Raw genomic sequence first — 71,601 nt, 5'->3', positions numbered from 1 at the left:
ATATTTAAATAGTTAACTATTTAACTTTATATTTAAATAGTTAACTATTTAACTTTATATTTAAATAGTTAACTATTTAAATTTAAATAGGTAAATAGTTAACTATTTAAATTTAAATAGGTAAATAGTTAACTATTTAAATTTAAAATATATAAATATCTTTTTCTTCTTCAAACTTTCTGCCACCAGTTTTTGTATCCTTTGAAATTTCTCGCCTGAATTTTTTATTATGGTAATGGTTGCAAATTGGGACTTTTCCAGTTCTGTCATGCTGTTCTACGTTTTATTAGTTATCATTTTACTGAAAGAAAAGCTTTTCCCATCTCTTATTTATTTATGTTTGTAGGTATTTATTCGTATAGACTCATGAATTCTTACACATTCTTATACTCTACTTAATAGATTACACATACAGATATCCTGTGTGGCTACCATAATTTCATAATTTCTTCAGATTCCCAACCAGCCACGTCCTCTCTTACCTCTGCTTCTCTGCTCTTTTTCTTCTCATTTGAAGACCTCTTCCCAATAGATGATAGTGTGTAAGAATTCATGAGCATATTCATGTATGTACCTTATAGTAGACATTACATGTAAAATATTATGTGGAGTATGGATTATGTATTCATGCATAGGTTATAGACTATAATCTATATAAGTCTGTATTATAGGACTATATAATCAATAGATTGTAGATTATGTACAGGTTTATACTATAAATTTTTTATCCCTATTGCTATTTATTCTATTCAAAAATATAAACATCACGAAATTCAAAAAGTGTGAGTAATTGTTCCATTTTAAGAGATGTGACTATTTAGTCTAATGCATAATCCTGGATTAGATTCTGCACAGAGTGTGGGGGAAAGGAGCTGTAAACAGCTATAAAGGACATTAATGGGGGGCCCCTGGGTGGCACAGTGGGTTGAACATCAGAGTCTTGGTTTCTGCTCAGGTTGTGATCTCAGGGTCATGAGAGGGCCCCCCCGGGGGCTCGGCACTCAGTGCAGAGTCTGCTGAAGTTTCTCTCTCTACCTCTCCCAGTGCTTGTTCTCTCTCTCTCTCTAAAACGAATCAACATGGGTGCCTGGGTGGCTCAGTGGGTTAAAGCCTCTGCCTTCGGCTCAGGTCATGATCCCAGGGTCCTGGGATTGAGCCCCACATCGGGTACTCTGCTCAGCGGGGAGCCTGCCTACCCCTCTCTCTCTGCCTGCCTGTCTGCCTACTTGTGATTTCTGTCAAATAAATAAATAAAATTTTTTTTTTAAATAAAAATAAAATAAAATGAATCAATAAATATTTTTAAAAAGACATTAATGGGATAATTGATGAACTTTGAGTCAACCTGTGAATTGGATACTGTTGACTAAATACTACTATTATGCTGGTGTTAGATTTCCTCTTTTAATCATTTTACTCTGGTTACATAAGAAAATGTTCTTGTCTTAGAAAATGCACACTAAAATATTCAGGGATAAGCAGGATTATGTCTGCAGCTTATTCTTAAGTGGTTCAAAAATAATGTGTGTGTGTTGAAAGAGAAAACAATAAGCCCACATGGCAAAATGGTAACAATGAGTAATCCCAGTGAAGGGTACTGAGAGGTTCTTTGAACTCTTCCAGCAACTTTCCTGTTAAGTTTGAAATTACATTCAAAAAAAGGGGAAATAAAGTTTTATGAGATTTTAAATGTTTTATTTATTGAAAAACAAATGAAACACGGGCAAAGCAAATCAGTAAATCCTCACTAGAGGCTTGAGAATTTCAAAGTCTCAGCTACGAAGTTTCTTCCCATCACTGCATATAGTTAGAGGTAAAACACCACTTTTTTCATTAGGGAATTATCACGCTAGTCAAGGAAATCTATTCTAAGTTACTCGTTTAAATTCCCCAGATGTCTGACGAGTTCCTCAAAGGCTCAGATACTTTTATAAAACCTCACACATTTAATACCATCACGTACGAAGGCCTCTTACCCAGGTTGAGTTCTGGCATTGAACCAACCAGCTGTGATTACCCTTAATTTGGAATAGAAGAAGCTATGAAAGAAAAATTGCTCTGAAATATCATTCTCCTTTTAAAAGGAACAGAAAAGGGCAAGGATCCAGTTGGAGAAAGCGACTCACTGGATGTGGGGGGAAGTTGTCACAAACATCGTATAGAGAGAAAAATAGAAAATAATCTGAGGATTTAGAACTAAAGAACCATGGGTTGGAATCGACGGTTGTGGAATTTCCTAGCTGTGTGGTCTGTGGGATTGATTGATTTAACTACTATGAACCCCAGCGTCTCACCTGCAGAATTAGAGCTGTTTCGGGTGCATGTTCTATACCTGGCACTGTAGGTAATGACTGCCCTCTAGGTCCGGGGCCCAGCACGATGTGGTGGGAGATGAATGGATAATGTCTGAGATGAGATCACAGCCTCATCTCTTCCCCGCACTGCCACAGCCTCTTAACGGGGTCTCTTCCATTCACTGTTGTGAATTCTTCCAATCCATTTTCCACATGACAGCAGCATGACCTTCCTAAAAGAAAATCTTCATTCCAAGTCCACACTTCCTACTGTGGGGTGCTGGCCCCCTTGGGACCTCATGGCCTTGTCTTCGAGTATCTCTCTGGCCTATCTCCAGATCTAAGTTCTACTACTGTCTGGAGACCTTCATGCAATGAGAGACATGTTCTCTATCTCAAAAGTCCAAGATGGTAGCCACTAGCTGTACATGGCTATCGAGCACTTGAAAGGTGGCTAATAGGACTGAAAACCTGCATTTTTAATTTTTGAAATTTCACTTAAATTTATGTGTAAATAGTCACATGTGGCTAGTGGCTACCATACTGGACAAAGCAGATACATGAAACTTCTTTAAGTTGCCAATGGACTATGCCCTCTCCTGCCCCTGGGCCTTTGCCCTTACTGTTCCTTCCTATTTAAAGACCTTCTCTTTGTCCTTTGTCTCAGCCTGCACTTTATTAAGTGTTTTTATAGGATGGGATGCATGTAATCTCTGCCACTGACACAATTTCAACCAACCTTAATTTGTGGAAGTAAGGCTCTATTTCAGAACAATAATAATGCTTTGACTGTGCCTTTTGATTTCCATGGGCAGATGTACAAGTTGTTTTTCTCTCTGCCCTTGGCTGCTCATTAATCCAATGGGTGGAGGGCATCGATGGGTGGTCCCAGGCCACAATTTGTGCCATCAATGTGTTTCGTTTGGCCTTCACATTTTTAAAATGGAGCCAAATTTTTAAATGGAAGATAATTCATTAAAAGTCTGAATTTCTGGATGCTCTGGGAAAAAAAGAACGTCTGTTCACACTGGTCCCACATTCACTTCTGCTCAGCAATAATCAGCTAGACTCATTCCAATATGGTCATCACTAGCCACATATGGCTATTTCAATTTAAATTGATAAAAATTAAATAAAATTTAAAATTCAACTCTTCAGTCCCACTAGCCACAGTTCAAGTGCTCAAGCCATACTTGGTAAAGGCTGTTAACCCCGTTAGACAGGACAGTTACAGAACATTTCCGTCATCATAGAATGTTCTACTGAGCTGCATTACCAAGAGGGTAGTTAGGGGGAAGGGAGTAGATGTCAGTTTAAGGGTCAGGAGCTCCTAAGCTTCTATTGAATATTACCATGGGAATGGACTTAGATTTTCTGATTTTTCCAGAGAACTCTAGAATCCAGACTTTTTAATGTGAAAGCTCGCAATTTTTAAATGTTAGCTCTATTTTTTTAGAAACATTGTCTAAGCAAACCAAAGTATGTTTGCCGGTGAGACTGATCTCCCCCAGGCACCATCTTACCAGTTCTGAGCCAGAACGTTGGCAGAGGCCTCAGTGATCAGCTTGCCCGAGACTGAGAAGATTGGGCATTGAGAATACAAAGGCTCAGGGTCGGGTGGGGGAGAAACACACATGGTCCTTCAGAAACTAGTCCTCTACTGGCTGCAACACGGAAACACAGACAGAGGCTCCCATCTTCCGAGTTCCCTTCTTTGCAAGTTGCGCAATATAGCTCATAATAACAAAAAGTGTCCCTTAAATTTTCAGCAGTGCTTCATCTTTTCTAAGGGAGAGGGAAGAGTTTCAGAGTAATTTAGGGAAGACGAGTGGGTTTTGGAAAAGACTTATTGAACAACTAGAAAGAAAACGGAAATTTATAATGTATCTATCCCTCACATGTTGCCTCTCAGTGATGTAATACCTCTCTTGGGAAAGAAGTAGTTTTATAGTTTTATATTTTAAAATTCTCTAAACCATGACTTACTTGACTCCCCAGTCCCAAACACTGCCCCATCTCTTCCCGCAAACAGTGCGATTGCATGGTCTGTGCCTTTTGGTGGCTTCTAACTACACCGAGAGCATTTTCCTGGTAAGTGGTGCAAAGACATTTGATAGCCAAGTTTCCAACTTCCATGTCCTGATGGGCTGTGGCTTGCCATAGATCAAGATTCATTCTGCAGCCTAAATTTTATTAACTCGTTTTCTCTTTTCAAACAATTTATTTAAAAATAATGTCAGATTGATAGTTTTAAATAATATACTACCTCAGAAACTTTTGCAGTTTCGTCTTTTCACCAAAAGCTCAAGTATAATCCCTTTACATTTAACAAAGCAGCTCTCTTGAATACAACTGAACACACACGGATATTTCAATATTTTTTTGAGGTGAGCAGAAGAAATAGGAAGAACCCTAGGTGGGGATTCAGAGATCTAAGAATTATCCCCAGCTCAGCCGTTAGCTGCGTGTGGCCTTGGACAAGCTGAAAAGTGGGCTCTCTTTAAAATAAGGCAAGGGCTCTAGATCTCTTGAAGGCTGGTTTATTTCCAAAATTCTACAGTTCTTTAATTCTGTATGTTTGGGGGGGGCGGGGAGGAAACCCTGAAAATGTGAAACTGAAAATATAAATAGTTTCAGACATTTCTGGGTGACTAATCAACCACAGTGGTTGGTAGACGAGGTCAGGTCTCATGTGCACCTGTGCCAACGTGCCCGCCAGGCTTTGCCGCTTGGCTGTCGGAACCCTGTGTGCTGCTGGAGTCCTCACCCATAAATGTTCCCCAAAGGCACACATCTCGATGCGTATTTCTTCTTTCAGAAACTTCTTCCATAAAAGCAGTGATTCTGAAAACAAGAAACTGCCCCCCTCACCACCAAAATAGCAGGATTATTTGCCCTAGATCAAAGGCCCTCACATCTTGATGGATCAGAATGTGCAAAATTTCTAAAAAGAACAAGTACTCGGGCTCCATCCCAAACGTACCCAGTCAGAATCTATGGGGTTGGGCCGAGGCATCTGTAGTTTTCACAAGTTTCCCGCCAGATTCCAGTGCCCGGCAATGAGGGAGGAACACGGGCCCAGGTCCATGCAATCATGTGGTGGAAACACAAACGTCAAGTGTAGACCCAACTGCAAATACATTCAAATGAGACAATTGGTCGCTGATTTTTTTTTTTTTAATGATGACTATCATTAAAGAAAAATGAAAATACAGATTCTACACTTTCACAAGTGAACGTCAAATTTATCTGCAGTGTTCCAGGTTCTCTTCTATTTTTTACTCTGATCCATACAGAATATTTGTACTCTAGAATGTCATTAAATGAGAAGCCACACTTGCCAATAATCTGAGCTGTCATCTCCTACTTGGACAGAAGTCTGATGATAAGAATCTAATTTCTAGGGGCAGGTAGTGGTGGGGAGGGAGCCTGGGATGAATGGGAAAGCCCACATGACCCACTTCTGCTCCTGCCAACTGTTGCCAGTCAGGAATGGGTAACCTTGTGCAGCCAGCTCTTCCGATTTTCCAAGAAAAGCCAGAAATTGGATTTGTATGTATAGGCTTGCAATTTTTAAATGGTTGGCAACTAATTCAAAATTTTTTTTTAAAAAGTCACTTAAAAGTGCACTTTTGAGGCCAAACAATAAAACCAAGAAAAAATTCATCAGCCCAGATTGCACCTGAATGCCCCAGGTTTGTAATCTCTATTCTAGAAAGCTCTGAGTTCTGTATCTGAATTCAGTTGGGTAATGAAAAACCAGTCACAGAAATGACCTCATCTCACTGGCTTGTAGTGTTACACTCTCTGCCCCTAGAAGTAATAGAATTCTCTGCCATTTTTTAACTCGGGGGTTTATACAAGGAGTCACATATAAAGTTTATTTCTTCACTCAGATATTTAGAAAGTTGCTGCTCTGTCCCAGGCACTAGAAACATTGTAGTAACCCGAAACTTTGCTACGTTTAATATCTGGCACAGCACATTAAAAAAAAAAAAAAAACAAAAAAACACATGAAGCTTATCACTCAGTCTGTGGTAAAGATTAAAAATACAGATAAGCAAAATCTTAAGAGCAGAATGATACCTCAGAGATCATTTTGCCAGATGAAGTTGAAGCCCAGAAAAACAAAGTCTGGCCAAGGATCACACAGCTCATACAGGAATAAAAATTATAGCCCAGAGCTCTAGCTTTTAGTCAAGCCTTGTCTCATCTCTTCTGTACTGATCTTCCTAAATCCAAGCGGCCCAGTAAATGACTGTCAGAGGAAACTAGCAGGCTCTGTGCCACTCAGAGAGATGACTTCAGTTTGGCAAATTTGGCAAATTAGTCGGAAAGTATTCCACCTAGAATTGACACCTAGAATATTCCACCTAGAATTGACACAGAAGTTCTTCTAGATTCATTTGGGTTATTATTTCCTGCTGGTCAGAAGCCATTTTCTTTTTACCTTAGAACATATAAAACAACAGAAAAGCAAGGCGTTACTTATATCTATTAAGAATAGAAAGAAAAACTAAGGGTCAAACAGTCAACATTCATAAAAAATAGATTAGGAGAAGAACACCACCATCAGTTTTAGTAAGAGCAAGGAAAATGGATAGGACTCTAGAAGTGTGGTTAATAACAGCGTTTACTCAGTCTTTACTAAGAATGCCCAATTTTGCTCTGAACCATACTGCAACCGAATGTCAAATCTGCTGGAGAAAGAAGTCTTTTGCTGAGTGGCCACAAGAATAATTAGTTCTGTAATCTGCTCCTAGTATTTTTTATTGTTTTCCAAGCAAGCATTATCTAGTAAATGCAACTTCAGGCATAGCATTCTATACGTTCAAAGTTGGGAGAAACAGGTGTACTTTAATGGACGAATTACAGAATTGTTTGGAATGTGCTTGAATTTCAGAACTGGAACAACAGGCAGCAGAATTTAAAAATAGAAGCAAAAATGACTCCTGCGTGAGAGGGCGTGTACTTGTCAACAAAGGGGAGTTCTGTTTGAAATGACTAATTCCAAAAGTGAAATTATGGGTGATTTTTACTCTTCTTAAATATTTTGATTTCCTTGGGGCATCAGATGGCTCAGTCAGTTAAGCATCTGCCTTTGGCTCAGGTCATGATCCCAGGGTCCTGAGATCAAGCCCTGCATTGGGCTCCCTGCTCAGTGGGGAGCCCACTTCTCCCTCTGCCTCTCCTGCTCATGCTCTCTCTTTCAAATAAATAAAATCTTAAAAAAAAAAATACTTTGCTTTCTAAATCATAAGTAGTGTTAAAAATGAGGAAAATGTATTTTTTTAAAAAATAGGATTTAAAAAAATAATTGAAACCCAGTAATTCTTACCTTCAACCTGCCATGATTCTAAAATTAGACTTTTTTTAAATGAAAGCCAGAGTAGAAACAACTAGAGTATAAAACTTATTTTCTTAAAGGTGTTTTTCCCAAAACTTCGAATATTCAAGTTATTAATCTTTAAATCTCTATAAGGCTCTTGTCCCATTATTGGAGCCGTAGGAAAAAAGGCCTCCCTTTTAAACTTGAAAACTACAAAATTTTCCTTCTCCACTAACTAAATTCACAATTTGACATAACGTCAAAACCTTTAGGGAAAGCAGAATGTCTCTGATGTCAAGTGTTCATGAAAACATGGCATACTTCAGAGACAAACATGGGAACCTTAATGAGGGGATCTCAGAGCCTCGCGTTTGGGCCAGTGTTTGAAATTCAGACCTCTCGAGGCACACTGTGCCAATAGTACAGTTTAGATCCCTGGAACAAGTTTTTTTCTTTGTTTTGTTTGTTTGTTTGTTTGTTTTATTTTTAAAGATTTTATTTATTTATTTGACAGAGAGAGAGAGATCACAAGCAGGCAGAGAGGCAGGCAGAGAGAGGGGGAAGCAGGCTCCCCGCTGAGCAGAGAGCCCGATGCGGGACTCGATCCCAGGACCCTGAGATCATGACCTGAGTCAAAGGCAGAGGCTTTAACCCACTGAGCCACCCAGACGCCCCTGGAACAAGTTTTACAGCATGAAAACACCACAAAGTGGAAATGCATGTTAATAACTGGTATGACTCTTCAGACTGTTGAGTACTAACGTTGAGGTCAAAGTTTGTAAGGTGATAAAAAGCCTTTTAAGAGAAAACTGGTTATGAGTGAATATATGTACCCGTGGTCTGAAAAACAGTGGAAATCAGTAAGTGGACACAAAAAGGGTGCCCCCCCCAAAAGGATGTAATATTTTCTCACTTAAGTTCGATCAAGTGGAATGGAAGAGAAATTAAATCTAACTTTTTTTCTCTTCAGTAGTAAAGATGGTTAAACTTTAAGTTAAGTCAAAAGTCTATGAGTTGTAAACTACTCCAAAAATGATCAAGAAACAAATCTGAGGGCGCCTGGGTGGCTCAGGGGTTAAAGCCTCTGCCTTCGGCTCAGGTCATGATCTCAGGGTCCTGGGATCCAGCCCCACATCGGGCTCTCTGCTCAGCGGGGAGCCTGCTCCCCCCACCCTCTCTCTGCCTACTTGTGATCTCTATCCGTCAAATAAGTAAATAAAAATCTTTTTTTTTTTAAAGATTTTATTTGACAGAGAGAGATCACAAGTAGACGGAGAGGCAGGCAGAGAGAGAGAGAGAGAGAGGGAAGCAGGCTCCCTGCTGAGCAGAGAGCCCGATGCGGGACTCGATCCCAGGACCCTGAGATCATGACCTGAGCCGAAGGCAGCGGCTTAACCCACTGAGCCACCCAGGCGCCCCAGTAAATAAAAATTAAAAAAAAAAAAAAGAAACAAATCTGAAATGCAGATGGCATTACACAGTGGCACAATCCCAGCATACCAAAGCAAGTAGTAAATGAAGTCAGAGGTTCCCAGTGTACTTCGAACAGGTGTGCTCCCAAAGTTTGAATACCATGCAAGGACGATTAGGCGTTGCTTCAGCCACGGTGTGGTGGGCCTCAGCACTGCTCACGTGCTCTCTGTCCAAGCCCCAGAAGGGAGACCCAACTTCTGCAGCCTCCTGTGCTGGTGAGTCCACAGTTCAGGCTGTGGGGGGGATGAGCGGAAGAGGCAGGCGTCCACCGAATTGCCAGCCCTTCGTCTTAGCCATGCCCATGAGGAAGGTTCAACAGTGGCTGTTCCAGCAGCCTCCATCCAAGTGTCTGCCCCGCATAGGGCACCCCACCAACTCTGGAGTCACGTAGGCAGGGTACGCGAGATAGAAACTTTGGATGCTTTAAAGCCACTTGAGATTTGGAGGGGCGTTGTTACTACATAATATAGCTCTCCTGAATGAAACAAAAGGATACCTACACTGAACAGAATGCTCTTTGTCCACCAGGACTGCTGAACGGAGAGGCCATATGGCTTGGTAAGTAGAGCTGGCGTCTCCATGCTAGGGGGAGGTAAAAATCGTATTAAATGTCAAATTGATGCCAAAGAAGTCTCTACTTACAGGTGACTACTTTCCCTATGGTCTGTACAAACAGAATCGTTTGGTCGGAAGTGTAAACAATTTTAAAAAATGGCCAAGTTCAAGGGCATTTGGGTGGCTCAGTGGGTTAAAGTCTCTGCCTTCGGCTCAGGTCATGATCCCAGGGGCCTGGGATTGATCCTCCCATCTCTGCTCATCTCTGCTGAGCAGAGCCTGCTTCCTCCTCTTTCTCTGCCTGCCTCTCTGCCTACTTGTGATCTCTGTCAAATAAATAAATAAAATCTTAAAAAGAAAATGACCAAGTTTGCTATGCCATAAATGATTTCAACTTTAACTGTATTTTTTTTCCTTCAAAGAACCAAAAAGTTTCACTTTTGAACGTGGACCTTTTGCTCAAAGGATAAAAACGAGTTTTAAATCAGAGATCACTGCCAGCCTACCACTAGAGGGGGCCATCTGCCAACGACGGTGAGCCACTTCAGCCAGGCGGAGGGAGAAGACTCCAGGCGGAGACTCTTCCTTTCCAAACATCAAACTGTTGGTATAACCCAGGAAGCTTTGAAAAGCACATTCTCAGAAATCTCCAAAGCCCAAGTCAGTAGATCTGAAGTCAGGTTCAGATACGTGTAATTCTTAAAAATTTGTGGAGTATAGTTGACACTCAATGTTGTGTTAGTTTCTGGTGTACACCAGTGATTCCACATCTCTGTATGTTCTGCAGTGCACACCACACAACGCTACAACAGTACTCTCGACTGTATTCCCTGTGCTGTACCTTTTGTCCCTGTGATTTATTCATTCCCTAACCAGAAGCCTGTACCTCCAACTCCCCTTCCCCTATCAGTTCTCTCAATTTTTAAGTTTGATTCTGCTTTTGTTTGCTTATTCATGTTTCGTTTTTTAGATTCCACAGGAGTGAAATCATATGGCATCTGTCTTTCTCAGTCTGACTTAGCATAATACCCTCTAGGTCCATCCATGAAATGTGTACTTTAAAAAAAAAAAACTCCCCAAAGGCTTCTAATGCAAAGCTAGGTTTGCTTCCACTGGTGTAGATTTCAAAGAGCTGGTCATTTTCAATCAAAACGTTTTGCCATCTGCAAGGCATTTTGACAGGGAAAGAGATATAAGAAACCTGGTTGGATAAAAACAAAACCTCCTAAGAACAGAATTTCAAACACCTTCCAATAATAATCATCACGGGAACAAAACAGTTATCTTCAAATTTAAATTTATTAAGACATTCAGCTATGTCTGTCAGTCTACATCCAAATTTGCTACTAAAAATAAAATAAAGTCACATCCCACATTAGGAATATCGAGTCTGAAAAACACTTTTTGAGCCAAGCCTATTGTATAAATAAATGACTAGTTTCTTTTCATATCAAAATTCCCATAAAAAATTACAGTCCCCCCTCCCCAGTTCTACCTGTAGCCATGATGAATGTAAAAATTTAAATATGACACAAACTTGTCAAAGAAAAGGTGCAAAGTCTATTAACAGCTTTAAAAGTGGCATTTGCAGAGTGTGATCATACAGTTATGTACTCATTCCCCAAGTGCAAATATTGCCATAATTTAACACTGTTTTGATTCAGTTGCAAGAATTAAACATTACACAGGATTGAAAAGTACACTTCGGGCCTTTATCAGTGCCCTAAAACCCCTCCCACTTTGGTCTCCTACACTAACGTGGACCCCAAAGTATTCATTAGAGTTTTAGTTTACTTCACACAGCCAACACAGTATACAATATATTAACAAAAGTTCCATATACATCAAAATATTGAAGACTCCATCATAAAGTTCAAGAGTCTCAGATAACATGAATGCACCCGCAAGGCCCAGTGCCCACCCACCCCCTCCCCTAAAGCACATACGAAGTATGAGCGTGCTTCAATCTTGGAATACAATCAATGCTCTTACATCTTTGATTTCATTTCAGTGCTATACAAAACTCAATTATCACCTGACTGAGTTCCAATTAACTGAGGGAAAGGGGTGAAAAGGGCTGGTCACTACTCATACTTTGTAGTAAGAATGATTCTGTCCCATAGAAAGTTAAATGTCAGTTCTGCTTCTGCCTGCTTCTTCCCATGCTGTCTTCATGCTCTTTATCCTTTCTTTAGCCCCTTGCAAGCACTCAAATCTGATTTTATGTATCCCTTACAAATCAGGGGCAGTTTCTGAAGTTGTTGAGGTTGAGTTTTCTTGGCAGACCTCTACAAAATATCAGCATGGGCTATATAAATACATTTTGATTAGCATACATTGCAATTTTCTCCCAAAATGTCAAGGGGATGAGGGCAAGCAGTCTCCACTGAGAGTACTTCCTGGATCAGACCCTTGGAATGTCAAGTTTTCTGCCTCATCATCTCATACATTCATTCCTCAAATCTGAGCTCAAATTTCATAGTGAGTTAACTTCTCCAGAGTATCAAAGCATTATTTCTGCTTCTTTTCTTCTAGGCTGACCTCAACAGGACATGCTTCATCTTTCGCACTAGAAGGATATTCCTTAGGATCATAAGTCCCTTCCTGGCTATCTGAACTAGTGGCAATGAACTCATTATTGTCCCTGGAACCTTCTTGCATCCCAGTCCCTGGAGGATGCTCTTGATTTGCAGGTTCAGTTCCTTCCTGAAGCATGTTTTGCTCGACTCCAGCCTGAGGTTGCGGAACTAGCTCAGCTCCTAACCCTGGAAGCTGGGAGGAGTTTTTGAGGTGGCAGTGGCACAGAGGGCAGGTCTCCTGGACATATAGCCACTTCTTGAGGCAGCCTGCATGGAAGAAATGACTGCAAGGTGTGATCACAGCAGATTTCATGTCCTAGAAGGGAGGGAAAGATACCTCAATAAATGCCCTTATCTAAATCTTTGCTGCTAATCCCAAAAGTTCTAGTTCCAACATTTCTTTCCCACAATTCCCCATAGAAAAGGTGTAACACAGATTTTAGAATAAAACTCATTTTAGATTACAGCGATAATCTTCCTGCCTTCAGAGACACTTTTACACCAACAGTGCAAGAACCACTGGCTAAGCAGTTTAAAAAAAAGAAGTAAAAATAAAAAATGAGAAAGAAACGAACTTCTTAACTGGCTTTTGCCTTCATATGGAACATGAGCATCACATAACTACTGCAGTGTGATCGCTGGGTCTCCCCCCGCATGGCACGAGTGTAATTAGAACCTGAGAAAATCTGATGAAGACAGGACTTCCCACAGTTATGCTTCAACACAGCTAAATAGATTATTCCATGATGAAATTACTGGCAAGGAGACAAAATCAGCCACATAACACCAGGGTATTGGCAAGGAAGTGGCAATTTCATTAGGGACAATGTATGTAATGCAGTCTTCAAAATAGGGTCTGTATAAGCCACAGCTTCTCAATTTGCATCACAATCACCCGGAGTACTTGCTAACCAGGCATATTCTTGGGCCCACCAAGACATACAGAATTGGAATAGCTAAGGACAGCATTCACAAATCTACAGTTACAGCAAGCCACACATGTAAGTTTTAGGCACACTCAAGTTTGATAATCATCGGATTAAGAAGTGGTTTACTTTGCATTAATGTTCCTTGCAGAATATATATTCGGGGAGGGAATGCTGAGGACATGATTTAATTGTTAAGAATATACATGTAGTGACTCAACCATTAATTTTGTTTAAAGTCCCAAAACAAGGAGTTGTAGTTGTCACAGAAATTCCTTGCCAAGAACTGGTAACATCTGGGAGTCAACTTTTAAGCAGAAAGCCATTCAAGGAAAAGCAGCCAGCTGGGAAGTTAAGCAATTTGACTTTCATTTTCTGTGTGATATCAGCAGGTAGTTCTAGCACCTCAAAAAAAGTGATGTGGCAACAGGAAATACAAAAAGGAGACTCTTAAATCCCGGGGTTGGAGTATTTAGACATTGGCTGCTGAAGCCGATGTGCCCTGTCTTTGACGTGCTCCGTCCCACATACAACGACGCTACCAAGCACAAAGGAAGCAGAACTAAGACAACGGCCACTTCACTTGGGGGGAACCTACAATAGTCCTTAGTCCCCCAAATACAAAAACTCGGAAGACATTATTTTGCGAGTACCCAAAGGTATGTTCTAATAAGAATAAAAAAGTGGTAGCTGCATCTTATTCTCAGACTAAATTCTTGAGCGAGGTAGTCTTAAACACACACCAATACATACACACTCCCATCTCAACTGTAAAGCAGCCTTGGCTAAAGACCACTCCCTCATACTCACTGACGCTATCTTGTTTTATTCCACCAGCCTACACTCTTTAAGAGTAATTTTAAAGAATTTCTGTTGTTGCCCTTATTCTATCCATACTTCCAATAGCACAATTTAGCTATAAAAAGCTGCTCCTCAACCACCCCCCCTGCCCAAGTTAGTGGTGACGATAAACTGTAGGCCTATTTTTGGCGGTGATATTTCCAAACTCATTTCAATACTACCTTTCAATTTTAAAATAGAAGGCAACATCAGCTCTTCATAACACACATGCCAAAGATGCCAGAAAGGCAAACTACAATGGCATATGGATTAACTGACTCTATCATACCCTTTAGTTCCCACTTCCAGACACAAAGGCTTGTATCCATCTCAGGTAGCCATCAACCTACAGGTAAAGATATACTCTGTCTACCTATGTTAAGTAAATGAATACTTCTTCCCCATCCTGGAAATACCAGAAGGAAAGGTGTCAGAATCTTGGCACACCACTTTTCAGAAGTTGCTGACTCCTGAACGATCGTATATATTTGATAGGATGTGTGTGTGTGTGTGTGTGTGTGTGTGTGTGTGGTGTGTGTGTGTGTATATTTGGGAGTAAATATAAAATACACCTGACCTGTTTTTCCTTTATTTATTGGTGAGCAATGTTGAAAATAACAATAAATTAGAACTTGAGGGACTAAATTAAAAACTTAACTCAGAAATAAAATGGAAATATTCTATCAGGTCTTTAATAATTTCTGAGACTTATTTTTTTTTTAACCAAGGAAGTAATTCTGCCTCCAAATTTAACTTAAATTTGGTTACTGTGGTTAAAGTCCCAAGCGAGACACCAACCCACCCAAATGGATTCCTACTGTGTGAGTTACCTGATAACAGATGGCACATATATCATTGTGCTTCTCCAGCTGCTCTTTTGTAGCAATGGGTAATGATTTAATCTTATTCACAGCGTCCCTTCGGAGAAGGAAGCTCTTCCACCCCAGCTGTGCCCGAAGCCACACATTATAATAGGAATGGATAAAGATGATCATTGAGCCCATTACGGTCCATTCTCCAAAGATGGTCTCTGAGACACCATAGGCCACCACACAGAGAGCCACAAGAAACTCCAGAAGGCGGTAAGTGCCATTCACATAGTAGATGACATCATCCATGTTTTCCACTGGCTCTTTTCGGAATTCCTCAACCATAAATAAGACATAAATAAAAAGTGTTCCCAAAACCTGTAAAATACATGTATTTTAAAACAGAGTATGACCACTAAGAAAGGCTTTTCATAGACTTTAAGCAATAACATTCCTAACAGTTTTAGGATGCCATATTTAATATCAGAGGAAACCATGGTATAATTAAAATGTGGGTAATCTCAGTAATCCAGGCATTTGATACCAAAAAGCCGTATCCTGAGATGTAACTTTCTTAAAATAATTCTGACTAGTTATCACTTTTCTGACTCACCCTTTCCTTTCATTCCCCAGAGATCACCAAAACCCATTAAAATTCTCTTTAAATTTTCCTAATCCTGTTGTCAACTTTCAAAGAACCTTTATCTCTAAAGTAACAATGAATAAATCTTTGTTGCCAGTGTTATGTTTTCTTTTACTTCTTACTGATCAGGCAGCAAAGATCCACTTTCAAGTTAGAATAAGCTTATTATTTCCAGGGCAATATTATCTGTTGCATGTATCTATGTGTATATTACACATGTCACATATTCACATAAATCATGAAACTAAGGATATTTTTGAGTGGGTATTTACTAAAAAAATGTGCTCCAGACAAGCTATAAAATCTTTTACTATTTTATAGTTACTTATCAATTTAAGCTTTACATGATAGCTCCGTATCATTTTAAACATTTGCAAAGTTTAATTACCTTGATAAAAAAAAACACAGTGACACAGATAGGTGTGATATTTTAATAATCTACTATCTAACTTCTATGTTCATATCAGTGTAATGTTATTCTGATAAGTAAGGTAGGAAGTAATCACCTAAACAGGTCACTTATAATCATTCATCTTGAAAAAGTTTAATTCCTTTTCTGGAAGGAAAAATAAGAAAATTCAATTATTATATAAAGTTAATTATTCCTAGGCTTACCTGAAGAGAGGTGAGAATGCTGCTAGAAATAATGATAAGCAGCCAAAAATCCATGTGGAAAAACTGGCAAATCATGTAAGCCATGTAAGCAGGGAACACTAGCAAAAATAAACAAAGGCTCACGGCACGGAAGTGTTTCCATAAACTCCTAGAGAAACAAAAACAGTCCTTTAAAGAACCTGTCACCCAGGACCACAACAATCATGTTAGCAACTGACAGGTCTTGGGCCATGCTGACATTTCCCAAATGCTTTACTAAGCATCCTTCTCCTTGCCAGTCACTATATACTAGGTTTTAGGACAAGGGTCATAGGCCTGGTATTTCAAAGCCACCTGAGTCACCTTTTCTCTCTACTCAGTCAAAATTCCCAAGCATCAGTTCCATTTTCATTCCTACAAATTTCAAAGTGATTTCAGGCTTTTGGAGCATTAACCCTTCACAATAATGTATGATCTCAAGTCATGAGACATCTTCCTCCCACCTGTTGCACTGTGATGGAAATCTCTGCTACTGTAAGCACAGTATTACTAAGAGGAATGGTTCTCCAACAGCTCTATTAATCCTCACATCTGTCAGGGCTGGGGGTGGGAAAACTATGAACCACTGTGTTTTAGGACCTACTAGTTGGTCTTCCTCCCCTAGTTCCAATCTATCCTGGATACTGCCTGCCTGATTAATCTTCCTAAAGCTCGACTAGCATTAATATCGTCAATGCCTTCTCTAAACTTCCTAGCCTCACATCTGAACCCTCAACTCCCATTTTTTTGGTCCAAACTTGTCAATCCCTATTCCTCACTATAAACAAAGATGGTTAATTAACTGTACTCCCAGAAAAACACAAGCACTCTTACATCCCACTAGAAATGCCTCTGTCCCACTCTCTCTTGTTCTAAACCCCTTAAAGCTAGCTCAAGCTGAACAAATCAGGTAACATGAATCCCTTCTCCAGGAATCACTGATCCTCTCAGAATTTTTAACACTGGTACCAGCAATCATACACTAAAACTGTAGTCTTATTTCAATGATATAGATATTTATATGTTGTATGCCTAAATATTTTTATTTATACTTTATTATCTAAATAGTTATTATCTAAATAATACATATGTACATACACATAAAAATGTCTTATCACCCAAATTTACACTCCTTTAAAAAAAGAACAATAACTCCTTCCTCACATAGTTCAGCTTTTAAGCTCAACTTGTTTGAAGGGGCAAATAAAAGTTGAAAATTTATTTCTGCTTGATATTTTTCAAATTATTTTCCATCTACTGCCATCTATTACTACTTTTTTTTTTTTTTTTTAAACCTACCTATCTATCCACCCAAATGCAAAGCCCTATGATATAAGCAGGACAAAAGTGATCATGGTTATATCAAGGGGAGTACTATATATGTAAGTAAAATATAACTTCATATACATAGCTTAATGTATATATATACTTTATATACAGCTTAGTGTGTGTCTTAATATATTATACATATACTTTTTACATACAATAAGACTTTATGCTTTTAAGACACCCAACAAATCAAGAGACTTCTCAGACTTAGATTTCAGTTTCTGATTCCACCTGAACCCCACTTGTCAACGGTGGAATACAAATACAGAAGAAGCCCCCGTTATGGCAAAAGAAGGAGGAACATAATTTTTTCTTTTGTGTACCTCTTCACACATCAAAATATTCTAATAAATCATTCCTTAAATACAGTGCAATTTAAGACAGATTGTATACCAAGTTTTAAAAGATACACAAACAAAACCCTTCCCTAACAAGTGCCTTAAGCAGAAATTTGAAAAAGCTTTCCATACAACAGAAAAAAGGAGAATTCCACCCCCTTTAAGTTTACTTATAGTTACTTTATGAAGACAGAGGGCTGCCACAAAGTATTTTAAAAAAAGGTAATAGATATTTCCATTTCCTGGGTAAATAAAAGCCAAAGGTAGGGTAATTTTTTAACACAGTGATCACAAATCTAGAAAGAAATCACTGTGAACCCAAAACAGATTTCCTCTCTCTCAAAACACAAAACTCAATTACAATCTATGTAAACTGAGTAACAAAGACTTAAAATTATTACTGACTTCCTATAAAACATGAACATTTATTCATTTAATCATTGAGAAAATGTAGATTTCAACCAAATTGTTAAAGAGTTCATGGCTGCAAAAAAATTAATGTTTTAATTAAATATCATTATATATGATCTCAAATCTATGCAGTCTGAAGGAGATTTTTTTAAAAAGTGGCATAAGGAAAAGAACCACACACAAAGTTAAATGCTAGACTGTATGGGACTTTCTATAATTAGTAATTCAGAGAAGAATTATTATTATGGTAAAAATTAAAGCTAGGTACTTTGGAACTCTTTTACACCTTTTCTTGCAAACATTTTCTACCTTCCAAAGTTATGGGACAAACATAAACTTGCCGGTAGTTCTGCTCTGAGATCCAAAACATAAAAAGTTCTATTTTATTTTATTAAAGAAAGGCAGGCAGGCAGGAGTTACTGTAACAGTAGTTATACTTTATTAGATGTTAAATTATAAATCATTTTCTTTAACAGGCTAATTTGCCTTAAAGCTTTAAACATATTTTTCAAAAATTAAGCTATGATCCATTTATATAAAATAGGAATATATTTACATATAGACACAATGTGTATTTTTAATTACACAGAGAAGCATGAACACCATTATCCCAAGAGTTATAATTTATGTCTAATTTTGGCATAAGTGTGAATATACACAAATACACACACACACAGGTGTGTATATTATATACACAGATATATTTATATCCTTATTTAAGCAGTTAAAATTCTATTAAAATCTAATATTAAAATCTAATTTAAAATTAAATATAAAATGAATAGCAGAAAACATTGAAATCAGCTGGGCGCCTGGGTGGCTCAGTGGTTGAGGCCTCTGCCTTCGGCTCGGGTCATGATCTCAGGGTCCTGGGATCGAGTCCCGCATCGGGCTCTCTGCTCAGCAGGGAGCCTGCCTCCTCCTGTCTCTCTCTGCCTGCCTCTCTGCCTATTTGTGATCTGTCTGTCAAATAAATTAAAAAAAAAAAAAAAAAAAAAGAAATCTTATCCCATTAATAAGCACTATAAAATAAAAAAAGTTTTACATTCACCCAATCCATTTTTTTAAAAACGTTTGTCATTTGAAAATCTACTATGTAATTTGAGTAAGTAGACCATTATCCTAAAATTCCTTGTTAAAAACTGAATAAAATTTACAGATAAAGGCAACAATTATCTCTATGGCTAAAACTGAGACACCTTTTTAGGTTAAACACTGGAAATTACATCTAGTCCAAGCTATTCCAAAGACATTGAAGCATTTTTCCCTCTAATAATTATTTCTTAAATGATAGAAGCAGTGTTATTATGAACTATCAATATTATCTCTTAATTATTTCTCTAATTTGAGAATTAAGATACTTTTCATTTCCTTTCTCAATCCCTAGTACTCTGAATTAGTCATAATCCTTGATTCAGGATGCATTGTCATCATTGGTCTGTGGGTGTCCCTCTTTCTACTGAGCTAATCTAATTAGCTATCTTAAATATTGTAACAAGCTTTCACGAACCCGTCTCTCCATACAAAAGTGAGGGCCTGGACAATTAACCATATAGCAGGCCTGCCTATTCCACATCCTGCCTCCCTGTACCCATTGAAAGCATTAACTTGAATCTGTGTTCTTTACTCTCTCGCTTGCTTTCCTTTTTATAGTCTTGTTTATTAATTTGTACGTATTCCTAAAGGGTATATTTTAAATTTTTAACATAAAAATTAACATTCTACACTGTCAACTTTTGGGATTTATTTTTTAACTTTATAATGCTATGACTTATGCATATTGTTTTCTGTGTCACTGTATTTCTAACATTCCACAGTGACTATTATCACATTTACTCACCCACTTTCCTGTCTGATTGTCATTTGGCTTGTTCCTGGATTTTTGCTACTGTGAATTGTGCTCTGAACATTCTTCTGTATGTCCTTACTGAACATGTGCAAGAATGTCTTGAGTATGTATGTAGGAGGAGAGAATGGCCACACTATTTACAAAGTGATTATGCCACTTGATACTCCCACCAGAAACCAGGGATACTGTGCCATCTAGACTTTCTTCCACTCTAGTTAATCAGCTGACTTTTCTTTCTCTCTCCCTTCTTCCTTCCTTCCTTTATTCCTTGCCAATCCCATAGGTTTAAAACAGCACCTCAGCGTGGTCTTGATTTACATGACACTGAACCTTTCTTCATTTTCAGGTGTCTCCTCTTTCACTAAAAACCTAAAGATAAAAATGTATTTCATCCATTTCTCTTGCTCATTTGAGCTGTTTGTATATTGATACCAATTCTTGGGCAAGTGCAAATACTATGAATATCTTCTCCCAGTTTGTGAAGTTAACTTTAGGTCTAAAAAGTTATTAATTGTAATCGTTAGATTTATAACTCTTCCCTTTCATAACCATGGCCCTTCTTAATACTTAGTCTCACTCTTCCACAGCAGTCAGTTTAAGAAACTGTTTCCTACTTGAAAGTCTGTAATATATTAGCCTATGTGAGATTTATTTTTTTGTTTTTGACATTTTAGGTTTCTAACATTCCAGGGCTGATTCTTTGTTTAATGGTGTGAGATAGGAACCTATTCCATCCGTTTCCAAATAGAAACCATTTTTTTCCAGCAACATTATGGAAGAGTACCACCTGTCCTACTCATTGGACATGCCTCCCCTGTCATATATCAAAGTCCAACATATATGGGTCTGTTTGGGGGCTCTCTGCTCCAATGCTCAAGCCGTCTATACTCCAGCTAATCCTAAAAATTTGCATAGTACCTCCTACTACGAGTGAAATAAAACTTCATCTTTCTCAAGTCGTCTGATTTCAAAACAGGGATTATACTAGCCTCAAAGAATGAGTTAAGAGTATTCTTCTTATTGTCTGGAAGGGTGTATTTCAAATAGGGATAATCTGTTCCTTCAAAGTTTGGAACTTGCTTATAATACCATCTGGGTTGAGATGTTTGCCATTTACTTCCACTTCTTTAACAGCTCAGAACTATCCAAGTTTTTAAATTCTTTAGTCAGTTCTAGTAAGTTACATTTTTCTCATACTCTTCCATTTCACTTGTTTTAAAAAAGTACCGGCATATAGCTGTTGATAGTACTCTCTTATTTACCGCGGGCAATGGTAGAGAGAAGAACCTAACCCTAACAATTCAACCCTTTTTCATGCTTTCATAGCCAAGAGCCACTCTGGCTTAGGCTAATGTTGCAGCCCACACCAACACCACTGACATGAATGCAAAATAACTACCGCCCACCCACACAGGGCTTCTCCCTTTCTAAACTTCCTCTCCATTTGACCTTGAAGGAAAAAGCCAGTAATGCAGCTACTTCAACATCCTGGTGGAAATCAGAACTCGATTTACTTACTGGTTCTTATGGTAGTGGAACTATGTATGTATTTCTCTTTTCTAATATTTTCTATAGTATTATATTAGTCTTATCAGTATATGCTAAATTAATTTGTATAAGTAATACTACTAAATGATACTGCCAGAAATGACAAAATAGTGTTGTACTTAGGTCAAAACAACCCATTTAAATGGCTACTTAACCGAGCTCACAGCTGAGTTCAACAATGAAATGCTTCTATTGAGATACCGTAAACCTCAAAACCAAACTTCAAATAACTATAATTAAAATGGTTATCTGAAACAAATCAAGAGCTCTGAGCTTACTGAAATTAAACGGATTCTTGCAGCCACCATTTGAGAAAAATTTCAGAATGTTCAGCAATGTGGGATATGGGGATAAAAAGACAAATCTGATGAACTGTAATTAAAATGTTAATTTGAAATGTTTTGAAAAATCTGCTGTCAAAAATTTACCTCCCAAAAGATCGCCTGTTCCCTTACTCATAAAACATTACTGAAGAAGCAATAAATTCAGGTATTTCAAAACTCAGCAGAATGGAATACCAACAAATGCTGGAAAGAAACAGCGGTGCTGAATTTTTAGTAATTTGTTACAGAATGCCCCTGTAGAAGCTACAGTAAGCCTAATTCTATCTTAGAGAGCTAAATAATGACTTTTTTTTTTTTTTTAAAGATTTATTTACTTGACACAGAGAGAAAGACATCACAAGTAGGCAGAGAGGCAGGCAGAGAGAGAAGGGGAAGCAGGCTCCCCGCCAAGCAGAGAGCCCAATGCAGTACTAGATCCCAGTACCTTGAGATCATGACATGAGCCGAAGGCAGAGGCTTAACCCACTGAGCCACCAAGGCGCACCTAAATAATGACTTTTATTCCTTAAGAGAACTTCTGTAATATGGCATGAACATGAATGCAGCTATTAATTTCGCCTGGTCCCATAAGGTGTCAAGAATCCCCATTTAAAACCTCAGTAAGTTAAAACTGTCTAAAGGCCATCCGATGAGGCCGTTATTCCATAAATGCCTATCTTTATGACTGCCCAAGAGCCTTTATTTCTCTCTCCTTCAAATGATTTTCTCTGTTCTCTCAATGCTTTCTCTGCTTTAGCATTACACAGAAAATCTATTATTTACTATATTTCCTGGACTAAATTTGATCCTCTCCATTCTTCATTTTAAAACTGAACAAATATAAAAAGCATTAAATTTCTCTGAAGAAAAAATTGACTTGTAATTGGCCTTTGATGTGATTTCTAACTGTAAGACTCTTGAGAGAAAAAAACAGAAAAGTCAAAACGCATAGAGAAAATAAAAAGGTAAACTTGTCACCTTAAGCTAATACCAATTATTCATTCATTTTCTGTCTCTAAACATTATCTAAATCTTCAGACAACAAACTCATATAAAGAATAATATAAAAATTTCTTTTAGGAAGTTTCTTACTTGTCTCTAGATGCTCCCAGCGCCAAAACAATAGGATCTGCAATCTCTAACATAGACTGCAGAATAGAAGCTACGACAATGAAAAGGATAATACTGAGCAGGAACGCTCGGTGAACAACCTGTAGTTCTATCAGACCAGTCTGCACTGCCAGGATTAACAGCGTAACTCCTTCTGTCATGCCCCTAGAAAAAGCATATGTTTTCAGAAAAGCAATCAGTCAGAACCTCATTTCATTCCAAGAAAAAATAATTCAAAGACTTACATTGTTGTTACATATTTGTGATGTGGTCTGACTTAGACAACAAACCTCATCAGAATATTAACTTTTATAGAATACCGATATAATAGTAATACATAGTCATAATACACCATTTTATGCATGCAAAACGTTAACAGCTATTATTTGAGCATACAATGAGGAGATAAAAAGCAATTTTTTTTTTTTAAAGATTTTATTTATTTATTTGACAGAGATCAGAGGTAGGCAGGGAGACAGGCAGAGAGAGAGGAAGGGAAGGAGGCTCCCTGCTGAGCAGAGAGCCCAGATGTGGGGCTCGATCCCAGGACCCTGAGATCATGACCTGAGCTGAAGGCAGAGGCTTTAACCCACTGAGCCACCCAGGCACCCCTAAAAAGCAACTTCTAAGATAAATAAAAGTGTTCTAACCAGGCTTTGATAATGAGCCAGATACTCTCCCATTTGTAGATATTCACTGAATTATACATATTTGTATAAGCTATATCTTGATTATAAAAAATAAAATCATAGGTGAACGTCTTCATAGTCTTGGAGTAGAAAGGTCTCTTCAAGCAGACTATAAACTTTTTTGAAATTCAGTTTCCATATGGAAAATATGTACAAAATCCTGAGATCTTTTTTTATCTTAATGACTTGATTTACAAAGAACTCTCACAAATAAACAAACTAAGGCTAAGTCCAGTTTTTCAAAACCACAAATGAGCAAATATATCAAAGTTTGGTGACCCAACCACCAACAAGGAATTGTGAGAAAAAAATGGGGAGGCTAATATTGAGATAAAACCTTTTTGGAGAAAACCTCGCTAATAAATTTAAAAATGTATATACCCTTCAATTCAATAATCTTACTGGTAATAATTTACCCTATGGGTGTACTACAAAAAATTTAAATGTAAGAGAAAATATAGTGAATAACAGAACATGTTATGTGGTATCACAAGAATACAATTGGCAAAATCCAAACTCTGAAAAACTAAACAGGACAATCTGGTGTCTTCAACAAATAAAATGAAACGGAAAAAGTACACACACAACAGGGACCTAAATATTAAAAGAGGCTTAAAAAATATTAACCAACTGCAACATGGCCCTTATTTAGATCTGAAGTTGACCAAACAAAATGTTAAAAAAAAAAAAAGGGGGAAATATGAACACAACTGGGAATCTGATGTCGAGGAATTCTTCTCTTACTGGGAATGAATGTGCTATTATAGTTATGCTTTTTCAAATGAGATTGAAATATTTATGGCTAAAATGATACTATATCTGGGATCTGCACCAAGGGCAGCTGGGGATTATGGAGGGGACAAAGTAAGTGCAGTAGATAGGGGCATGCATGACAGAAAACTGGCTGTTATTACTGGAGATGGGTCACAGGTATATGGAGGTTCACTTTACTATTCTCTCAACTTTGTTAATTTGAAAGTTTCCTAATTAAGGGTTAAAAAAAAGAAATACATTTGTATTTTGAAATACTATGACTTTATCAGAAAGAATGAGGATGTCTTTGTGTTGATATAAAAAAAATCCAAAACATATTTAAGTGAAAAACTAAGAGGCCAAACTGTGTATAGTATGTGGAAATGAAACAAAAACAACAAGAGTAGCAAAAATATATATGCATACTTTTCCCCATAAGAAATTTAAAAATAACCATTATAAGCTGTTACCTTTAGGGAGAGGAAATGGCAAGCAGGGGGAAAAAGAGTTGTCACTTCCCATTTCATATTTTCTGAATGGTGTGAATTTTATGAGCTTATACATGAATTATTTTTCTTTCCTGCCCTTCTCCCTCTTTTGCCATTATAAAGGTGTTAGCTGGGACTAGCAGGAAGATTATAAAGCTTAGGTTTTTTTTCTCTTCTGTCATAAAAAAAATAATGTACACCAAAAAAAAATGTTTCCTCCAATTTACAAGGTACTCACCATCTACTAATTCTTTTTCCTTTTTTTTAAAGATTTTATTTATTTATTTGAGAGAGAGATCACAAGTAGGCAGAGAGGCAGGCAGAGAGAGAGAGAGGAGGAAGCAGGCTCCCTGACAAGCAGAGAGCCCGATGCGGGGCTCAATCCCAGGACCCTGAGATCATGACTGAGCCAAAGGCAGAGGCTTAACCTACTGAGCCACCCAGGTACCCCCATCTACTAATTCTTAAACATTCCATAAAGACTTAAAATTTTAAGAGTTTATATAAATTTATATAAATGAAACCATTAAAAATTCCTATATTAACAGAAATTGTGATAAGTTCTAGAAATAGGGTTTCCCAATATCTGATCTTAGTGATTTAATAACTAGATTAACCATTCTACATTCTCATTAATGTATCCCTTGAAACTTCAATCAGTATCAAAATTATGTCCACACACAAAAAATTTTTTCAAGTATCAAATATAGAAATTTGATTTTAACAGGGCTATACTTAAACTTCAATGGGAAAAAGCAGGCGATCAAAAAATCTTTCAAGGTACCTGGGTGGCTCAGTCAGTTAAGTCAGTTGATTTCAGCTCATGACTCATGATCTCAGGTTGTGAGATTGAGCCTCTCATGTCAGGCTCTGCACTGAGTGTGGAGCCTGCTTAGGATTCTCTCTCTCCCTCTGCCCCTTACTCCCCAACCGCCCCCCCAAAAATCTCTTAAATCTAGGAACGTGTCCAAGATATACTGTTATGTACATACAGTAAAAATCCATCTTTTACAAATGGAAATTCAGTTAATATTTCAAAGTATTTTAAATCCAAACAGTTGCAACCATTCAAGAAAAAAAAAATTTTTCAAAATTCTATTTCCTCTGAAATTCATCACTATTTCTTCAAGTTCTATATAATATTTAATGTCTAGAGATATCCATAGTCAAGAACTTACCGATTCATGGCAGGATCATTCATGAAAGCTCGATAACCCTGCAAGTAAAACTTGCAGAGCGTCAGGACGCCCAAGGCAACGAAGGAAACCGTGAAGACCAAACCCAAGAGCGAATAAGGAGTGCTGCAGCATTCAGCAATGCTAGAAAAAGGGGGGTGGGGAAATACTGACAGATAAAAATTTTCCATTTGAAATAAAATCATCTTAAGCCTTCAAAACCACCAACCTTGATCTGATCCTCTTCAATTAAAACACCCCACACCAAAATTTGAGGTAAAAATCACCTAACCATTCCATTAATAATTTAAATTCATTCTTCTATTATCCTAACCTACTTTTTTTTTAAATATCTCTGGCAAATATTCCGTACATAGCACCATAGCTGAAACAAAGTCTTATCTATTTTTATTTATCATCTCTTTCAAAAGCAGTAATGGCTTAAATTTTCTTCAAACCCTAAGAAACATATAATTACCATGCTGATAATATTCAAAAAAGACTCGTATAATGCCCATAGCTCCTTCTGAAAAATGCTGGCTATTCAAATTATTCAGACTGTGAACAATTTGTGCTAATATAATAGTCAAAACTCCTTATTTGACCAAATTGCTATCAGGGAAGGCCCATACTGACTTTGCAGCTCCTAACTCCTCTCAGTGTAACAGTATTTTCCATATTATTGATACTTTAAATTTTAATTTAATTTAGGTTTACATAATTGCATTCTTTTTTGCGTTATTTCAAAAGCATATCCAAGAATATAGCCTAAGACCATTTAAAAATAATTTTAATATCAATTTTTAACATAAAAGTTTGCTATGAATACCACTTACAAGAAGAATTGGAAGACCTTACACTACCTAAAGCTTGTAAATACTTTCAGACTTTATGGCAATACATTCAATACTTTCACTGAACATTTTAGATACTAACTTATTAAGTATTTTACAAACATATGTAGTATTATGTACTAATAATTTGGATTTAGCATTTATACAGCATTTAACAAATGTTTAAATAAGTTTCAGAATTTCAGTTAAGAACTTCATTCAGGCAATGAGGAATTCATTCAGGCAAATCAATACCTATCTTTTACTATGTAGCTCTGTGCTTCTGCTACATAATTATTTCCTACACAATTAATTGCCTTATAAGTAAGTTCTTAAATGAAAACATCTACTTTTCCAAAGACCAATGTACATTACGATGAGAAAAAAATGTCTTATTTTCTTTTAGGAGTCAAAATATCTATAAATTATGGTGGTTGATAGCTAAAAGAATGACTGTATGGCATTCTTACAAATCTAATTTCCCAAGATGTGACCTCTTCTCAGAGAAATCCCTATACAGGATGTTTAAACAAATTGTCTAGTAACTAAAAAGTGATAATCATAAATAAAAATATACTAAAAATTTTACTTCATTCTCACTGGAAGTCTGAAAATTTTACTGATGTTCCATACTATTTCTCTATTCTTGTCTCCGTATTTGGAGAAATCTTTTACAACCAAACCGTATGATTTAATTACATTTTCAGGAGGATATTTTTCAAAAGAGAACATACTTAAGAAAGCAAAAGGTTTCAATATAATTTGGGGGAAGTAAAAGAATTGGGAAAACTTGATAAAACTTTTCTTCTTCTCTCTCTTTAGTGAGATGTTTTATTGATTTTAGTTTCTATTTTCTGGCTACAAAAACAAGCCCTTTGTTTACATGTGCTTTTTAGTCAGTTTGTTTAGTCAGGGTGTGCTGATAAACTTGCGATCTTCCTTTGGTAAATAAGTTGTTCTTTGGCAAGGCAACACACCAATGTAACCTGGAAGGAGCATCAGGGACAATGAACGACGCTTACAGGAATGGAAATTAACAGAAGAACCATAAGGGAACTTCTCTGTTAAAAACCAAATTTAAACTTCCTATTTTGAGAAGGGGTAATCTAGCCTATGTATAAAAAGGAATAGAGAGAAAAATCATTTTGAAAAGACACCTAAACCTCATCTAAAAATCTCAGTATTACTTTCAAACTTTGTAAATAAGTCCAAATTCATTCATAGGCTTACTGATTTGTGAAGCCTATTACACACTATGCTACACTTGATCTGACTGTGCTTTTTAATGGCTAATAATCTGGTTTAAAACATGACCAATCCCAATTCCACACTGGGTTATTATCCTAACCAAAGGATTCTATTTCTCTCTTTAAACTGAATTACTTTTTGGATCATTTAAAAATTCCTCACAAAACTTCCATATTATTTACATTAAAAAACAACAGCAGTGAAACTTCATGAATAATGAACTGGGTATTAAAATGTATTGGGTATCAATTTATTGCATGCTTACATAAGCTACTTATCAACTAAAAGTATTATTTTTAGAAAGTACAAAATCTGCCTCAGTGCCAATAAGTTTATTCTGCTTATTTACTGAAATAGGTACTGCCCTACGACATTTTTATTGATATTTAACACTGTGTAACATTCTTCCTACGCCCCTTACTGCATAGTGCTCCACCATGTGGTTGGCTGAGAAACAATAGCTCTATTAACTAAAACTCAACACGTTTGTCTGCTTTTGTACTTTTGTACTCTCCTGAAGGACAGAGTTTCATTCTTGCCTGTATGTGCCAGGGAATGAAGATAGACAGCCATGTGTTGGAGTCTGAGGGCTTGAGATTCAAACTCAAAGAGTGGAAAAATGACAAATGTGGATATAGTTCCCAACTAAGATACTTCAGTAAAAAAAAGGACTCCAATGACTTAAGGCTATGTTTTTTTTTTTAAACTAAATCTTAAAAACCAAGTCTTGGAATTCCTTTGGGGCAAACAGCAAAGCATTATGATATACTTACTTCTCCAATTATTTGACTATATTGAATGACGCAAAACATTAAAAACAACAGAGCATTAGCTGCAAGATTAAGTCATAGGGTATGAACTCAGATGGGTTCTGACACCTGGGGCAAAGTACTCTCTGTACAGTCTCTTCAGCTATGAAAATGGTAAATGATAACAAAGGCACTTATCTCTCAGGGTTGTGGTCAAGATTATGTGTGAAGAAAAGTGTTTAGGAGTGTGGCTGGCACATATTAAGCACTCCATAATTGACAATTATTTTTAGCAACATATGCTTTATTTACCCATCCAATAATTTAACTTGAAATTAGAAAAATATTTTTAAAATTTGCTATATACCTTTCCACAAATCATTTGCTAAAGCCATCTATACCATTATTACCTTAGCACCTGCATGCACTGCCAGACCTAGGCATCCACCAAGTGAAAATCCTATCTTAATTAAATAGAGTACACTCTAATGTAACTAGAAATTTGCAAAACTAGCTATTCCTAGATCAAAGTCTTCTCTTCCTAAGGTTATGTACAGTATCACACGTTCCCATTAATTACCTTGTCAGGAAAAGGAAAAGAAGCCTCTCCCGTGATGCAGGTTGATCTCGAGTACTGAAATAGGAGTAAATCTGAAGAGCAAATAAGACGAGCCAGAAAACCATGAAAAGTACAGGAACTACAAGCTGATTCCACAGGGACATTCCCAATGCTAGAAGGCCATATACCTCTACTACCTGAATAAGAAAATGAGATAAGAAAATATCTTCTATCACTTCAATAAACATTTTTAAACACAAAAGAGTTTAAATACTTAAAGAGAAGTTAAATTGCTTTTCTTTCACTGTGAGATTGTTGCAATTAAATTCCTTTAAAGTTAGCTCTGTACAGTTAGTAGATTCTCTAAAATTCACTGATTTTGCATCCTTATTAACACTTGCACACACGCATCAAATGACAACCATAAGCTGCCCTTACAGTTCAGAGTAAAGTTACTTTCAGAGTAAAACTACATCAAGGATAGGCTGAGTAGACTTTGTAAACTTACTCATCTCTAAATCAAAATGATCCAGACTACCATAAATGAAGCAATAGTGTGTGAATGGTTAGAAAAAGGGGCAATGTAAAAGGAAGAATTTTTCTGGGTGTATTCAAGAAATGTCACAGGGGAGAAACAGATCAACAGAAGACAGAATAAACATTGGAGTTTAATCTACTGGAGATAGTTAGCAAGTCTTTTCCCCCAGACAGATCAATTCCTCTTGTTACTCCTGTGTATTTATCAAACACTTCTCAATTTTTTTTTATTTTTTTTTTTTAAGATTTTATTTATTTACTTGACAGACAGAGACCACAAGTAGGCAGAGAGGCAGGCAGAGAGAGAGAGGAGGAAGCAGGCTCCCCGCTGAGCAGAGAGCCCGACATGGGGCTCGATCGATCCCAGGACCCCAGGACCATGACCCGAGCCGAAGGCAGAGGCTTTAACCCACTGAGCCACCCAGGTGCCCCAACACTTCTCAATTTATTTGATTTGCTTAGTGCATTAACACCAGGAAATAAGGTACAACTAAAAAAAAGTTTATTAATCTACTAATCAGTAAATTAGCTTTCCAGTTTGTAAAACAATCTCTTATGCAATTAATTAGGAGGAATTAATTCTCATAATCTGATTAAGCCTGAGAGCATACATGTAACCAAGTTTCTAGAGTTACTATGCCAGGGACCAGACCCTGGTAACACAACAGAGTTCTGCAAGGCAGGCTACAAACTCTAACCTACACAGCCAAATCATCTTGCCAGAACTCTCAACAGGATATCACAATGTTTCAATAAAATACAACTATCTGAGCCTGGGTGGCTCAGTGGGTTAAGCCTCTGCCTTCGGCTCAGGTCACAGTCTCAGGGTCCTGGGATCGAGCCCTGCCTTGGGCTCTCTGTTCAGCGGGGAGCCTTCTTCACCCTCTCTCTGCCTGCTTCTCTACCTACTTGTGATCTCTCTCTCAATCTGTCAAAAAAATAAATAAACCTTTAAAAAAAATACAACTATCTTAAATTAAAATACATGGACTTCAGGTTTTTCTGATTTCTAATTAACACCTATTTCTAGGTAGATCTAGATCTTTTTATTAGTTAAAATGCAATGACCTGCAGGTTATTCCAAATTTAAATTTTTGATCTATAAATCAAATGCTTTCTCTAAAATCCAGTCAAGATTAACTTCTATTTTTTCCCTACTAGAAAATATTTAAAGAAAAAGCAAGTTGTCCAACTAGTTGCAAAATTATTATTAGCAGCAAATTGATCATTGAGAGGTAGAGGGCACTTTTTCTCCTTTCCATTCAAGGAAAAGATGACTAAAAAGCCTGATAGTTTCCATTCCTTACCTATCCAACCCTTTCCAGGTTGTGGATTTCATAACCTAGAATTTATCTTCAACTACGACATCTACTGATGCATGAATCTTAAAGGTAAACAGGACATTGAGAAATGAGGGCTCTGTCCTTATGGTGATTAAATAAACAGTATACAATTAATGATTACTGATTGTCTTGTTTCCCACAAACTAGGGTAGATTGATTTCAAAGAAAAAATACATATTTTAGTCATTCTTACTCTGAATACAACTATAACCATTCCTCATGAAAAAGCTCTTCATTGAGTATGAAAATAACTTCCTCTTCTCTGAAAGACCTACTTTCAAGAAAATTGCTCAAGTTAATCATTACATAAGATGAACAAAGAAGGCAGAATCAGCCTAAAGCCAAGAGTTCAGGGAAATTTTTCTGGGAAATCTGCCCTGGAGCACAACAACAAAAAAACCCACTTCACTCAGTAGTTTCAGTTTATCAATCTGAAAGCCTCCTGTACTTTAAGGTCATATACACACAGTCAAAATGTAGAAAAGAATGTCCATTTTAGCACTCTTTTTATATCAATGTCAGCTTTAATATCTATTTTACATACTTATACTTATCATCAAGTCAAATAGAAATACTTATCTATTGTTTCTATCTGGGAATAATCTGTTTTAGAGCAAAGGCTAAAAAAGTAGGAAAGGCAGATGCATATCCTGTTGGCAAAATCAGTGTATCTAGATAAAATCCATCACATGATAGCCCAGAACTACTTAACTTCTCAGTTTACATAAACTGGCAAATACAAGGAAAAAAACCTGTAATCACAGTAGGACTTTAATCAGAAGAAAAACAAAGATTTTTACCTCTAGGTTTTCAATTCTGTATTATTTTCATCTTCATTATAATGGTTAACACAGATTGAATACTGTCTGCTGCACTGAACTCATTTAAATCTCACAGCAGCCCTACAAGTTAAGTAGGACTCTTACTATTAGTTCCATTTTACTGAATAAGCCAACTTAAGTGACTACCCGTCATCCCCAGGCTACACAGCTAGTAAATAGTTGAGCCAGAGTAAAAACCCAGACACTCTGCTTCCACAAATTCACTTTACTTCACTGCCTCTCTGCAGAACACTTCTTCATAATCGCAGATGCTCTTAATTAGGTTGAAAACAGTTGCTACTTAGAAACTATCTAACAGAACGTTACCATGACCACCACTGTGAAATGAACTAAATCTTTAATAGAACTAATTTTTATGTAGAATTTTATCTAGCTGTCTGTGGTTGTCAGTCTTACCTGAACCAATTCTCTGTATGCAGACTTAGCAAGGTTATAAGGTACTAAAAGATTAGACCCAAGAAAGTAGAGAACTTCCAATCCAGTAAAAATCATAGCAAATTTGTTGATGATAACAATTGTCTCCAGAGGGACAAGGCAGAGTCGTGCTAGCAGGGGAAGCATGTGAGCTGAAAAGAGCCAAATCTGCTTCGTTTTCATGACGCAGGAGCATAAAGTACACACCACCAACTGACCTAAAATGGAGAGAACATATTTAAGATTTGGTATCCACAAAATAAAAACAAAAGACACTGCTAAGAAAATGATGACACAGCTGTTGAAGAAGTCTAATTAAGATCTCTTAGTTAATAACTTAAATCAAATTTTTACCTCACCTGACCAAAATTACATGTTCACATGTTCTGTCACTTTTGAGCACCAACTCCCTAGCTAAGTACTGTTATGAAAAAAGCAGCACAAATATCCACTGGTCTTCACCACATTTTGGATGACATATATAATATAGAAAAAGGCTTTTTTAACATCTAACTAAATATTATAGTTATTCAGTTACTACTGTTTATATACAGCTCTTTTTACAAGGGTCCTCAATATTTAACTGTCCTGGTCTATAGGTGATAGTGTAAAATTCCAGAGATACAGTTACTTCTCTAAGATCACCCTCCAACAAAACTCATTCTGAGATTTTCAAGCTTTAATTGCTTTTACAGGACTATGCAAGCCCTCTTTCTAAATGACTCAATAGTGAAAGTCAACACTAAAAAATTCAAGCAACAAATTCTTCCCAGAGGATTATGTATGATCATTATAGAAGAGTTAGAAAATACAGAGAAATAAAAACAGGAAAAATTTTCAATCTCTTATAATCCTATCACACAAAAATAGCTTGTTAATACCTTTGGTTCATTAAACGAAGCACTGCATAGAGAGCCTTAGCATTGTATCTGAAACCTAGGTATGCTTGATAAAAATTAGGTATTTGGGGGCACCTGGGTGGCAGAGGTGGCTGAGTGTCTGACTCTTGGTTTCAGATCAGGTCACGATCTCAGGGTTGTGAGATCGAGTTCCGGCATCTGGCTCCACGCTCAGTGCAGAGCTGGCTTGAAATTGGCTCTCCCTCACCACCTGCCCCTCCTGCTCATGTAAGTTTGCTTGCTCTCTCTCTCAAATAAATAAATATTTTTTAAAAATCAGTTATTCATACCGTTACCCTTTTCAGATTTATTCTATGCATGTGAACATACACAAATGTTTTCTAGGAGATTACAGTGTACATACGATTTTACAATCAGTTTTTTTCAGGTAATACATATAATGTATGTATGTCTCTCTCTATACCAGAAAGTATATATACATGGTTGTTTTTAGTTGTATGGTTCATTACACTAAATCCATATGACACAGTACTAACATATGTCTGTTTTCAAATAGTTCATAATTATAAAATGTTTTGTTATGAATAAGCCTATACATGTATGACATCCTTGTATAAACTATTTGGAGCACATTTCCCAATATCTTCTTAGACTAAATTCCTAAAAGTGAAATTACTGAGTCAAAGAACTATTTCAGGCTTTTGACACATACACTATCAGACTGCCCTACAGAACAAAACACCCAGTTGTACACAGTGCCCGTTTTCCCAACGACTTGTCAGCAGTAAAAATAATTTAAGGAAGGGTAGGGCAAGGAATATTTCCTAAGCATTTTAAAATTTGCATTTGCTGATTGCCAATTACAAATAAGTATAAAAAATTATTTGCAATTATTTGGTGAAATACTTTTTCACATTCTTTGGCCATTTTTACTAGAGAAATGTAGGCTTCTGGAATTCTCTGATCAAGATACTAATTTCCTTTGTCTTATGACTATATATTTTCCCAATGTGTCCATTTGAATATTTTAATACTTTTTTTCTGCTATAGTATAGGATATCTTACTATAAATGGTCAAACTTATCAATCTTTTCTTTGATGGTTTCTACCTTTGGTGTCATGGTTAAATCGCTTGGGTCCCCCTACTTAAGATTATACAAATAATCACCTACATTTTCTTTCAGTATTCTTTAATTTAAAAACTAATACATTTGAGGGGTGCCTGGGTGGCTCAGTTGGTTAAGCATCCAATTCTTGATTTTGGCTCAGGTTGTGATCTTGGGGTCATGGGATTGAGCCTGGCATCAGGCTTGATCCTAGGATCATGGGGCTTGATCCTAGGACCCTGTGATCATGACCTAAGCCAAAGTCGGATACTCAACCACCTGAGCCACCCAGATTCCCCCTTGTTATTCTTTTCAGTGATCTACTCTGATGCCAATACCACACTGTTCCATTTCACTGACTAGACAAACCTCCATAGATCCCTTTAGAACTTCCTGAAAATTCCTGAACCTGTTATCTGCCAGATTAACTTGAGAATCATTGAGTCAATTTCTCTTCCTTCTTGCCAATGAAAAGCAAAACAATGCTCTGAGATTTTAGTTTTGTGTTCAGTCTATATTACTATTAAAAGAATACAAAAATGGGGGCGCCTGGGTGGCTCAGCGGGTTAAAGCCTCTGCCTTCGGCTCAGGTCATGATCCCGGGGTCCTGGGATCGAGCCCCACATCAGGCTCTCTGCTCAGCAGCGAGCCTGCCTCCCCCCTCTCACTCTGCCTGCCTCTCTGCCTACCTGTGATCTCTGTCAAATAAATAAAATCTTTAAAAAAAAAAAAAAAAGAATACAAAAATGGCATCCATTTTTACACAAAGCTGAACATTTATTAAAAAATCTACCATGTTGTAACATGTGGTATTTTCTTCTACAAAGTATTAATCTTAGCCTTTAAAGAGCTGATATTTAAATAATGTGAAAAATAGCCATAAAAGCATAAAAGGAGGAAAACCCATATTACTAAAAACAAACAAAAACAAAAAGCAGAGGAAAGGCCATCAATTGAATTATGAGAACATTTTAAAGGACAGAGAATGAAGAGGTAGCAGGCAATTAACTTCACCAGCCACTACTCTTTCCCACACCCTAGAAGGAAGACCAAAGCCTACACCTTGAAGAGAACCAAGAACAGGTTCCTGGACACCAAAGCAGAAGTGAGATGCCCATATGAAAAGAGGGGATTAACACAAAAGCCTGTACCCTGAGAGATAAGATCTCTCTAGATATCCAAGCACTGCTGCCTTGTTTATTGTCACACATTCTAGTCACTAACAACAGCCTCCCCTACAAGGGGAGGTTCCTTTTCGGGGAAGATGATCAAGTCCAAGCAAAAACACATACAAATACTCAAAACCAGCCAATTCCACTTGAACATCAACTGTGAAACATGCCAGTTGGTAAATCTAAAGATTCCAATCAACAACTTAACTTACTTTAATACAAATGATCAGTCAAGGACTCCTAGGTATTTAAGTAAAACTTATGCTTTAATCAGCCTCAGTGAGGCCTAGGCATCAGTATTTATAAATCCTTGTTTAATATAACCAGGTGTTTCAAATCCAGGTTTGAGAAAACACTACTATCCCATGACACACAAAGACCAAAACAAATAGAAGAAAGATCTCAGGGGAAATGGATAATTCAAGGAATCAAAGAAAGCTTCAAATAGATAAATGATATATCTAAGAAATAAAAAGGCTGTCATAGTAAAAAGAAGCATTCAATGAAAACAAGTTCCTGAATATTAAAAATATAAAACAAAAAAGGTACAATAAAAGGTATGGAAGATAAAGTTGGGAAACCTCAGAAAGTAAAACAAAAGAGAGAGAGAGAGAAAGGAAAACAGAATAATAAGTAAATTAGGGAGTCAATGTAGGAGGAACATTATCCAGTTGACAGAATTTCCAGAGAAGAACAAAAGAGGTAATAGCAGGGAAGATATTATTGTGACTTAGAAAGGAGAAAGGCCTCTGGAGAACTGATACAGGACTGTGGAGAGGAGTGGTGCAGGAGAGAGCCAATTTTCACCATAAAATTGCGGTAGGTCTTGGCTTTTAAAAATAAGTATATTTCTTTGATTAAAAAATTAGCAAAAACTCGAGGCGCCTGGGTGGCTAAGTGGGTTAAGCCTCTGCCTTCGGCTCAGGTCATGATCTCAGGGTCCTGGAATCAAGCCCCACATTGGACTCTCTGCTCAGCAGGGAGCCTGTTCCCCCCTCCCCCACTGCCTGCCTCTCCACCTACTTGTGATCTCTGTCAAATAAATAAATAAAATCTTTTTAAAAAAATTAGCAAAAACTCTAAAAGAAAGTACTTGGAGGAAATGCTTTTAATATTGGGAATGATTAGGAATTTTCACCCTGGCATATCTTATTTCTCTCACTGTACTCATAGCTGTGATATTTAAATTTCCTTGTTCAGCATGATGTAAACTTCCTCTACACTCCGAAAATTCCCCTAAGTCTATGCCAGCACATTCAGTACTCAACTCTGGGGTTACAGGCTTCATTTATCTTCTTTCATAGAAGAATATGACTCATAGGCTAGGATCCTCTATAAGAAAAGACCACTCCTCCTCCTATTTAGGTGAAAGGAAGGAGTGGAAATCTTTCCTGCAGCAACAGAAGAACTGGAAGCTGTTTAAGTTGATATACCTATTCCAATCAGCAATTCTAAATAAATCAAAATCACAAAGTAAGCTCTTAATGTCAGGATTCCACTATTAGAAATAGCTCCAAGAAGTTCGCAACTCTAAGAAATGATGGCGTATTAATATTACTCAGTTTTTCATTAAAAGTTCATTAATGAAATGGAAAAAATGAGTAGAAAGTACTTGCTTATGGATTTTATTTCCAATTAACTGAATCTTAATTGAGTAAACAGAGGATCATAGCCACTGATAGGAAAATTTAAGGAGATGTTTCAAATTTATACTATATTGCATCATCACAGAATAAAAAATAATACTTGACAAGCTTTCTGACCTAGGAAATATAGCTGACATCTAAACAATTCAAGGGTTGGGGGGCCAACAAGCTGCACAGTTGAAAACACCTGCATAACTTTTGGCTCCCCAAAAACTTAACTGCTTACATAGCCTATTGTTGACTGGAATTCTTACCAGTAACAGTCAATTAATACACATTTTGTATTTTATATGTAATACATACTGTACTTTTACAATAATGTAGGCTAAGGAAAAGAAAATATTATTTTAAAAAATCATAAGGAAAAGCAAATACATTAAATAGTACTGGATTTTAAGTGGATGACCCACGTGTTCAAACCTGTGTTGTTAAAGGGTCAGCTGTATTTTCACACTTGAATGTTACCACTATTGAATATACCAACTCCTAGGATACAGTTATAAAGCAGTATTTTTTTCCTCTTATTGTCTTTTAAAATCCACTCTGTGAAGGAAGACTAGTGTTCCCCTGTCCCTAAGGCAAGTCCTGTAATTTTTCTCATCTAGCTGAGGTTATAATCTCAACTGAACAACAGCCAATACTCTGAAACTGATTTAAAGTTGAGGCTTCTCCTTTACTCCACAGCTCAGGCCTCCTACAGGACTAAAGACTGAAAACCCACAATTGTGAGAGAGGTGGGAAGGTTATGACAGGCTTTGTCTTCTTTCTCTAACAGCACCATTGCCCACTCTTCCTGACTTATCCAGGGTTGAAGTATGTAGGGAAGGAAGAAGGAGAGAGAAGTAGGAAATTCTTCCTCGCCTATGCTCTTACAATGATAGGGTGTGGGTGCACATGAAGCTGGAGCATAAAAAAAATCGCCTTGGGGCGCCTGGGTGGCTCAGTCAGTTAAGCTCTGACTCCTGACTTCTACTCAGGTCATGATCTCAGGGTCATGAGATCGAGAGCCCTGTGCTGGGCTCTGCACTAGTCATGGAGCCTGCTTAGATTAAGATTCTCTCTCCCACTGCCCCTCCACACCACTCCCCATTCGTACTGGCCCCCACTTAAAAAAATTTTTTTAACTCCTTGCCTTTTCTCCTGTGCATTTTTGTGGGCTCTTCTGAGATTGTTCCCATCACTGTGGCTCTCCTAACCTTACTGCTTGTTATATACCCTCAGTTTTCAGTTCTTGTCTTAACTCCTGAAAATTCAATCCCCATTGAAATCTTCTTATTCTTCTAAAGGCACTCTTAGAAGGACCTAAAAAAATCCCATGGACTCTTGGGGGCCCTTTTCTAGTTCACAGGAAACTAATACCCTTGGCCCACATAGATTAGAAGATACAAGAGAACTCCACAAGACATTTTCACTACGTCCATAGTCAGAAAATTCAAGAGCCAGCCAGCCCACTGTTGGCACTGATATCTTATTAGAATTATATTACGAGCCACATTTTAAATTTTTAACCTTCTGGTAGCCTCATTTTATAAAAAGTAAAACAAGAACAACAACAACAAAAATCAGGTGGAATTAATAATATATTTTATTAAACCTAATATACCCCAAATATTATCATATAAACATTCAACATACATTAAAAAATTAACAAGACATTTTGCAACCTTTTTTATACAAAGTCTTAGAAATTGGGTGTATTAGACTTACAGAGTATCTTAATTTGGATTAGCCACATTTCAATAGCTACATGTAGCTAATTTTAGATGGTGCAGCTTGAGATTTTACAGGCCTGGGTCAGACACCAGTTCACAGTATCCCCCCTAAGCCACAAAAGACATGTGACTCTCCAAATAGTCTACTGCTGAATTCTTGACATGTGAACGGTTGGGGAGGTATTTCAGAGAAAAGAGCTCTCTACAGAAATCCTCCTTTTCTAATATTCAGCCTTTTATCATCCTCTCTATGGATGAGTTTAAGAGTCACAAAATTCGTTTTCTCTCACTTCCTTTTTTGCAATTGTCACAGTAGGTAGGGTCACTTTGGACTGTATCTACACTGTTTGGGGTTATTAGCCAATATGCCTATTTTTAACACTGTGCTACCTAAATATTTCAATTGTGTCTCAAGTTCTTGATGTTTCTGGCAATTTATTTTTGACTAAAGTGATGGCTTTCAATAACAATAAAGAACTTTAAAACATTGTATATTTAATTTTAATCTCACAAAGTAATAACTAGCTTTATTAACCTTCCAAATAGTTAAAATATCATTAAAAAATACAAGCACCTATAGACTATGTATGATTTTAAGCATATAAAGAAGATAGTAAAACTAGCTGATCCCCACCTACACTTTTAGTTCTTTTATAATACTTACCTATTAAGGCTGTGGTAAACCGATTCATGGAGAGAGGTTCTAAATACATTGGTCCTTCATAGGCAGACTCCAGTTCACTCCTGACATAGTCCCTAAATAAGTAAAATGGTAAAAATAATTTAGATACACTCCAAGCACATACGGAAAAGAAAAGCAGCTAAAGCACAGTATTCTTATAAAAAGCATAGTATTATGTTAATGACATCTCTCTCCGTATGTATACTGAGAAAAAAATTAGGTATAAAGAATTATGTAAGGATGGACTTCATTTCCTTCTTCTATGCAATGGATCAGAATTTACCAAAAGTGAATTTTATGATGCAGAAAAGACAACCAAAGCACTACTTTATGGGATTTTCTTTCTTCCCAAGGCCTTATTAAATAACTATTCCCAGTAAAAAAAAACCAGAGACACCATCCCTTAACCCTACTGCTTAACTGATAATACTACATCAATAGTATTACATCAAATTTCCCCTCTTTTGGCTCCCTTCCACCATCCTGCCTATCTTATTTTCCCCAAAGTTTTATCCCCACTTGTACTTGTACTTAGTTACAAGTAAATCACAAACTAGTTAGAAAACTGGCTCACAGCAGAACAATCCTTAAAAACTGTCACTTTTGACTCTTTCAAGAATCTAAAATTAGGTTTATAACATGTAAGTAGGCTACAGATTTATTTTGAAACAAATTTTTTTAAAAGATTTTTTAAAATTTATTTGACAGAGAGAGAGATCACAAGTAGGCAGAAGCAGGCACAGAGAGTGGGAAAGCAGGCCTCCTGCTGAGCAGGGAGTCCAATGCTGGGCTCGATCCCAGGACCCTGAGATCATGACCGGGCTGAAGGCAGATGCCCAGCCATCTGTGCCACCCAGGCGCCCCATTTTGTAGTAAGTTTTAAATCACATCTACTATTTCTTTTAAAATTAAATTCATTTAACATGTGAGTACTGAGAAATAAGATATAAGTAGGAAAGAGCCTTTACAAACTGAGAAAACAGAACTTCCAGTGCACATCCAGGAAGCACAGGAAAGGAAAATTTAACTTACTATCAGTAAGCTAAGTAGTAACACTAGAAGACTATGGTCTTAAGTTCCTGACAACAGATAAGGAAATTTGTGTAAAAAAATTCTCCTCTTCTTCAATTACTGAATGCTTTGTTCATTGTACTTAAAACAGTTTGAATGTTTCTAGTATATCTGAACAAACCCATGGCTGTATTTACTTTTTTCATGAAATTACTTCCTATTAGGCAATCAAGTTGAAATCCTTTAGGGTAGCACAGCCAAATAAGACATGACCCTTACATAATCCGCAAAGAGAGTACTGCCCAGAAAAAAAAAAAAAAAAAAAAAAAAAAAAATCAAAATTAAAAACTAAAATATATTTTATGAATGGAAGTAGTTTGGGGGACAACTAGAAAAAATCAATAATGGACCTAGATTCATGGGTGATTTGGCAATTTTCTATCATTCTTTGATGACTATTTATAGCAAATAATAAATCAATAGTCTCTTTTTACTGAAATTCTCAAGAACAATGATTTTAATGCAGTGGTTGTCAATCAGGGGTGATTTTGACCCTGACAGACATTTTGCAATGTCTGGAGACATTTTTAGTTGTCACAATTTAGAAGGGCTGGGGCTGCTGTGAGCGCCAGATTAAGAGTGCTGCCACAACATTCTACAGTGCATAGGACAGCCCCACAACAAAGGACTACCCAGTCCAGACGTCAGTGGCTGAAACTCTGTAAGAGGCATAAATACTATATATGCAAATTACATATACATACCTGATTACTACATTACTAGGTAACTATCAATGTGAATTTATCATATTTTACAAAGTTTGGGGACAGAAAACTGAAGAATTGAGAGAATTATGAAATATAAATTAAAATACACATAAAAATATCACTTAACATTTATGAAGTCTTTGAAAATACTATTAAAGAAAGAAATTTCTATTTGAAAAGCTCTAACCTGAGTCCTAGGCCTCTAAAGCCAAATAATTTCTTTGTGGCCACAGCAGACCCCCCTCCAAGAGGTCCAATTACAAAGAGGGAAAACCCACAAAGACAAAAAGCAGATTGATGCTTGCCAGGGGCTGGGGGATAGGAAAATGGAAAGGACACATAACGGGTACTGAGTTTTACCATGGGGTGATGAAAATATTCTGGAATTAGATAACGGTGATGGTTGCATGACGTTATGAATTTAATATATACCAATGAATTGTTCACTTCAATTTTATGTCAATTCAATAAAAGGGGAATAGGGGTACCTACAAAAGCCCTACTTCTCTCTCTCAGGAAAAGCCAAAAGTTTCTCCCAAAGGGCTCAGTCCCCAGTAGATCTCTCAAGTGGAGTGGGGGAGGGAGAGAAATTGCAGAGTTGGGTTCCTTGATGTCTTCTCTCCCTTGTTTGCTTTTGTCATCATGTTAGTGATGTTTTATATATAACACAGCAAACTCGCTATTCACAATTTCTTATTGCTGAAACATTTAACGGTTTTGTATTGTTTCCTACTATAGTTTACCTTTTTTTACAGCTTCTTTTGCCTTTTAAGAATTCTAACTTCACATAATGAAATTTGTAAGGAAAATTAACATTCTCTATACTTTTTCTTTTAACCTCAAAAAGAATTTACTGTATACATAATAAGTTGCTAGCACACTGCTACACTCTGGGAACACTACAACAGACAAGAGAGACACAATCCTGTTAGCCATGGAGCTTAACAAACCAGGAGGAAAAACAAACATCAAACATACTATTTAATCTAATAATTAATTATAGTTGTGATAAATGCTATAAAAACAGAGAATGATTTTCTTTTTAATTCTTTTTCGGTATCCATATTTCATGACGTTGTGATTTGACAAGATTATAGGACACTAAGGGAGATGTGCCTTCCAGAAGAATAACCAACCTTCAGGCCCTAATGACAACACCATGGTATTAAGCAGCTTCCTCCCACTAGCTCTCTGTGGTGCAATCCACTAGGACCCTAAGAATAGCTCTCCTCAATGCTGCAACCTCCCCCATTAATGTGAGACCTGAGCCATTGAACCAATCATCCTACCATAAAAATTAACACCTTCTCTAGGCAACTTAGACCCTTTCTCTTTTGTTCAACTCCTATCTATCAAGCAGTCCTTCAAAATCCTCCCTGTTTGGCTGACTCACCAGTAAGCCCCACCTCAGCAAAGAGGGCCAGGCCCAGAAAGCCTGTAATCCCTCTTTGGGCCAGCTGAGCTAGGCTTACCAGAGCCAGGGCAGTGGCTTCAGTGAGGGCTGAACTACTGGTCTCAGAAGGAACAATGAGCTGTCCCTTCTGAAAGAAGAATCTGGACTGCATCCCAAACTGTATGGAAGAACTAAAACAGGGATCAATGTTTGAACAAAGATCTCTATATCTAAGTTATGAACGACTTCACAGCATCCCACGCTGAGAACGAAAACTTGATTACTCAAGTGTCTCAACAGAGTGGGTCACTCACAATGTAAATAAGACAGTAAGCCAAATAAGAAGGATCCAGAAGAGGTACTGTGCAAAATTCCATGAGTCATTTTAGGCCAAAAATTAATCTGATGCAACAGCCATGAAATTCTAATTTTTAACAAAATTTAACAATTCTTTTAAGACTGAATCAGATGAAATGTTCAAAAGCAGTATTTGATTTTTCAATTTAGATTTTTTTAAAGCTGTTTAAAAAAGTTTGTTTTTTTTTTAAATCTAGAACATTTAAATAGTAAAATGTATTAAACTTGTCAGAAGCAAGAATCCCTGCCATCTACTTATAATTGAAAAAATCCTTCCTTTCTTAAACTTTTTTCATTTGTGCAATTTGTGCAATACTGACAATCAACCCCGAGCACTAATAAACTAAAGACTGAAAATCTACTTCTCTGATCCCCTGTGCTAGCCTATTCCCCAGTGACTAAAACTGTTTGGGGGCATAAGAATATGTGAGATATATGAAAAGGGCCTCAAGGATAACTTGCAATTAGAAAAATTCTTGCTATAAGGAGAAGCATACAAGTTACAAAAAAAACAAAACACACACACACACACACACACACACAAAGTAACAACAAAATCTAGAAGCTTACCAAAACTCACCAACTGACCTTGTAACAATCTCTTAAGGAACCTAACAACCTAGAACAATTTGTACATTCTGGCCACTTAATGCTTTCAAACTGTTAATTCCAGAGAAACCTAATCTACTTTTACAGAGAATTAAGCCGTGAGCTCTCAAAGCTTTCTTATGCAATATGTGCAAACAAAAGGCACTGCAATTTAAGGGATCCCAGGTACTGAGATGTTCTAACACTGGATTTGAGTATCTACTATACCCTAAACAATGTGCTAGTAATTGTTCATTTACTTACACTGTTCTTTCTTAGCTTCTTTGTGACCCCCTACAGAAATATTTAGTGTCTGGAGCAGATAATGTTCGAAAGAAGAAAATATATAAAACACTGAAATGGGTCAATTTTATTCCTGTCAAAATTAAAAGCTGGGTACAGAACGATAAAATTCATTTTAACAATTCGTGTATTTAACAGCAGTGGTTCTCAACAGAGGAAAATCTTGTTCCCCAGGTAAGCATATTTGACAATTAGGGATACTCTGTGGTTTCACAACTGCTGGAGAGGGTGTGCTCTATGATCTAGGGAGCAGAGGCACCAACATACTATAATACACAACTGTCCCCAGTGCAAAGCATGACTTGGCCCAAAATGCTAATAGTCCTGTAACAGAGAAACCTTAAATGAGACAAACTTTCATGAAATGGGGAGCTTATTATCTATATCTTACATACAAATAACTTTTGGGGAAGTTTTACATTTGAAATCCTACTTACATACCAGAGACCAGGATGAAAAGGAGTATACTTTCAATCTTACATGAAACCCAGGGTCTCTTAATTCAACTTACACACATACAAAACAGACATGTTAGTTCATAAATCTAACAATAAAACAAGGAATTTAAGAATATTGGAGCTTAGGGGCGCCTGGGTGACTCAGTTGGTTAAGCGCCTGCTTTTTTTTTTTTTTTTTAAGATTTTATTTATTTATTTGACAGACAGAGATCACAAGTAGGCAGAGAAGCAGGCAGAGAGGGAGAGGAAGGGAAGCAGGCTCCCTGCTAAGCAGAGAGCCCGATGTGGGGCTCCATCCCAGGACTCTTGAGACCATGACCTGAGCCGAAGGCAGAGGCTTAACCCACTGTAAGTGCCTGCCTTTGGCTCAGGTCATGATCCTTGAGTTGAGTCCCGTTATAGTCACCCATAGGGGACTCCCTGCCTGGCAGGGAGTCTGCTTTTCCCTCTGACCCTCCCCCTTCTCACGCGCTCTCTCTCTCTCTCATTCTCTCTCTCAAATAAATAAACAAAATCTTTAAAAAATAATTAAAAAAAGAATACTAGGGCTTAAAAATTTTAGAGAAAAACACACAACTGTGATGTAAATCAAGACCATACCCCCATAGGAATGGTCATGTCAGTTGTCAAGTTTTTCTTTTTTCCCCTATTGTTCTGGATAGTCTCAATTTTAAAGTAGGATTGGTCCTGGAAAATATATTCCTTACATCACTCAAAATGAAAAACACAGTTTAGTAATTTTAAGAGTTAAGGAACCTGAAACATAGAAAATAAAATATTAAATGTTCATACTATATCAACTGAGGTCATGGATTTTCTAAAGTTTAATTCCTCTGAACTATAAGTAATATCCATTCTAGACATATTCTAAACAAGTTTTTATTCACTTAAGGGTAATCAGCTTCATTATCTGAGGACATGTCTTTTTTTTTTTTTTTTTTTTTTAAGATTTATTTATTTGACTGGAGGGAGGAGCAGGAGGAGAGGGAGAAGCAGACTCCCCACTAAGGAGGGAGCCCGAAGTGGGGCTGGATCCCAGGACCCTGGGATCATGGCCTGAGCCAAAGGCAGATGTTTAATCAACTGAGCCACCCAGGCGCCCCTATTTGAGTACATGCCTTAAGGGAAAACAGAAACCCAGCTTTTCAAGAGCTTATGAAATTTTCAATTTGCAATAACTTTTTATATAGCCAGTTTCTGACGTACCAAATAAATTACTTAAATAATTACTTAAATTAGCCAAATACTGATTTTCTTCTTAGTACCATACTACACTCTGCCTTGATGTAACTAGACTGAATGGTGAAAAATATCTGTAAATCCTATAACTGATAAAGGACTTCTATCTAGAATTGAGATGTATTACAACCCAATAATAAAGAAAGACAATCCAATTAAACAATTAGCAAAGGATCTGAATAAACATTTCTCTAAAAAGATTTATAAATGGTTAATGAACACATGAAAAAATGCTTAGTATCATTAGCCAACAGTGAAGTGCAAATCAAAACCAGATGAAATATCACGTCACACTTACTACGATGGCTATACTAACAGAGACAGATTTTAACAAGTGTTGGCAAGGATATGGAGAAACTGAACCCTCATACATTGTTGGTAAAAATAGTACGACTTTGGAAAATAGAATGGCAGGGGCACCTGGCTGGCTTAGCAGGTAGAGCATGCAACTCTTGATCTTGGGGTTGTAGGTTGGAGCTGCATTTGGTGTAGATATTAAAAATAAACTCTTAAAAAAAAAAAAAAAAGGAGATAAAATAGTACCGCAGTTCCTCAAAAGGTTAAACACAGATACCATATGATCCAGCAATTTCACCTTAAAGTATATGCAAAATAGTACACAAAACCTACCCATAATGTTCACAGCACTACTCATATTAGCCAAAAAGTGGAAAGAACCTGTGTCCATCAATAAATAAATGAACAAAATGTGGTATATTCATATAACAGAATATGATTTGGACAGAAAAAGTACTGATACATGCTACAACATGGCTGAACCTCAAAAACATGTTAAGTGATAGAAGCCAAGGCACAAGACCACATACTGTGTCTATGTGAAATGTCCCCAATAGGCCAATCCATAGAGTCAGAAAATAGACTGACCGTTGTCTAGGCTTGAGGGGAAGGAGATTAATGGAAAATGGGGAGTGACCGCGGATGGGTGCGGGGTTTCTTTCTGGAGTGATGAAAATGTTCTAAAATCAATCGTAGTGATGGTCTGCATAGTTCTGTGAACATACTAAAACCATTGAGCTGTAGAGCTGTATCCTTTAAATAGGTATGTAAATTTTATCTCATTAAAGCTGTTATTTTAAAAAAAAGCTGTTATAACTTTATAAAGTTGCCACATGAAATCTGAACCATTACCTTTTTTAAAACTAAAAACTTCAGCCTTAGGATTTCATAAATGTAATACATTCAAGCCTCAATATTTATAAATGTGACATATTATGAATAATTTAAGGATAATAATACATCCTTGCTAAACTTGAGACAGCACCATATACTATACAATATAATAATAAAATTCTAAAACATGCTTAGAATTTAGAAAATTCTAAAACATCTTGAAATTTGTTAGTTTAATAAACAAAACTAACTCCATAAAATGGGCATTGTCTTTCTTTACATTTTCAAAAAAGCAACTTACCAAAGTAACATATTGACTAAGTAGTGAAACTAGTTCATACCCAGTCTGAATCTAAAACTCCTTTTCTTTCCCCTAACAATGTGCCTCCCTATGAGGAATAAGCTAACAATCAGAAAACTTACATTCAAGTTAAAGTCTGAGATTGTTCCTTCCCAGCTATTTGCCCACTTTGGTTTTTTCTTCTATAAATCCAAAAGGATTATTAATAAGGATCAAAATGAAATAAAAAATGGGAAATATTTTTGTATACTGTAAAATTTTATTATAATTCTTTTTATTTAAAATAAGTTTGATTTTCTAATAAAAATAAACTTTAAACATTAGAAGAAACTTTCCTATAAATTAAAAATCAAAATCAAAAGTTAAAACTTCCACCAGAATGGTCAGAAAGAGGCTGGTCTTCATTTATGACATTGTCAGGGTTCTCTTTATCCTTACATAACAGAAGTTTGACCTCTAAAAAAATCTGGATGGTAATACTATATATAAAAACAGAGCTACATGTTTTTCAGCCATCACTACACCATTAAACCACATGGAAACCAAAAAAGCATGAGGGAGAGGGCAGGATCATTGTTTTATCACCCAGAATTATAATAAAAGCAACAATTTTCATACCTCTATCTTCAAGTTTAGGATTTTGATTAAGGATTTTTGGATTAAGGATTAAGGATTTTTGATTTAGGATTTAGATTAATCAAGGAAACCTATCAACTCTAAAGGGCTATCATTATATAGTGGTACCATGAAATACTCTGATTTAAAGTCATTTTTAAAAGAATGCTCATAAAACACTGCTGCACAATAAAAACAAAACGTAAGAATGTTAGTTAAAATTCACTGAGCACAGGAGCACTCTTGATTTTAGCCTGGGTTGTGGTCTCAGGGGCCGCAGGATCAAGCCCCATGGCAGGCTCCGTGCTCTGTGTGCAGTCTGCTTGTCCCTTTCCTTCCCCCTCTGCTCCTCCACCCGTTTGCTCACTCGAGCTCTTGCTCTCTAAAAAAAAAAAAAAAAAAAATGAGCACTACACCCCAAAAAACAAGTAGTCCAACTAATAAATGGGCAAAAGACACAAACAGTCATTTCTCAAAGACGACATACAGAGAGCCAATAGACACATGAAAAAATGCTCAGCATCACTCGTCAGCAGGGGAAAAAAAAATCAAAACTGCGAGATATCCCATCACACCTGTCAGAATGGCTGAAATCAAAACCACAAGAAACAACAAGGGTTGTCGAGAATGTGGAGAAAAAGGAACCCTCTTGCACTGTTGGTGGGAATGCAAACTGGTGCAGCCAATGCAGAAGACGGTATAGAGGTTCCTCTAAAATTTAAAAATGGGGGAGCCAGGGTGGCTCAGTCGTTAGACATCTGCCTTCAGCTCAGGTCATGATCCCAGGGTCCTGGGATTGAGCATGGAATTGGGCTCCCTCCTTGGCAGGAAGCCTGCTTCTCCCTCTACCACTCCCCCTGCTTGTGTTCCCCCTCTCACTGTGTCTCTCTGTCAAATAAATAAAATCTTTAAAAAAATAAAATAAAATTTAAAAATAGAACTACCCTACAATCCAGTAATCACACTACTGGGTATTTACAGTAAGCTACAAAGACACTAATTCAAAAGCGTATATGCATCCCTATGTTTACTGCAGCATTATTTACAAAAGCCAAATTGCAGAAGCAGCCTAAGTGTCTACTGATGGATGAATGGATAAAGGAGATGTGGTGTGCACACACACACACAGGAATATTATCCAGCCATAAAAAAAGAATGAAATCTTGCCATCTGCAATATGGATAGAGCTAGAGAGTATGAGGCTAAGCAAAACAGAGAAAGACAGGTACCATATGGTTTCACTCATATGTGGCATTTAAGAAACAAAACAAAAAGGAAAAAAGAGAGCGAGAGACAAACCAAGAAACAGACTCAACTATAGAGAACAAACTGAAAGTTACCAGAGGGGATGTGGGCAGAGGGAGGGAGAATGGGTGAAACAGGTGATGGGGATTACAGAGTACACTTATCATAAGCACTGAGTACTGTATAGAATTGTTGAATCACTGTATTGTACACCTGAAACTAATGTAACACCGTATGTTAAAACTGTATTGGAATTAAAAAACTTTTTAAAAAAAGGAAAAAAATTCACTGAGTACTTACATGTCAAAAATTATGCTAAGAGCTTTATATCTTTTATCTTACTGAATCTTTATAATAGCCCCTTAAGATATTACCACCATTTTACAGGTAAGGAAACTGAGAACTATCTTTCTAGTAAATGCCACTGAGGTTATAGAGTAATAAATAAGGAACATGGTATTTGAGACTCTCCAGTCACCCGTCCACTTATCCAAAAGATATGGCACTTATAAGTGGCCAGGCACTCATCTACACACAAAAATGATGAATCAGAAGCATATATACTCTACTGCATTATACTCTACAGACACAATTTTTGCTTAAAAATGAATAAAGATAGAGAAGTATCTCTACCTGGAGCTTGAGCTCAGATTCAGAGGTGTCCTGGGTAAGGCCACAGGAAAAGACTATGTAGGGTTTGGGGCTGGTGGTGCTGCAATGGGAAGGACGTCATGTTGTCTGTGTTAGTACTAGCCCCTGGACTCCTACTCTAGGCTATGTGGAAAAAGATGCTACAAATCTACTTCATGTTCCCATAAAGGAGTCCAAGACACAGAGACATACTCATATGACACAAAATTAGAAAACTCATGTCTTCACTTTAAGTGAAGCACTGTTAGGATTGCAAGAAATGTAGCACTACCCTGGTAGCTCCAGATTTTGCAACTTTGACACCTGAGGACATACCCTGGGCAAAACAGCAGATGTCAGTGAGCAAAACACTACTTTCCAAGTACCATTTTGAGTAGAGGAAATTGACCAGACAGGAAGAGAGGAATGGAATGTAAGAAGTCTGAGTTTCTACGGAGCACTTTGGCGCATCTGAGAAATAACTGGGTAAGTATTAAGGAGGATGAAGGTCCTACTTCAACAACAAGGGTAAGAGTCAGTGACTTTTATTATTTTCACTCTTTCATATCCATGAAAGTGGTGAAAACTGGAAGATATTAAAAATAATCGGAAGGAAATGCCAAAATTTTAACAGGTCTGTCTCTGGGTGGTGTAATTTCAGTTGACTGTTACTGCCTTTAAATTTCTGACTTTCCCAAGTCACCTATAGTGAACAGTGTTATTTTATTATCAGAGAGTAAATACAGTTTCTACATCAACCATTCAATTCTAGTGATATAAAAATGCTATCTTAAGATTTTCAAGCCCACACCAAAATCTGTTTTTCAGACCTCTAGACAGCTACATCTTGTTAAATATGCAAAGTAACCATCATTCTTTTTAGGACTGGGAGTGTATTTCATTACGGTTATACATTTCAAACAAGATAAAAAAAATTAGAGGTGCCTGGATGGCTCAGTCAGTTGAGTGTCTGACTCTTGATTTTGACTCAGCTTATGATCTCAGGGTTGTGAGATGAAGTTCTGCATGGGACACTGCACTGGGTGTGGAGTCTGCTTAAGATTCTCTCCCTCTCCCCTTCCCCCACATTTTACACGTGCACTCTCTTTAAAAAAAAGAAAAGAAAAGAAATTATACCCAGCAAATTTATTTATGCCCATTACATTTACTGTATGGTTTTTAGTTTCCCTGTATTTTAACACTCTGTTCCAAAGGAGGAAGCTCATTTTCCCTAGCAGACCACAATCTTAAAAATTAGGACTAGCAGACCTAAGCAAACACATTATTAAAAGTTGCAGAACATCTGGGCTATACCATGAACCTCACCAAATAATTTATATAAATCCACTATATACATAGTTGCACCGATTCTCAAGCAGCATAAACTGCCTTCCTAAAATGGTGAAAGTAATCAAGTCCATAATTGTTCAAATGTTCTTCAGCTTGTCTTTATAAATTCTTTTCTTAGGTAATTTAGAAAAGCTCATAAGTATCTCTGTAAACATAATCTCAAAACTTACTTCACGTTAAGATCGTTTTTTAAAAGCAGAAATAAAATTTGAAGCATAACCCCAGCTATTAATTCAATACAAAAATATTTATTTAGGAAACAAATACTAAAAAAACAGTTTGGGATACTTAGCAAAGCCATAGCTTCTTAACAGTGCTCATGAAACATATGTTTTCAGTAATGAAAAACTTTAAATTCAGTCATACATTTCAAAAATGAGGTCACATTCTTACCTGGAGATTTGATGCCCAGCATAGAGGAGCAGGGCAGTCAAAAAATATAGGTAAAGCTGAACCAGATGCTGCCTGGGCAAGGTTAATAGCACAACACTTAAAATATATCCTGGAATAGAAATAAAAAGAGATTATAAATAAAATACAATTCTAATTTAGTCTCCCAATTAATCATACTAAAAAAAGAGCTTAAAGTAAATTATTTTACAATTAGGTTTCAACAACTTTGAGTTTTTTACTTCACTACTGAAATAAGTTTAATACAGTAAAAACCATATGGATTATCTGTTGAAAATAAAGCATTTTTCACTTTTTTGTACATTATTCTACTTTATAATCAAAACAACACACAAAGGTACAAAAGGACTCCTCTCATGATCTACCCTTCCTTGATGTCCGCTTATTTGTTCTACATCAATTCTCTTATTCTCTAGTCCAGAGGAAGAACTGTCCTTAATGTCCCTAAGGCTGCCTCTTCCACTTGACTCAAGGTCTTACTTTTCCAACTCCTAAACACCCTCTATCTCCTACATCTTCCTTCTCCCTGACACCAATGCTCACCTCTCTTTTCAATGGATGTATAGTGCTCTTCCTCCAATCTTGAAGAAAAACTTCTCTTCGTGCTGATTTTTCCTTTTTCTATTATCTATTTTTCTCATTCCACAGACAATGTTATAAACTATCTCTACTAGTGCTTCCATTTTCTAGCCATCCACTATTCACTCTTTATCCTCTACAACCTACAAACTCTACAGAGCCCTGCTTACTAACTTCCACTCTAAAAAACCTCAGCAGTCAACTGCTTACTTGTCAAATCTAAAACATCCTGCTTATCCCTGTCCCAGCACCTGAAGCGACCACCCTCAAAACTGGCTCCTTGGATTTTCTTTAAACCTCCAAATTCTCCCCTCCACTTTCTTTTTACTCCCCCAAATGAACACAGGAAATTTAGTCCCTGAACAACTGCTTTTCTCTCCAAAAAGTATCTAACTCAAAGAATTTATGTTGTTGCTTCAAATATACTATTCCAAATGTATGTTATCAACAGTTACTGAGAACCTACCTAGTACACACACAAAAAAGGCATCATTTCTTATTCTAAGACATCTCATATCTCATGATGCCAGACATACACCACTTAAATGTTCTCATATACATGTACAAACTGAGGTCCCCCCTTCCTCCCTCAACAGGCTAGCTCGGCCTCTTTTTCTCCTAAATCCCATTCACTCAGACTCAAACCAAGTCATCTTTTCTGTCACCACCAAATCCTGCTGAGTCTTCCCCATAAGTCTCTCGTGTCACCCATCCTTTCCAGTCCCTATGCCCCAGCCAGCGCACTCTGTAATATGCAGTGTACCCACTGCTATTCTTCTTGCAGTCTCTTTCCATCCTCATTCATCCTGTACTTAAGTACAAAACCAACCCTTTCATCTAGACAACTCTCTTGCTCTAAAAACCTTCAAAAATTCTTAACTTTTCAGTCTGACACTTTAGGTCTTAGGACATCTGGTTCCAGTCTAATCTTCTATAACTGTTTTCTACTTACTAATGAGTCTTTATCAGGGCATGGTTATCTCTTCTCAGTACCCAGTGCTCCTCTCATACTTACAGCTAAGAAATCAATCATGCTTAAAGCTACGGAAACAGAAGCAATAATGCTTCAGACTAAAGAGGTAGAATTCAGATTTCTTGCACATCTGAACTTTAAGAACAATCCAACAGAAACTAGAGATAGGTATTTCTATTTGCTTTTAATTTCCTAAAATAATTTTTCCAATGTATTTTGTTAATCCCTATCTCAAAGGACTTCAGAGGTATTTAAAAGGATGTTTCTTACATTAAGCAAGCATGCTCAGTGTTTGTAGCTGAAGGATTCAATCTACTGCATGAAATCTCTCCTTAAATTTTCTTTTAATGAACTATCATTTTCCTTTCCAGATATTCCTATCTTTCCCTTCTCACGCACATCTCATAAAAAATCCTCTGGACACGGGACGCCTGGGGGGCTCAGTGGGTTAAAGCTTCTGCCTCCCGCTCATGTCATGATCCTGGGATCGAGCCCTGCATCAGGCTCTCTGCTGAACAGGGAGCCTGCTTCCCCCTCTCTCTCTGACTGCCTCTCTGCCTACTTGTGATCTCTGTCAAATAAATAAATAAAACCTTAAAAGAAAAAAAAATCCTCTAGAATGAACATACTGATTTACTCAATCTTTCAATTATCCAGTCACTCAACCAATTATTACATGTAAAGTGTGACCCCTATGCATTCCTAGACATGGAAGATCCAAAGAATAAAGAAATCACAGTCTAGTGCAAAAATAAACATGGACAAAAGTGTGTTACAATAAACAAATATTAGAAGGGCTGTGGTTGATTAAATGATTAAGTATGACCTGGACCTAGAAGGGTGAATGGATCTTTACCAGGCTAAGAAAAAGCAGCAGCATTCCTGGAAAAAAGAATAGCAGGCATGAAAACCATTAAAAAAATAAAGGATATTTTCAGGAAATAATAAACTCTGTAGGTTACACTAGAGTTTCATGTAAATAAAATTAAAAAGTACTGGCAGATGATGCTAACAGAACTGGTGACTAACACCTCAGTAACGTACACAATAATAAAGGAGTGCAGACTGGGCCATCAGTTCTCAAATCCTTTGGATACACTATAGGTGAGGTAAGAATACAAAAAACAGGGCGCCTGGGTGGCTCAGTTGGTTAAGCCACTGCCCTCGGCTCAGATCAGGATCCAGGAATCCCCGGATCCAGTGCCACATCAGACTCCCTGATCAGCAGGAGGTCTGCTTTTCCCTCTGACCCACCCCCCTCTCACGCTCTCTCATTCACTCTCTTTCAAATAAATAAATAAAATCTTTAAAAAAAAAAAAAACGACAAAAACCAAAACAACAAAAACACTATGCCTCACCTATACCCCCATTTCATATATCACACGAGAAGTTTTTTAAACAATGATGAATTCTGCTAAACCAAGAACAATATGAATTAGTTATCTGAACTACAACATGTATGTAATCTAGCTACTTGAAAAATAAAAGCCAAAACTACAGCTGACACAAATATGCATCACTAGTCACTCTTCAACAAACCACATCAAACTCTACTGATAATGATGAAGCTAACGCAACAGTAATTTACAATTAAAACGCAAGACCAGCAGCATTTAAAAATGATGACCTACGGGGCGCCTGGGTGGCTCAGTGGGTTAAAGCCTCTGCCTTCAGCTCAGGTCATGATCCCAGGGTCCTGGGATCAAGCCCCACATCCGGCTCTCTGCTCAGCAGAAAGCCTGCTTCCCCCTCTCTCTCTGCCTGCTTCTCTGCCTACTTGTGATCCCTCTTTCTGTCAAATAAAATCTTTAAAAAAAAAAAAAAAAAAGATGACCTACCTAAAATAACATTAATGAATGTTTCTAACACCATGTATGAATTTCTGCTATTTATGGATGATTTTAGCAGTGAGGAGAAAAAATGAGGACCTGAAATACATCAGCAACTTTGGTATGGAGTTGGTAGGGTCAGCTATAAGATATTTAAATAAGTCTTAGTGGTGATCTATGGGTGAGTGGTTGAGAACAAGGAAGTGAAGATGATTCTGATGTTTTAGCTTGGGTAGTAATCAAGAGGGCAGCTTTGCTATTAAGACAGGAGACACAGAAGGAGGAGGAGGTTTGAAGTAGAGATGACGAGTTCAGTGACCATAAACTCAAGCATCTACAGAATATTTAGGTGAAGATGTCTAACAGTAGTTAGAAATCCATTCAGTACCAGGCACTAGTGAGGAGCTAGGAATACTGAGATAACAAACCACCCCATTCCTACCTTAAAGGAGCTCACAATCTAGTTAAGAAGGTAGACTAACACAAGGATCCTTAGAATGCAGCATAGTAGAGGTACAAACTGGTACCACGGGATAATAGTGGAGGAACACTAACACACTAGGTGGTCAAAAAAGCAATGAAAAGTGGACATAGAGATTTACAGCCCAAACTATGTGAGATCACACACACAACAAAAGATGAAAATTAAACACAAATTCTGGGCCCTATCAACACTTAAGAAGTCTAAAGAAAAAACCAAGAGAGTCAAAGGAATGGTCAGAAAGTTAGAAACCAGGAACACTGTTCTGAGGAAGCAGTCAACAACTTCATAAACATGGGAGGGTCTGCAGAATGAGGACACAAATAAAGCTCGAGTTTTACATTTTAGGTTAGTCACTAATCATTTTAGTGATTGCAGTTTCAGTGGAATTGTTCTCATATCCACATTTTCCTTTCCAACTTCAACAAGGCTAATCTGGCTCTCATTACCTCTTGCCTAAAATCTTAACTGGTCTTCTTACCTCTGTTTCTCCACTTGCCCCCCAGCCCCACCCCCAACCCAGGAGTCTGTACAACACTATCTAATCACTCTTCTTAAAATGCAGTTCACCTGCTCTAAATCCTTCGCTGACCCATCACTATCCACCAAATTAAGTGTAATACCTAATCCATGTATTCAGGTCTTTTCACAAATGGCCCCACTCTGCCTTTTCAATATTATTTCTGTTTCCCTTTTTATATCCTACACTTTGCAATACAATTCAATAATTAACATTCCACCAATTATATTTAAACAATCACTTCTTTTTGCTATTCTCATAACCCACACTGGAAAACTTCTCAATTTGAAGGTACAATTATATTCCATAAACACGAACTTTTAACCACACCTTGATTTTTAAGCTCTTAATAACAAAGGATATAAAAAGGGGAAAAGGAAAAGTCACAACTGCAATAAAAAAAATAAAATATCTACGAATGAATTTAACAATAAATGCCCAAGACCTCTATAATGAAAACTTTAAAACACTCCAGAAGGCTCAAAAGAAATCTGGAACATAGGGAGGCTCTCTACATTCATACACAGAGAAGAGTTAGCATCTTTAAGCTATCTCTTCATCCTAACTTCAACTAAGTAATTCTAAAGTTCACATAGCAAAGAGTGTCAGAAAAACTCTGAGAGACAAAGGGACTCAGTCCAGACGATAAAATAGTCTAGGTATTCAGTAAGACCACACACTGAAAAATATTCAAAAATGAAACCAAATAGATGTGACAATTTAGTATATAATAATCAGTCAGGAAAAGTTGAACTACTTAATAAATACATGAAGACTACCAGAGAGCTACCTGAGGAAAAAAACTTTACCGTAACACAATATACATGCAGATAAAATCCTAAGTGAAGAGAAGATGTAAATCATGAAACAAAAATAATGGAATAAAACATGATAGAGAAGTCTTTTCTAGTAATTGAGTCAAAATTCCAAGTTATAAAAAAAGAAATAAAAAAAATTCGACATTAAAACAAATTCTGCATTAATATATATATATATATATATATATATATATATATCATAAACCAAAAATCAAGACAACCAAAATGGGAAAAAATAATTTCAATCCAAATTGAAATTCAACCCAGTAATTTGAATTCAAAGGGCTAATTTCCCTAATGTATACCAAACTCCCACAAATCAGCAAGAAAAAGTTATAATCCAGAGAAGGCCAGTTTAACTACTCTCTGTTCGTGCTGTGTCTCTTTTCAGCTTGAGCTATAGCCCCAGTAAAGCGCTGCCTGTGCCTTTGGGGAAAAAAAGGGGAATGGGCTAAAATCCCAAGAAAAATGAACAAAGGACATAAACTGACAACTCTCACACATTTTTCTTAAACATGTGGATAAATACAATCTCACTCATAATAAGAGAAATACAAATAAAAACTAGTTAGAACACACCCATTTTTCACCTACTGGAGTAGCCAAATGTAAGAGTTTGAGAACACTGATTTGATAAGGATATAAAACTACAGGAACTCTCAAACACTGTCTGTTATAGGTACAAAACAGTAAAACCCTATGGAGAGCAGTATCAGTCAATATTACAAATGCGTCTACTCTTTCACCCAGAAACTTCACTTCTAGTAATTTATCTCAAGGCTATATTTGCACCTATCAAAATTATAGCTATATAAAATTATTTAGTACAAGACTAAATGAAAAGGCAAAAAAGAGTAATTAGTTCAATGAATTATGATATAACCATACAAGGATACTATGCCACTACAAAACAGAACTGGAGGGCTGGGGGGAGAATGAGGCCTTAACATTTAATCAGAATCTTAAAATTTGGCATAATTGAAAGAGTCAACATAAAAACAGAGTACAAAGCTTTATTTCATGAATATCTAAAAGCAGTAGTAATGGCTCTGTGATACATCATTAAGTTAAACAACGGGTCGAGAACAGTGTATATTATCCTGTCATCTATACAAAAAGGAAGACATACATATATTTATTGCTACATATTTATATTTACCAATATCTTTATATTGACATATGTACATAAAAAGATCTCTAGATGGGACGCCTGGGTGGCTCAGTTGGTTGGGCAGCTGCCTTCGGCTCAGGTCATGATCCCAGCGTCCTGGGATCGAGTCCCACATCGGGCTCCTTGCTTGGCAGGGAGCCTGCTTCTCCCTCTGCCTCTGCCTGCCATTCTGTCTGCCTGTGCTCGCTCTCTCTGACAAATAAATAAAATCTTTAAAAACAACAACAACAAAAAAAAAACCTCTTAAAAAAAAAATCTCTAGAATTTTTCACAAGGAAATAAAAATAGCTACTTGCTTGGGCTCAGAAAACTTAGTGGATGATGACCAGAGATAAGGAGGAACACAATTTTCACTGAACACTTTTTATGTTTTGAAATTTTTCTAACATAAATGTATAAGCACATTACCAATTTTTATAAAAAAGAATTTTAAAAATGTATTTAAGGGTGAAATCTAGTAAACTGGAACATTATGTAACTACCTAAATAGTCTGACACAGAAGTTACTCTAACCAAAAAACTGTTCAAGCTGAAAATGTCTACTCATGTAATCACTGAGCTTATTCTACCACAGCGTGTAATAAGTGTATTTTAGAAGGCTCAGTTGAGTTCCCAAAGTTATAAGCCAGAGTATGAACTTTAATGTACGATAACCCATTCAATTGCTAAAATTAATGTTTCTGGTTATTAGGCAGCTGTTTTTAAAATAAATATTTCAATCTATTCAGAAATAATGTATGTGATAAGGACATTTTTTTAAACCACAGTGTGAATTACTTTGCTGATTAAGCTAAAAATCTAAGCCAAGCAGTACCCAATTGTTCTTCTATAACAGACTGGAATTATTTTCCATAAATTGGCTAACATACAAAGCCTTTAATAAAGGGCTGAGAATTATAGTGTTTTGCAGCATAAAAGAACCTTCTCATTTCAAAGAATTTCCCAAGGTAGTGCCACCTAAAAGAGAAGAATTTATTGTACCCAGATGTTCTGCTTCTAGTGCACTGCCTTTTCTACTACCATACTTTTTTCCCCACAATGGCTTACTTGGAAATCTCTTAGAGCTATAAGGGGGTTTCAGGACTAAGATCTGGAACCCTAAAAGTCCTTCTATACATAAATATAAATCTCACAGAAACAGGACAAACCCTTCACAATTTTATAAAACATATACCTGCAGGGGCAATTCTAATAATAAAAATATTATTAAGCCACTATAGTACATCATTCAAACCGCATATTGAGTTTGAGTACAATAGCAATGTCAAATGAAAATATATTATTGCTATCATTACATATAAATGAAAAATTAACCTAAAAATTAAAAATCTGGACTTTTATTCTAGATGAATTTTTATGTTTCCTGCCTGTATTTCTTTTTTCTAAGATTTTTTTTTTTTTTTAAGTAATCTCTGCACCCAAGGGAGAGGAGCTCAAACTCACAACCCTGAGATCAGAGTCACATGCTCTACTGACTAACCAGGCAGGTGCCCCTCCTGCCTGTACTTTCTTGACTTTAACTTCTTTAACCTCTCAATATTGCTTTTACTACTAACTCCAAATCACATCAATTATATTCCAAGGACTATTTTTTTTAAATATTATAAATGTTTTTTCCAACATTTCATTTAACTGAAATAAATGCCTTGTGTTCAACTGATGTTAATGTTCTGGGACAATAAAGAATGTTACATTTAAAAAGCTCTGAAGTACTAACAAAACCCAAAATAGACAAATCAGAACAGGCCAAATGCCTACAAAGATAGTTCTCATTATTTACATTTCATCATATTAAAATCTAAAATGTTTCATTCTGCCTTCTAGCTTCATCCAGTAAAATAAATCCAACACTGTCTGTTTTCTTCTACCCTTAATAACTCATATGCAATGGTAAAACAAATTACACTACAAACAAGATTCCTAATCATTCATCAATGACTGTATCACTGTCATCTCAATGTAAACAAATTTCATTTTACTCTAATTTTAAAACCTACATAGACATAAATCAGAATGCTCACTAAAATATTAGGAAAGGTAATGTAGGGGTGCCTGGTGGCTCAGTCGGTTAAGTGTCCGACTCCTGATTTTGGCTCAGGTCACAATCTTAGGGTTGTGAGATGGAGCCCTGTGCTGAGTATGGAGCCTACTTAAGATTCTCTCTCTTTCTCCTTCTGCTCCCCACAACCTCATGCATGCTCCCTCTCTCTAAAAAAATAAACAAACAAGCAAACAAATAAAAAAGAAAAGAAAAGATAATATAGACACTTACCTACATAATGCATATTAAGAGCCAAATACTTATACTGGAAAAGAGGGTTATTACTGAGGCTACTTCTTTGGATCTGCTGGAAGAAAGAGCTGACATCCCATCTGTACAGGACATCCAACAGCATGATGCTTGGCACCCTCAGGGCCACATTTAACACTGCTTCCAGTTTCTCCTTTGCAGCCATGTTTTTTCTTGGAGCAGACCTAAATTCAGGAGACATAATGTACAAAAATAAGTCACCTCAAATAGCTTTTAGATATTCTCTTACGAATCTAATGGATTGTCACATACTATACAACATATAAAACTCTTAATCACATCTACTACTTCCAGGTATCCATAAAAAAAGCCTTGTATTGTGTTTTCACATTGACTCTTTTAGGTCTTCCCATCTGATTAAGTGATAAGGCCTCAAAATTTATTTTTAAAAAGCTTAACTCCAACTCTGGGCACTAGCAATAAAACACCCTAATAAGGGGCGCCTGGGTGGCTCAGTGGGTTAAGCCGCTGCCTTCGGCTCAGGTCATGATCCCAGGTCCTGGGTTCAAGCCCCACATCGGGCTTTCTGCTCAGCAGGGAGCCTGCTTCCTCCTCTCTCTCTGCCTGCCTCTCTGCCTACTTGTGATTTCTCTCTGTCAAATAAATAAATAAAATCTTTAAAAAAAAAAACAAAAAAACAAAAAAAAAACACCCTAATAATACTGTAGCGTTTGTCCAATTAACTTGAAAGGAAAAATTCACTCCTATAAAACTGAGATTTATGTAGCTCTAAAAAAAAGAGCAAATTTTAAGTGGTTATTATATGAAAAAGCCTAAGATTCAATAAAAATTTGATGATTACATATTTAGTTTGCAGTATCTCACAGTCTATCCTTTTCTGTATTACAACTAAAACTGAAGTACTGAATTTACATGACATAGGTATAATTCAGAGAACTCATGATACAGGTAAAGACAACATAGTTGGCAATAATGTTTCCTTCAATATTAAAGTTAAAATCTCCATCTGAAATTCCCATAATCTGCCTTCAAAGTGGGGAAACAAAACTCATCAAATTCTTCCTGTGATTCACAGATATGCTGGCACATGGAAGAAGTCAGGCTTTGGAGTCTGTAGCCCCATCTTTGCTCAGCTGTTGATGAGTTGTAGGAGTATAATTAAAAAAAAAAAAAAAAAAAAAAGTGGGGTGGGGGGGCAGAAAGGTGATGAAAGATATCTAGGACAATCCATTATTTAAAGGACAATTCTGTGCAACACTCCTTTATAAGACAGAGCTTTAAATCAATCCGAGGAATTATGAGACTAAGGCAAACAGAAGTGGGTTAAAGACAATTTTAAGAATAATGATAATTCTGGATTGTTGGTTCTGACAATATCCTTTTAAGAATTTTGCTGACAGAGCTAAAATTTCCGGCTTTGGCAGTAATTTCAGACATTACAGGACAAATGAAAACATTTACTTCTGAAGAAAATTACAGTGATAGACTGCTATGCTATGGTTAAATATCTGTCTGTATTTCCAATTTACCCCCTAATTTTCATAGCTTCCTAGCTCAGTTAAGAAAAAAGTTCAACTTAACAAACCATTATAAGTTCTTCACTCACTGAAAAACTGATTGTACTGATCATTGAGTGATCATTTATCATTCCCATTACTCAAAAGTGATATATCCAAGAATGCAAAATAAACATTTTCATAAACTAAATTCTGATTACTTTAAATGAACAAGACCAATTTAATAATTTTCCTACATAAGAAAAAAATATTGTGAGAGTCAAAACTGAATGTTGTGTCCTAACAGGGAAAAAAAGCACTGAAAAATAAAAACTCTAATCAACATTTATTGCAAATTACAGCATTCAGGAACTTCAACTTCTCAAAGCTCATGATATTACTAAAAAAAAAAAAAAAATTTTTTTTGAGAAGAAATACACCAAAGTATCACATTAACATCCTTTCAATAGTAGGGCTAAGGTGATTTTTATTCCCTTCTTTTTCTGTTTGCCAAATGTTGTAGAATAGCCATTACTGGGCATCAAAAATAGAAATTCCTTTGTAAAAAGTGTTAATATATCTAAGCTATCTAGATGACTAAGAAAATACACAGAACGTAACTACTTACTCAGGTGGTCAAACAGATAACTCAGTTTAGTTTATTTCAAAGTACACAAACAATAGATTTTTCTCACAAACCACCAGGCATGTGTGAAAATCATCATAGACTGAGATAATAACATCACTGAGAGGCTTTATATTATAATGGAGAAGTAACTCTTCCCATATTCTAGAATCCAATATAAATCACTACTGCTTTTGTAGGGACTACTACTGAGTTAATACTTGTAGTCTGTATTTATTTCATCTGACTTGGAGCCTTCTCTCTTTTTTAATGTTTTGCTTTTTTTAAATGTACTCACTTTCACTATTTGCTATAGCTCTCAAAAGGGTAAAGAAAAAAAGAATTAAACAAATAACCACTCCTGTATCACAAATCAAGATCTGAACAAGGCAGGGGGAAGCTCCCTAATTCTTACAGAAGATCATCTCTATTACAAAAGAGGGCCATTAGCAGAGGATAAGTTCCCTCTCAATTATCACTACTCCTGCCTCACAAATAGAATAAAAAGAAAATTTTGAATTCCTAAAGCTCTCATTACCGAAGAATACTGGAGAATGATCCCCAAATTCTACTGTTTAGTATATCCAAGACTCAAATGTCTGAATTAAGGAAGACCTTGGATAGGAATATGCCCACTTAATAACAACTCTACTGCTCATTAAACATTTCATTTATTTCTGTATGTAAGTGACATTTTAGCAAGTCATTGGCAAGCTGGCCTTGTATATGGACACGGGAGAAACAAATTCAATATATGGAAAATCAAATAGAAAACGCTACCCACAAGGGGCACCTGGGTGGCTCAGTCAGTTAAGCATCCAACAGGATGTCAGCTCAGGTCTTGATTCCAGGGTCATGAGTTCAAGCCCAGCACAGGATGTTGAGCTTACTTTAAAAAAAAAAAACTAAAATGCTACCCATAAAAGCTGTGGAAAGACCAAAAGAAATTAAAAAATTAAAAAATAAAAAATTCCCCTCTGAACTTTATAATTTTGAGCCTTTCTGAAGTATGAGGGCCACATGATATGTTGATCACCACCACAAATAAATACCATATACTACACTCCAGCACCCCACACTAAATTAACATCTAAACAAAATATGGAAACATGTATCTTGTTTAAAATTACTGACATCGGGTGCTTGAGTGGCTGAGTTGGTTATGTGTCTGACTCTTAATTTTAGCTCAAGTCATGATCTCAGGGTTCTGAGATCCAGCCCAGCACGGTCCTCCCACTGGAGCTCCCCACTCAGTAGGAAGTCTGCTTGAGATTCTCTCTCCCTCTTCTTCTGCCCCTTCTCCCTCTCTCAATAAATAAATCTTTTTAAAAATAAATAAATAAAATAAAATCACTGAAATCATTCACATTTGCCAAGCCACTCTATTAGAAGCATGAAGGGAAAATGGAGATTTCTCTCCTGGGGTAAAAAAGATTGTACTTCTATGATGTTTGGTTCAAGCCTAATTTATTTTTTTTTGAAACTTATTTTCAGAACTAATGAGCATATTCCAAGTCAGAAGGAGCTTAAATTTCTCTTAAAATCAAAACAATACTAGATAATCCTTAAAAATAAGCAGAGGAACTGAATGCAAAGAAAATTTAAAGCCCTGATAGCCCTGTAGCCAAATATATAAGCTATTTCCTGCCCTGTACAGTCGCACAAATTTTCTCCTCCATGAAAGATTTTTATATTTTCTCCTTACATGTTTTAAGAACTGGGAAAGTAATATGCCAAAACAACATCTCAGCAAATAATGTAAACTAAATGGGACTCAAACTTAAAAATGGTTTACACAGTGGAACAGCTTAAAAAAAAAAAAATCCTTTCCAAAAACAGCAAAAAAAGACTCAACAAATGCTAACCAAAAACAGGACCAAAATGATTTCGCTAAATGACTTTCCCAGGCTTGGAAGAAGCAATCACTACTTACACAGTAATGTCCTGTGCAAGTATAACATTGCACAGTTCACCATTCATATCTGTGGGTTAAGAAACACAGGAGTCTCATTCTACACTTTCCTAAAAACACTGCGTTTTGGTTTTGAATATGAAGAAATCAAACAAATCATCCTGAACAATTCGGAAAATGTACATTTTTAAAGTCATAGCTTGTCTGTTGAAGAATTATGTTAAGAAAAAGAAACAGAAAATTCGATCTTACCAAAAAGAGGGTATTCACATCTCCTAGATAAACTCCTTAAAAAAAAAAAAAAGCAAATATAAGAAAGCTGTATGATCCAATTTTAAATTCAGTACAGTAGAAAATTTAAGATTGGAAGTTTCTACACCTTTTTCTCCCATCAAAAGAAAAAAAATCATCATTTTTTCTTTATCCATCCAATGAAAAAAAAATTCTACCATCGCTAAAACCAATCTCAAGAAAGGTTTTCTGGCTGTCCATATGTTAGGACGGTAAGCCCTGAAAATGTTAGAGGGCAAAACTAGAGGCTAAAATCATAAGTAAACTCAGCCCCAAAGAGATACCCGGGAGGAGAACGCCACGTCTTACATAAGCATCGGCACATGTGTTAAATATAGCTGGTCCTCCCCACTCCCACACTATTGCCAGCTAACTTTGTATGTACCTGATTTCCACATAAACTACTAGCAATTCCGTGGTTTCTCGGTATCTCCAAAGTGGCAAAAATATGAAGTCCTCTCTGAATAACCGGACCATCTTTCAATTCTTAGGAGGCCAGGCAGGGAATAAAAACTGCTATCCCTGCCATTGGGCGCTCAGCCTGGGTCACGACTGCAGCACCAACAGCTCATCCTTTGGGTATGATTCAAGATTCAGTAGATTGGCACAGTCCGTATTTTAAAAAATAAAGACACACAGTCCTCTCCTTTCCTTTCAAACTAGTTTCCTGTTTACTACAGACTGCGATGCAAAGCCATCCATTAATCTTTGATGCCTTCTCACTGCAAAGCCCCCTTCCTCTCTCCCCGCACCTCCTCCCCCGTCTCCCCCGCCCCCCCGCGCCCTGCCTGCTGATCTCAGCGGCGTTTGAACTATAGTAACCCCAACCCAGCTCGCTGCAAAGCAGGCAGCGCAGCAGCAGGGCCGCTGCCGCCGCGGGGCTAGGGGATTACGTTCGCAAAAACTCTGCCAGTAGAGAAGCCCGTGCCAGGGAGCTCCCCTCGTCTGGCCAAGGGTGCTCGCTCCGCGGCGCCACGCACCAAAAAGCTTGCAAACACAGATGCGGGCGAAGTTCATCATCTCCGAGTAGCTAGGGGACTCATTCCTAAAGGGAGGGCAAGGGTCTTGGGTGGAAAAAGCAGAACAGGAATAAGGTGAAGAAGGAAGGGATCGCAGGCGAGAGAGGAAGCGATGGGGACAAAAAGGAAGGGATAAGGAGCGCTCTCACGGTAAAATAGGGCTGACAGATGGGAGGCAAAGCAAATGGGCCCCCATTCGAAGAATGGTTTGGCAGGCCTTTCCGAACTCCCAAACAACCTCAAACCGCATAAAAAGAGAAAGGAGGAGGCTGAGTAGACCAAAGAAGGATAAATCTAAAGAAAAATGGGAGGGAAGCTTGGAAGCAAAGTGGACAAAGACGCCAAAGACGTAAAGTTGGGAGTGGAACTGGAGAAAAGGAGCTGGAAAGGAGCTAGAAAATGGGTAGCTCAGGAAGGGGCTTAGAAAAGGCCTCGAAATGGGGTCCTGGGGAGGCGACGGAGCAGAGCTCAGAGAGAGAGCATCTTAGGAACGCCGCGGTAGGTGAGGGATGTGTTCAGGAGGATGGGAAGCTGGGAAGGCGCACAAGGACCGAAAGCTGGGGGCGGGGGCTCTAGTACGGGGCCCCAGGAGGGGAAGGCAAAGTCGGAAAGAGTGGGGGGCGGGGGAGAGGTCCGCAGGAGGACAGACGGGAGGGAGGGGACGCAACGGGCGAAAAGGGGATGGGGACGCCGCCGAAGCTGGGAAGAAGGAGGGAGGTGAACCAAGGAAGGGGCGAAGCGGGAGAAGAGGAAGGAGCAGGCAAAGGGGTGGGGGAGGGGAGAAGGGAGGATGTGCGAATGGCGGGGGGCGGGGACGCGCCGGGATAAGATGAGGCCGGCCGGGGCGGACGGCTCGGTCACCTCGGGCTGTGGCCTCCCTCCCCGCAGGGCGGCGCCGCCGGCGGGCAGGCGAGCTCCGCAACTCCCCGGCTCTCTCGCCCGCCCTCCCGTTCTCCTCGGGCGGCGGGGGCCGGGACGGCGCGGCTCACAGCGGCGGTTCTTCCGCGCCGGCCCTTGGTTGCAGCGTCTTGGGAGGCGGCGGCAGCGGCGGCGGCAGCGGCCCGACCCGTGCGGTCACCATCGTCCGCGGCGGCAGGCGCTCGCGGGCCGAGCCCCTCAACAGCCGATGGCAGCCATGGCCTACTGCGCTCGATCCTCCCGCCCCCGGCGCTCTGCGGCGGCCGCTGCCCGCTCTCGAGCTCTGCGCCTGCGCGCACCGCGCCCCACCCCCTGACCCCGCCCGCACGCGCGCACGCGCGCGCCCGCGCTCACTCACAATCGCCCCGGCGGGGTGGTTCCTGTGCCGCCCCCAGTACGTGGGCGGGAGACACGCGCCTCCAGCGGCCCAAGCCGCGGGGCTCAGGCAGCTATGGAGACGCATACCACGCCGACACCTGCACGCGCACTGTGACACGCGCCATTCTGACACACTTGTGCTCTCACACTCCTCAAACACCGGGAGCCACACGCGCTCACACCCACACTCACCTGCCGGGACCACGTGGGAGAATTGGAGGGGCTGATCTTCACTCGGTGCAACCGCAGTACCAATGATACCAGAATTCTTTTTAATTCCCTCACTGACTGGGCTAGACTGTCAACTCCATGGCGTCAGGGACCAAGTCTGTGATGGCTTGGCAATGCCTAACACAGAATAAGCCTCTGTTGAATAAGTGAGTGGATGCATGAATAAATGAATTGTAAATGTTCACGATCTTTAATTTTAAATTTCCGCCCCTTGGTTTAAAGAATTTGTCAAAGAAATTTACTGTAGTATGAAATTAAATAGTATTTGTTTCTTTTGTTTCAAGGATCAAAACAGAGATCAGTGTATACACCCCTTCCCGAGGGCCCCACTGACCAGCATGCCTACCTTAATTTAAATGTCAGCATATCTTTAAGGGCAGAAACTGTTCCCCACTTCCCAAAACAAAGCCCTGAAGCACGTTATGCGTGCACAGAACAAAACAAGGATGTTGCTAGCCTTCTGAGCTTTGCCAGAACTCCTTATTCCCCAATTTTTCTAGGACCTCACCGACTCTCCACAAATTCCTCACCCCCACCAGCCCCCCTCTCCCCGGAAAACAAACAAACAAACAAACAAAACAAAACCCTACACTGTTCCTTGCTGAGTCTTGGGTTAGCTCCTGGAGAGCCAGTCGCTACTAGAAGCTAGTCTGGCCTTTGATGTTGGCAGAGACTTCTGTACACAGAAGATACACACCCAGTAGTAGGTAAAAGGTTGCCACTATATTGGATCATCCTGAAATTGTGAAACCTCAACTTCTGCATGTTACTAGAGAAATTAATGTACTTTAATCTAGATTTCTGCGTTGGGGTCCCTCCTTGGAAATTCATGTCTCTGTCCTGTGTTTTAAAATGTTAAACTTCCAATTCTTCACAACCTTTGTATCTTACTAAAATTGTAAAAGCAAGCTCTACATTTAGCAAATGTAACTCTGGAGGCATCAATCAGATTCAGAGGAACTTCCACTAGTTTGATAGCTCTATAGAAATGAAGCTTTAAAATTTCTGGGAAGTGTGTTCATAACTCTCTATAGATACCTTCCATCCTGGTGCCTTAGACTACTTTAGAATAATCAAGCCTGCTACATCCTAGAGGAGCAGTTTTATGAATCTCTTTATATGTACCCCAATAAGTAAGAAATTACAGAGGCCACATGACTAATGACTAGACTAGAAAACTGCCCAAGATAGCAAAGCCTTATTCCTTGGTTTCCTTCCAATTTTAACAACTTTACTATTGCCTCAGGCAAGAAAATGTAAGGCAAGAAACAGATTACAAAGAAGTCAAAATCTACATAACCTTAAATTCTAATTGGATTTATTTATACTTTTAGGGTAAATTGCACAATCTTTAAAATATTCCTTTAGTATGGTTACCAGATTTGTATGTTTTGTTTAAATGGAGTTTACCTCAGCTCTCACATTTCCTTTTTTAATGAGGAAAAAAATGGCTTCAAAGTCCTATAACCCTCACTAATAAGTACTCTGGACTTGTAAAAGCAGGAAAAATTCACATGTTTTTTTCACCTTTGAATTTTATAGCAGCTGCCTATAAATGCTAAAGTTCAAAACGAGTAAAGACAATTACTCTGGTAATGAAAGGGTTACTGCTATTATATTGCTGCTAATCCAGTTTTGGGAAAGCTCTCCATTGCCAGATACAGGTAACCAAATCAAACTAAAAAGGAAAAAAGCAGAGAGAAAAACTGGGGGTGGGACTGTAGAGAAGATTGCTTAAATGAAAAGCAGTCACAGTGTAGAAAGTACTTTCTAGAGGCAGCCAAATGCACCCAAAACAGCAAAGGTCAGAAACAAAACGTACCTGGGGCCAGGCTTAAGAAAATGCCCAAATGCTACAAGCTAGTCATAAAAGGAATTAGCTTCAGGGCTAGAAGGAAAGAACTGGAATGTTTATGACTGTGGAATGGGAGACCATTCAGGAATCCAAATGTTATCTTCCTATTCATTAAATGTATCCAACATTGAGAAGGAAGTCAGCATAAAGTTTGGAAGAGTGCGTATTTGTTACAGCCCTAGCCATTTGGAAAGACTAATCCCTCAATGCCTTATAAAACCAACTATTGCTAATAATCCCATGGAAATTGTTCTCTGTTGAAAATCTGCAGAAAATTGAAAGCCAATTCAAAACGTCTTCTAGATCCAGAAATAAGAGCTCATGTAACAGACTTCATATAATGGGGCCCAAATCCAAAAAACTCAGACAGCCAACACTGGAAATATGGGGGAAATGAGACTTATTTATTCATTTATTCCACACTTTATTCCTATGGGCACTTTGAGGTTTTCTCTTTGTAATTCCAAAATTAGGTACCTTTCTTGAATAGAAGAGTCTAAATGATAATATAAAAATTTCATTCAACCTGACTACCCTCATGGTTTGATTTTGAAAGTCAGTTCTAAGAGGAAAACTATATTTTCTTCAGCAGCATGGTTCAGTAAAGGGGAAATTAACTCTTTTTGCCATATAATCGAGATATAATTCACATGCCATACAATACACTTTTAAAATGTGCACCTTAATGGTTTTTAATAGATTCACAGAGCTGTGCGACCATCACAATCAATTTCAGATCATTTACATCACCCCCCTTCCAAAAAAAAAAAACAAAAAAAAAAAACAAAAAACCCCCAAAACCCCTGTATCCCTTAACAGTAACCTCCTTTCTCTCCAGCCTTAGGCACCTACTAACCCTTCTATTCCAGACATTTCGTATAAATTAAGTCATACAAGAGGTGATCTTTTGTGTCTGCCTTATTTCCCTTAGCAACATGTTTTCAAGGTCCATCCATGTTGTAGCCTGTATAATTATTCGATTTCTTTTTATTGCCAAGTAACATTCCTTTGTATGGCTATATCACATTTTGTCTAGACATTCACCAGTTGATCGACATTTGGGTGGTTCCACGTTTTGGCTCTTACGAATAGTGCTGCTATAAACATTCATATACTAGATTCTGTGCAGACACCTGTTTTCATTTGTCTTAGATATATACTTAGGAGTAGAATTGCATTACCTGGTCATATGGTAACTCTATGTTTCACTTTTTGAGGAACTGTTTAGACTCCAAAGTGGCTGCTCCATTTGACATTCCCACCAGCAGTGTATGAGGAGAGATTTACTCTTAGATTCATATACCCCTACCTGTTAGATATGGGACCCTGTGCCAAGTGTTCATAATTTACAAACATTTCCATGTGTCATCTGTAAAACAGGAATAATGACTATTTCACAGGATTACAATAAAAAAATAAAACAATGTATGCTAATATTCCTAGCACAAAATAAGCCCTCAATATATGTTATTAGTGGCTCCCTCTGTCTTTGGCATCTGGTTGCCAACATTTATTCTGTAATAAAATCAGATAGAGATAAAATTATAACTCCCTATTAACAGTAAGAAATGCATATACACAGTTGATGCTAAATAAATACTTTCCATGGATAACTGGAAAAGCAATAGAACTTACACTGTTGTTTGTTTTTTTTTTTTTTTTAAGATTTTATTTATTTATTTGACAGACAGAGATCACAAGTAGGCAGAGAGACAGGCAGAAAGAGAGGGGGAAGCAGGCTCCCTGACGAGCAGAGAGCCCGATGTGGGGCTCAATCCCAGGACTCTGGGATCATGACCTGAACCAAAGGCAGAGGCTTTAACCCACTGAGCCACCCAGGTGCCCCTATGCTGTTTTAATAACAAAATAAATTTATCTTTCTCTACCTCCTGTAGACCTAATGCCCGAGACTACAGGAAGAAAAAAATATACAGAAACAGGTCCTATTTTTGTTTGGTTTGGATTTTTCAGATTTTCCCCCAAACATTTTTTTATTGCCGCAACTTTTTTTATCTTGAAGAGTTTCAAATTGCAAATTTAAAATTGCAATCAACACTCATATACTCACCATCTAGATGCTACAATTGTTAGTTTTGAATATTTGCTTTATCTGTATGTGTGTGTTGTGTGTTAAGCTATTTAAGAGTAAGTTGCAGACATCACACCGTACCCCTTAATACTCCAGCCTGCCTCTTCTAAAAATAACAGCTTTCTCCAATATTACCAAATGACCTTACCACACCTTAAAAAATGAATTAGAATTCCCTAATCTTTTACTAATTTCCTACTACTTTTAACTACTTAGCTACCACAGCTCTCCCTGAAATACCTGTTAAAGGTTAACTTTTGTCCTAACCAAGATCCAATTAAGTTTCACTCATTTCGAGTTGTTACGCCTTACACAAACCAGCTTTCCTTTTAGTCAACCTGAGCGCTTGTCACTGTTTTGAATCGCTAACATCAGCAGGGCAGAAAATGTATGTCGTTGTTATTTTCAGATTTGAGCTCTGCTGCTGTACCTCTATCCTAACCCAGACACATTCTCTGTATTGATTCTGATGGAGATTGAGATGGGTAATAATACAAATTTTGTGTTGCTTTTCAAGCATGATGATATTCAGTTAAATAAAATGGAT

At 37.5% G+C, this 71,601-nt stretch overlaps 1 protein-coding gene across 4 annotated transcripts; it reads right to left on the bottom strand.

Annotated features, from left to right (window-relative positions):
- Positions 1–10,931: 10,931 nt before the first annotated feature.
- LOC111140798 (ring finger protein 145) lies at positions 10,932–67,243 on the bottom strand. Of its 4 annotated transcripts, none has more exons than XM_022492973.1 (12): positions 66,445–66,744; positions 64,526–64,560; positions 60,241–60,443; positions 51,579–51,687; positions 39,780–39,871; positions 32,602–32,837; positions 29,505–29,680; positions 26,098–26,238; positions 22,972–23,154; positions 16,064–16,211; positions 14,827–15,183; positions 10,932–12,546 (listed from the first exon to the last, which is right to left on the bottom strand). In XM_022492973.1, the coding sequence occupies exons 3-12, from the start codon at positions 60,422–60,424 to the stop codon at positions 12,163–12,165; spliced, it is 2,010 nt and encodes a 669-aa protein (XP_022348681.1). In that variant the 5' UTR covers positions 60,425–60,443; positions 64,526–64,560; positions 66,445–66,744; the 3' UTR covers positions 10,932–12,162. The 4 variants fall into 4 exon arrangements, with proteins under 4 accessions (XP_022348681.1, XP_022348683.1, XP_022348682.1 ...); XM_022492975.1 differs by lacking the exon at positions 66,445–66,744 and adding an exon at positions 65,545–66,147; XM_022492974.1 differs by lacking the exon at positions 66,445–66,744 and adding an exon at positions 64,950–65,000.
- Positions 67,244–71,601: the final 4,358 nt, after the last annotated feature.

The sequence above is a fragment of the Enhydra lutris genome, unplaced genomic scaffold (assembly GCF_002288905.1).
Source record: "Enhydra lutris kenyoni isolate GAN:26980312 unplaced genomic scaffold, ASM228890v2 scaffoldscaffold5, whole genome shotgun sequence".
NCBI classification, from domain to species: domain Eukaryota; kingdom Metazoa; phylum Chordata; class Mammalia; order Carnivora; family Mustelidae; genus Enhydra; species Enhydra lutris.
Note: the sequence above shows the minus strand (reverse complement) of the source record. Positions and strands in the feature narration are given on the sequence as shown.

Coding starts and splice junctions, on each gene's coding strand:
- LOC111140798 (XM_022492976.1), bottom strand. CDS start 60,424: ATGGCTGCAAAGGAGAAACTGGAAGCAGTGTTAAATGTGGCCCTGAGG. Junction 51,688..60,240: donor TCTTAATATGCATTATGTAG/GTAAGTGTCTAT, acceptor TTTCTATTCCAG/GATATATTTTAAGTGTTGTG. Junction 26,239..29,504: donor CTTTTCCTTTTCCTGACAAG/GTAATTAATGGG, acceptor CCCTTTTTCTAG/CATTGCTGAATGCTGCAGCA.